The sequence below is a fragment of the Ranitomeya imitator genome, chromosome 1, assembly GCF_032444005.1.
Source record: "Ranitomeya imitator isolate aRanImi1 chromosome 1, aRanImi1.pri, whole genome shotgun sequence".
Lineage (NCBI taxonomy): Eukaryota > Metazoa > Chordata > Amphibia > Anura > Dendrobatidae > Ranitomeya > Ranitomeya imitator.
The window spans coordinates 1,156,347,728-1,156,419,816 of record NC_091282.1 but is presented as its reverse complement, the minus strand read 5'-3'; the positions used below and the strand labels follow the sequence as shown (position 1 = coordinate 1,156,419,816).

General features: G+C 46.3%; 1 long non-coding RNA gene across 1 annotated transcript; it reads left to right on the top strand.

Moving 5' to 3' along the window:
- Positions 1–15,994: 15,994 nt before the first annotated feature.
- LOC138658326 (uncharacterized) lies at positions 15,995–46,315 on the top strand. The gene is made up of 3 exons (XR_011317449.1): positions 15,995–16,044; positions 45,324–45,467; positions 46,204–46,315. It is a non-coding gene; the product is annotated as an uncharacterized lncRNA (long non-coding RNA).
- The last annotated feature ends 25,774 nt before the right edge of the window (positions 46,316–72,089 follow it).

Here is a 72,089-nt window from a genome sequence, read left to right as displayed (position 1 = left end):
AAAGAGCAGGATGGTGAGGAGAATGATACAGATGAAGAAGATACAGATAACACCTATTATTTGGGCAAAGATAAAATGTCTAAGTGGAGCAAGTTGCTGCCCAAGAATAAACATCGTAGGGAATTACACAACATTCTCACTCACCTTTCTGAAGATATTGAAAGTGCTAAAAATGCTAAAACTGTACTTGAATGTTGGAATAATTTATCTACTGATGACATTCTGGAAACTAATACTAGATGCACAAACAAACATATAGAAACCGTCAAAGACAAATTATCCAGGGAGAGAGACATCAGACTGACAGATTTAGTTGAACTCAGGGCTTTCATTGGCTTCTTGTACCTAGGTGCTACATATAGATTGAATCAAAGTTTGGAGAGACTTTAGGGTTGAGAAGGAGATGACATTGAACAATTTAGTCTTGTAATGATAGTTAAATGATTCAAGAACATGATCCGTTGCCTACATTTTCATGACTTGGCTGGACCCAACAAAAAGATTACAATTCGTGACTAGTGTTGAACATTCCGATACCGCAAGTATCGGGTATCGGCCGTTACTTGCGGTATCGGAATTCCGATACCGAAATCCGATATTTTTGTGGTATCGGGTATCGGTGTCGGAGGTGTAAAATAAAGAATTAAAATAAAAAATATTGTTATATTCACCTCTCCGCCGGCCCCCTGGAACATCACCGCAAGTCACCGGCGTCCGGCAGGCTTCTTTGTTCAAAATGAGCGCCTTTAGGACCTGCGGAATGACGTTGCGGCTTCTGATTGGTCGCGTGCCGCCCATGTGACCGCCCCGTGCCAATCAGAAGCCGCGACGTCATTCCTCAGATAAATTCCTAGAATGAGCGCCTTTAGGACTTGTGGAATGACGTCGCGGCTTCTGATTGGTCGCGTGGCGGTCACATGGGTGGCACGCGACCAATCAGAAGCCGTGACGTCATTCCGCAGGTCCTAAAGGCGCTCATTTTGAACAAAGAAGCCTGCCGGACGCCGGTTCCTCGCGGTGATGTTCCAGGGGCCGCCGGAGAGGTGACTATAACAATATTTTTTATTTTAATTCTTTATTTTACACCTCACTATGGATCCCAGGGCCTGAAGGAGAGTTTCCTCTCCTTCAGACCCTGGGATCCATCAGGATACCTTCCGATACTTGATGTCCCATTGACTTGTATTGATATCGGATATCGGTATCGGCGATATCCGATACTTTTCGGGTATCGGCCGATACTTTCCGATACCGATACTTTCAAGTATCGGATGGTATCGCTCAACACTATTCGTGACTTATTTCAAATTTTTTTGCAACTTGGCAGAATAGCTATGGCTCTGGGGAGAACGTCACTATTGACAACATGCTTCCTGTTTTCTGTTGAAGATGTGCTTTTTGGCAATAAAACCATCAAAGTCAAACAAATACGGAATACAACTTTTTGCTCTTGTTAATGCCAGGATTATTTACACAGTGAGCATGATACAGAAAAGATAAATATCTTTGTACTGCCAGTAGATAGAGAAATATTTAAGATTCAGAGTCCTCAGTGGCTGATACCTTTTAATGGCTAACTAAAAAGATATAGCTATTTTTTATTTTTTAATATTATTTATTAGCAATTTTTATTATTTTTTATTAATAAAGGTTTTTTTTTTAATACTTTTTTTTAATAAATTAATAAACATGATTTTATTTGTTGGAGGTGACCTTTTAAAGAAAATATCCCTTGTCCCCGGAGATCCATTATAGTCCATATATATTTCTGGATAGATAAGCTTTTCCAACCTGAACTTTGGCTCATGGGACTGATGGATCTGTTTGGGTCCTTGCTCTCCTTTTTCTTCTCTTTTTTCCGTAGGTTCATGTCCATCCTTGTCACTATAACTCTGTTGCTTCGGGCTTTTTATTTTCCCTTTTTATTTTCTTCTTCTGAATCAATATACCTACAAAAGGATATATTATTGTTATTACACAATAAATTTGATATTTGTATTACATGTCATGTCATTCCAAACCGGTACCTGTCATGTGCTATACCATGTGTCAGTCTTATGAACTTTGACATAGTGCAACATGTGACTTTCCTTGTATAAACAGCTTGTATAATCTCCTGAATTAAGAAGTCCTAGTGACTTTGAAATGAGTTGAGAATGAAACACCACTTGTATCTCCAATACACCTGGACATTCCTTTATGCAGCAGCGGGGGTAATATCCACAAATCTCCCCAACTGAAAATAACTGAAAAGACTGCAACAAATTGCAAGCTTTTGAGACTGCTCAGGTCTCTTCATCAGGCATAGACTAATACGAAATCTGAAAAATCACATATGTATACACAACATAGCACATAAATAATGCAATAGATAAGACAAGTGACATGACGCAGAACTATCATTTTGGGAGAGGGATAAACAGTTGTGTCCATAAATATTGAAACAGTTCATAGATAAGGAGGGTGAAAGTTTTATTGTCCTCTGATTAGGGTCTGGTTCTGCGTTGTGATGCCCCCTCAAGGTCTGAGGAGCAAATTCCTCTGTGTGGGCTTGCCAGGGCTCTGTGCGGGCATGCCGGGGCTCTATGTGGGCTTGCCGGGGCTCTGTCCGGCTTGCGGGGCTCTGTGCGGGCTTGCCGAGGCTCTGTGCGGCTTGCGGGGGCTCTGTGTGGGCTTGCGGGGCTCAGTGCAGGCTTGCCGGCGTTTTGTGCAGCTTGCAGAGGCTCTGTGCAGGCTTACTGGGGGTCTGTGCAGGCATCATCTGATGGGACTACAAGTCCCATTGGACTAGGCCTGCAACAGTGACAGTGATTGACACATTAGCCAATGATGGGAGAGTAGTAGTCCCATCATCCGGCTAATGTGTTGAATGTAAAAAATAATAAAAAAAATACTACATACATACTACATACATACTACATACAATACATTCATACATTACATACAACACATACATACAGACATACAGTACATTAAACAAAGAAATCATACTAACCATTACTTTTCACTTTGATCCCCGAAGCCAGTGTCATCTGTAAAAAAGATTAAAATAACAAACAACCAATATACTCCCTGTTCGCAGAAATCCACGTATGTCCCACGGCGATCTCTCGTAGAGAACGGAAGCATCAGCTGTTGCGACCGCTCTCTAGGGGCTCCAGGAACACAATGATGGGAGGAAGGTATCCTTCCACACTGTGTTCCTCTGCCGCTGTAAAAAAATAGTCCCTAGTCTCAATTTTGGCATTGCTGTATGAGAAATTTTTCCATGCAGCAATTGCCATAAAGTGAGACTTTGTCCTAAGTTAACCTCTCAGTGATGCACTGCAGGAGCCATTGTCTCCTGTCAGTGTGTAACTGAGGGTCCTATAGAGCAGTGACATCACCCGATGTCACTGTTCTATAGGGAAGATCGTCGTGGGACACTCGTTATTATTTGGACTACGGCGGACAGGTAGTATACAGTTTATTATTTTACGTTTTTTGCAGGCGCTGAAGTATGGTAAGTATGGTTAAATGAAGAATATTAAAATACTTTTTTTCCTAATGTGTGTGTGTTTTATTAACCCTTTAGTACTATTGGATTAATAATGGATAGGCGTCTTATTGACGCCTCTCCGTTATTAACCCGGCTTAATGTCACCTTACAATAGCAAGGTGACATTAACCCCTTATTACCCCATATCCCACCTCTACACGGGAGTGGGAAGAGAGGGGCTAAGTGCTGGAATTGGCGCATCTTACAGATGCGCCATTTCTGGGGCGGCTGTGGACTTGTATTTGTAGACGGGGGGGGGGTCAAAATCCATGGCCCCTCTCTAGGCTATGAATATCAGCCGGCAGCTGTCTGCGTAGCCTTTCTGGCTATAAAATACAGGGGGACCCCATGTCATTTTTTTGGGGGGTCCCCCTATTTTAGTAAAGGCTACGCAGACAGCTGCGGGCTGATATTCATAGCAGGCTACAAATATTGGCCCCCAGCTGTCGGCTATCCCCCTCTGGTGCAGAAAATTGTGTGGGAGCCCACGCCGTTTTTTCTGTTTTTTTATTTCAAATTCAATGCTCATTAAGTCCTCTTTCACACTTGCGTTGGTACGGGTCCGTCGCTATGCGACGGTGTGGCGTACCAATGCACGTTGTGAAATTTGTGAATGATATGATCAGCGGATGCAGTTTTTCAACGCATCCGCTGCCCATTCTGAAGTCCGGGGAGGAGGGTGTGGAGTTTAAGAGGCGCATACACGGTAGAAAATGGCGGACGTGACAGACAAAAAAAAGCTCTCTTGAACGTTTTTTTGTGCCGATGGTCCGCCAAAACACAATGGGTCTGTTGCACGATAATACAAGTCTATGGGTGAAAAAGCATCCTGCGAGCACATTTGCAGGATCCGTTTTTTTTCTGCCGGATCCATTTTTTTTCTCATAGAGTTGTGTTAGTGCAGGATTGCACCTGATGGCCACACGTTTCATCCGTTTTTTGCCATATCCGTCAAAAAAGCTGTTTCCGCTGGACGGAAAACACATACAGAGGAACGGTTTTTCTGTTCGGCAAAAAAGCGCACAGCGACAGATCCTGCAAAGAACGGATGAAACTGAGATGTGAAATGATGAATCCGGCCTCCGAATCTGTTTTTTCATGCATGTTTCCATTCAAATCATGCACATTTTCCATTTATTTATTTATTTCCAAAAACTGCATCAAAAACCGCATCAAAAATCACACCAAAAACTGCATCAAAACCTGCATAAAAACTGCACCAAAACCTGCATCAAAACTGCACCAAAAACTGCATCAAAAACCGCATCAAAAACTGCATCAAGACGGCAACAAAAACTGCATCAAAAACCACACCAAAAACTGCATCAAAAACCACACCAAAAACTTGCATCAAAAACTGCACCAAAAACTGTAGCAAAACCTGCATCAAAAAAGCATCAAAAACTACACCAAAAACCTTCATCAAAAACTGCATCAAAAACTGCACTAAAAACAGCATCAAAAACCACATCAAAAACCACACCAAAAACCTGCATCAAAAAGCTGCTTCAAAAACTGCACCAAAAACTGCACCAAAAACTGCACCAAAACCTGCATCAAAAACTGCATGCGCGGTAGAAAATGGCGGAAGCGATGGACAAAAAAACGCTCACTTGAATGTTTTTTCGTGCCGACGGTCCACCAAAACACAATGGATCCGTTGCACGATAATACAAGTCTATGGGTAAAAAACGCATCCTGCAAGCACATTTGCAGGATCCGTTTTTTTCTGCCAGATCTGTTTTTTTCTCATAGAGTTTTATTAGCACCGGATTGCACCTGATGGCCACACGTTTCATCCGTTTTTTGCCAGATCCGTCAAAAAAGCTGTTTCCGAAGGACGGAAAACAAATACAGAGCAACGATTTTTCTGTCCGGCGAAAAAACGCACAGCAACGGATCCGGCAAAGAACTGATAAAACTGAGATGTGAAATGATGAATACAGCCTCCGAAACTGTTTTTCCATGCATGTTTCCATTCAAATCATGCACATTTTCCATTTATTTATTTATTTCCAAAAACTCCATCAAAAACCGCATCAAAAACTGCATCAAAACCTGCATAAAAACTGCACCAAAAACTGTATCAAAACTGCACCAAAAACTGCATCAAAGACCGTGTCAAAAACTGCATCAAGACTGCAACAGACACTGCATCAAAAACCACACCAAAAACTGCATCAAGATGGCACCAAAAACTGCATCAAAAACCACACCAAAAACCTGCATCAAAAGCTGCACCAAAAACTGCATCAAAAGAGTATCAAAAACTACACCAAAAACCTTCATCAAAAACTGCACCAAAAACTGCATTAAAAACAGCATCAAGAACCACATCAAAAACCACACCATAAACTGCATGCGCGGTAGAAAATGGCGGACGCGACGGACAAAAAAATGCTCACTTGAACGTTTTTTCGTGCCGACGGTCCACCAAAACACGATGGATCCGTTGCACGATAATGCAAGTCTATGGGTAAAAAACGCATCCTGCGAGCACATTTGCAGGATCCGTTTTTTTCTGCCAGATCTGTTTTTTTCTCATAGAGTTGTATTAGCACCGGATTGCACCTGATGGCCACACGTTTCATCTGTTTTTTGCCGGATCCATCAAAAAAGCTGTTTCCGCAGGACGGAAAACAAATACAGAATAACGGTTTTTCTGTCCAGCGAAAAAACGCACAGCGACAGATCCGGCAAAAAGCAGATGAAACTGAGATATGAAATTATGAATCCGGCCTCCAAATCTGTTTTTTCATGCATGTTTCCATTCAAATCATGCACATTTTCCATTTATTTATTTATTTCCAAAAACTGCATCAAAAACTGCAGCAAAAACTGCATCAAAACCTGCATCAAAAACTGCACCAAAAACTGCATCAAAACTGCAACAAAACCGCACCAAAAACTGCATCAAAACCTGCATCAAAAACTGCACCAAAAACAGCATAAAAAACGCATCAAAAACCACACCAAAAACCTGCGTCAAAAACCTGCATCAAAAACTGCACCAAAGATGGCACCAAAACCTGCATCAAAAACTGGTTTAAAACTGCACCAAAAACTGCATAAAAAACCACACCAAAAACCTGCATCAAAACCTGCATCAAAAACTGCACCAAAAACAGCATCAAAAAACGCATCAAAAACCACACCAAAAACCTGCATCAAAAACTGCACCAAAACCTGCATCAAAAACTGGATCAAAACTGCAGCAAAACCTGCAGCAAAAACTGCACCAAAAACAGCATCAAAAACCACACCAAGACCTGGATCAAAAACTGCACAAAAACCTGCATCAAAAACTACACCAAAAACTGCACCAAAACCTGCGTCAAAAACTGCACCAAAAACTGCATCAAAAAAGCATCAAAAACCACACCAAAAAACTGCACCAAAAACTGCATTCAAAACAGCATCAAAAACCACACGAAAAACCTGCATCAAAAACTGCACCAAAAACTGCACAAAAAAAACAGCATAAAAAATGCATCAAAAACCACATGCAGGTTTTTGGTGTGGTTTTTTTATGCTTTTTTTGATGCTGTTTTTGATGCAGTTTTTGGTGCAGTTTTTGATGCAGGTTTTTGGTGTGGTTTTTGATGCTTTTTTTGATGCTGTTTTGGTGCAGTTTTTGATGCAGGTTTTTGGTGTGGTTTTTGATGCTTTTTTATGCTGTTTTTGGTGCAGTTTTTGGTGCAGTTTTTGGTGCAAGTTTTGGTGCAGTTTTTGATGCAGGTTGTTGGTGTGGTTTTTGATGCAGTTTTTCATGCTGGTTTTGATACAGTTTTTGACACAGGTTTTTGCTGCAGCTTTTAATGTGGTTTTTGGTGCTGTTCTTGAAGCAGTTTTTGGTGCAGTTTTTGATGCAGGTTTTTGGTGTGGTTTTTGATGCTTTTTTGATGCAGTTTTTGGTGCAGGTTTTTGGTGTGGTTTTTAATGCTTTTTTATGCTGTTTTGGTGCAGTTTTTGGTGCAACTTTTGATGAAAAAACAGATCCAGAAGAAAAAAATGGATCCAGCGGAAAAAAACAGATCCGGGGAAAAAACGGATCCTGTGGAAAAAAAACGGATGCGGTGGAAAAAAAAGGATCCGGTGGAAAAAACAGATTGGGCAGGAAAAAACTGATCCGTTGGAAAAAACAGATCCAGCGGAAAAAAGGGATCCGGTGGAAAAAAACGGATTCTGCAGAAAAAAGCGGATCCGGTGGAAAAAAAATGGGTCCGGTGGAAAAACAGATCCAGCGTAAAAAGGCGCCGGATTGTGCCTGACGGCAAAAACCTGATGTGTGAAAGCAGCCAGATATATGGATAGATATATCTATGCATCTATAGATATATCTATCTATAAATATATCTATAGATAGATATATCCATAGATATATAATAGAAAGGCCGATGTTTCTAAGGCTACTTTCACACTTGCATTTTTAGCAATCCGTCACAATCCGTCGTTTTGGGAAAAAAACAAATTCTGCAAATGTGCTCGCAGGATGCATTTTTTACACATAGACTTGTATTAGCGACGGATCGCGATGGATGGCCACACGTCGTGTCCGTCATGCAACGGATCCGTCATGTTTTGGCGGAGCGTCGGCATGAAAAAACGTTCAAGTGAGCGATTTTTTGTCCGTCGCGTCCGCCATTTTCTACCGTGCATGCACGGCCGAAACTCCGCCCCCTCCACCCCGGACTTCAGAATGGGCAGCGGATGCGTTGAAAAACTGTATCCGCTGCCCACGTCGTGCACAAATGTCACAATGTGCGTCGGTATGTCGGCCCGACGAAGTGCGACGGACTCGTACCGACGCAAGTGTGAAAGTAGCCTTAATGAGTGTTGAATTAAAAAAAACTGAAAAAAATTACGTGGACTCCCGCACAATTTTCTGCGCCAGAGGGGGAAAGCCGATGTCCGGGGGCTAATATTTGTAGCCTGCTATGAATATCAGCCCGCAGCTGTCTGCATAGCCTTTACTGACTAGTAAAATAGGCGGACCCCCCAAAAAAATTACGTGGGGTCCCCCTTTATTTTATAGCCAGAAAGGCTACGCAGACAGCTGCAGGCTGATATTCATAGCCTAGGGAGGGACCATGGATATTGTTCCCCCGGCTACAAATAAGATGTGCCAATTTTGGCACTTAGCCCCTCTCTTCCCACTCCCGTGTAGCGGTGGGATATGTGGTAATAAGGGGTTAATGTCACCTTGCTATTGTAAGGTGACATTAACCCGGGTTAATAACAGAGAGGCGTCAATAAGACGCCTAACCATTATTGATCCAATAGTAATAAAGAGTTAATAAAACACACACACATTAGGAAGAAGTATTTTAATATTCTTCATTTAACCATACTTACCATACTTCAGCACCTGCAAAAAACGTAAAATAATAAACCGTATACTACCTGTCTGCCGTAGTCCGATTAATAACGAGTGTCCCACGACGATCTTCCCTATAGAACAGTGACATTGGGTGATGTCACTGCTCCATAGGACCCTCAGTGACACACTGACAGGAGACAATGGCTCCTGCAGTGCATCACTGAGAGGTTACCTTAGGACAAAGTCTCATTTTATGGCAATTGCTGCGTGGGAATACTTCTCATACAGCAATGCCAAAAGTGAGACTAGGGACTATTTTTTTTACAGCGGCGGAGGAATATAGTGCGGAAGGATACCTTCCTCCTGTCATTGTGTTCCTGGAGCCCCTAGAGAGCTGTCGCAACAGCTGATGCTGCTGTTCTCTATGGGAGATCGTCGTGGATTTCTGCGGACAGGGAGTATATTGGTTGTTTGTTATTTTAATCTTTTTTACAGATGACACTGGCTTCGGGGATCAAAGTGACAAGTAATGGTGAGTATGAACTCTATGTTTAATGTACTGTATGTCTGTATGTATGTATTGTATGTAATGTATGAATGTATTGTATGTAGTATGTATGTAGTATGTATGTATTATTTTTTTTTTTCTTACATTCAACACATTAGCCGGATGATGGGACTACTACTCTCCCATCATTGGCTAATGTGTCAATCACTGTCACTGTTGCAGGCATCATCCGATGGGACTTGTGGAGCCCCGGCAAGCCCGCACAGAGCCCCGGCAAGCCGTGCAGAGCCCCGGTAAGCCCGCACAGAGCCCAGGCAAGCCCACACAGAGCCCCAGCAAGCCCGCACAGAGCCCTGGCAAGCCGGCACAGAGCCCAGGCAGGCCACACAGAACCCCGATATGCCCGTACAGATCTCTTGAAGGTCCGCACAGACCCCGCCCGCACACACAGACATACACAGTGTCCACCCACGCACCGCCCACACTCTTCCCCCCTCCGGAACAGGATGTAGAATGACAAAAAGGGCTTATTTACATTCTGATATTTGTGTCTCATTGACTTGCATTGGTATTGTGTATCGGTATCGGCAATATCCGATATTTTTTGGATATCGGCCGATCCAATCCGATACCGATACTTTTTGATATCGGAAGGTATCGCTCAACACTAGACATCACCTGATGTCAGATATCAAAGTAACATTCACATTATTTTACTACTGCATGATATTTTCCACATCCACTTTACACTGCTCTTACAGACATGTACTGACGTGTAGACAGCACTCCTTTCTACAAGAAATAATGGAGACTGAGTTACCTGCCAGCAAGGCAGTAAACTCCATAAGACGGAGAAGCACTGACAGCAAATTGACCAGGTGAGAATCTAGCTGGCAAACTACTGGAATACTGGTAGCGTATATTTGTTTCCTAGACACACAATTGTCAGGAAAATATGAGTGTAGCAATCTAAATCCTACTTGGAATCTGCTAAAGCCGTTTTGAAATCTGTAGTAATTCTATGTGATGTATACAGCAGTTCCAATGTATCCTACATGATGTATAAACAACAGTCTCATTGTCTCTAATGTGATTTATGCTGCAATTTTCCTACTCATTGAGCTCTATAAATATGATGAATTTCTTACTTTGAGGAGACAAGTATTGAAATATAAATTTTTGTTTAGAACAACTTAATGCTTTACTTCCGTCTGATCGATGCCAATCGATGCAAAAAAACGTATCAACTAAATACCCTGTTTTTTTCCATCTTTTTACTAGCACAAGACTAGGGAGTCCACCACTCCTTTGTGGGTCATTTGCACTAAAGCCGTTCCATCCAGCATGTCCACATGGATATTCCCTCTCTGAACCCTGCTTATTCATGTACTATACAGATGATCAGGTTTTTAAATACCGTATATACTCGAGTATAAGCCAACCCGAGTATAAGCCGACCCCCCTAATTTTGCCACAAAAAACTGGGAAAACTTATTGACTCGAGTATAAGCCTAGGGTAGGAAATGCAGCAGCTACTGGTAAATTTCAAAAATTAAAATAGATGCTCCATACCGTTCATTATTGCCCCATAGATGCTCCATATACAACTGTGCTATATACAATGCTCTGCACCGTTCATTATGGCCCCATAGATGCTCCATAGAAAGCTGTGCCATATATATATATTGCTCTGCACTGTTCATTATGGCCCCATAGATTCTCCTTAAAAAGCTGTGCCATATATATATATATGCTCTGCACCTTTGATTATGGCCCCATAGATGCTCCTTATAAAGCTGTGCCATATATATATTGCTCTGCACTGTTCATTATGGCCCCATAGATTCTCCTTAAAAAGCTGTGCCATATATATATATATGCTCTGCACCTTTGATTATGGCCCCATAGATGCTCCTTATAAAGCTGTGCCATATATATATTGCTCTGCACTGTTCATTATGGCCCCATAGATTCTCCTTAAAAAGCTGTGCCATATATATATATATGCTCTGCACCTTTGATTATGGCCCCATAGATGCTCCTTATAAAGCTGTGCCCCATATATATATTGCTCTGCACTGTTCATTATGGCCCCATAGATTCTCCTTATAAAGCTGTGCCATATATATATATGCTCTGCACCTTTGATTATGGCCCCATAGATGCTCCATATATAATGCTGTGCCATATAGAATGCTGCTGCTGTTGCTGCAATAAAAAAAAATCACATACTCACCTCTCTTGCTCAGGACGCCGGCGCTTTCAATATTTACATGCTCCTCGTGCGGCTCCGTCTCCAGCACTGACGCTCAGCAGAGGGCGCGCACTGACTACGTCACCGCGCCCTCTAACCTGAGCGTCACTGCTAGAGGACGCTGCAGACTGAGCCGCACCGGAGCGAGGAGCACGTAAATATCGCGCAGCGCTGCGCTCCGCGTATACTTACCTGCTCCTGGCGCGGTCCCTGCAGTCCCTGGCTTCCCCGGCGCTGCAGCTTCTTCCTGTAATTGAGCGGTCACAGTTACCGATCATTTACAGCAATGAATATGCGGCTCCACCCCTATGGGAGGTGGAGCCGCCTATTCATTTCTGTAATGAGCGGTGCCATGTGACCGCTCAGTACAGGAAGAATCTGCAGCGCCGGGGAAGCCAGGGACTGCAGGGACCGCGCCGGGAGCAGGTAAGTATAACTACACAGCCCCCGCTCCCCCTCACCTGCCGACCTCCCGGTATATGACTCGAGTATAAGCCGAGAGGGGGACTTTCAGCCCAAAAAAATGGGCTGAAAATCTCGGCTTATACTCGAGTATATACGGTACATCAGATAGGATTATATACATTAGATAGGACTGCTCTATATGGGTAAAATTTGACGATTGGTGGAGCAGGTTAGTATAAAATTTTTGGCAAAAAAACATATCAACTAAATACCCTGTTTTTTCCATCTTTTGACTAGCACTTGCTTGTTACTGTGATTTTTTTTTTACAACAGAGTATTTTTGACCTCACTGTGCTCTTTAGTGTCTTCAAGTTTCTTGGTGGTGTGTGTGAACATGTTCCTACAGACTTGCACTTAAAGAGAACGCCTCATATACTCATATAGGAATACCAGCCCGAAAACGGATTAATCCTTCATGTCAATACATGTACCAAAAGAAGAAACTGAAGGGGCAAAATCCAATATACCAAAATTTATTAGTGAGATAATAATAAACATACATATCAAAATAGAAAAAATATTATCAGTCAAAGGAGAGTACATATAAGATGGTAAAAACCATCCATATCATGGTAGCAGCAGAAAAGAGAATTGCACTACGGATTCAGCACACTCGGTATAGACATGACCCAAATAGTACACAGGATGCCTAACATACCAGAGCAGACCAAATGCATGCCCAACCTGCCCCAAGGATAATGGCCAAGAAAAATGGAGAAAAGAGATAATACTAGCCTAGTAGGATAACCCCATGCCTAATACACAGAACCCATGGAGCCTAAAATGACCTATAACAATAACAGTGGGCATAAGTCGCAATGGTAGTACATAATACCTGTCGTCATGGTGTCACCGGTGTGCAGGCTCCGTAGAAAGAACGCCTCGACGCGCGTTTCACCACGCCAGTGGCTTCGTCAGGAGGTGTCTAGCTAGCCTTCTTGTCCCCCTTTAGTACCCCACACTAATGGGGTGATGTGTTGCAGCCGTATGCGGCGCGCGCCCGCCATGATAGAGCGCCGAGGAGAGCGGCGCTCCAGATGGACGTCACCACGTCACGAGACCCGGTCACATGACCGGGTTCGCAACCATGGCAACGCTCCATCCACAATAGAGCGCCGCTCACCACAGCGCGCAGCAGCGCATGTGCGTCGCGCGTCCCGGCCGTGAGCTGGGGAGAGGAGGAGTCCACCCGCAACTACTCCGAGCCGGAGGCGTATGATAATACCCAGCCACCAAAATGCTTAAGCTCAGGTAATACCTTCCTGACTCGGTTGCAGGACAGGGCGGAATAGCTGGACCTAGAGCGCTAAAGAAAGGAGGATGCCAGAAAAGTGAGACAGACCCGCAACTATATTAATACCATTTTACCAGCCACTGTTCCCATCAAATAATATGTGGCAACCCAAACCCATAAACGGAGAGTAGTGGTAGCGGGTAATGGACAAATCTAGTTTGAATTACAGTCCCACAGATAGAGTACCTACAAAAGCATTACGCCCATGTTAAATATATGGTATGTCATACAGCACAAAATATAAACATCCCACACTGAAATATAACAGAACATGACGAGTAGGTCCAAGATGTTCTTATGCTGAGTCATAGCGTCCAAATATTAGTCCAGAACATATTCCTCATCCGTGCCCAAATGTTAGTCTAGGACATATTCCTCATCCATGCCCAGATGTCCAGCCAGAGGATACAAAGAACTGCATCCGGCACTATAGGGGAACTGAACTATATGACTGAAAATTAAAAACAATAAGTTAAAATCAACACACATAACAGAGACAAAAGATAAAATTTGCGCTAGCCAATTAGATAAAGGACTTGAAGCTCAGCGACTCGTTAAGGCCCTTGGGGGCGACAGTATCGAGGCAGACCATCCATTTTGTTTCCCTTTTTAAGAGTTCCTTTTTATAATTTCCTCCTCGGATGCCTAATTGGACCCTATCAATACCCCTGACCTTCAACGCTTTTGGGTTGCTATTGTGGTGAGTACGGAAATGTTTGGGTATGGTTTTGAGGATAGACAGATCGTTGGCTATTGCCGCGTTTCTTATATCCCTGGCATGTTCCAGGGTTCTAATCCTCAACTGTCTCGTCGTCATACCGACATAAATCAGTTTGCAGGGACAGTAGGCGTAATATATTACATTATCCGTGGTACAGGATATATGGTGCGTAATTTTATACGTCTTGGTTGTATCACTGCTGTCAAATGTAAACGATCTCTCCATGTACTGACAAGCGGAACAGTCACCACATTGGTAGGACCCCCAAGCTGGACCCACCCTTGTTGAAAAATAGGACTTTTGCGGCACCACATAGTGGCTGCGTGTCAACAAATCTTTCAGATTTTTGGAACGTCTCCAGGTCACCGACGGATTTTTAGGCAAATGTCTACTCAGATCATCATCCGCTCTCAGAATGGACCAATGTTTACGCAAGATGTCCATAATGCTGGTCCACCTGGAATTGAAAGTAGTAATCAATCTGATTGGTTCAGCTTGCTGCCGAAAGGTCTTCTTTTTATTATTAATTAGCAGCTCGTCTCTATGGGTATTAACAGCTCTCCTATACCCCTTCCGTATACATTTGTGATTATACCCACGTTGTTGTAACTGCCTAGTGAGTATCCCTGCTTGTTTTTGGAATCTATCTTCGTCGGAACAAATGCGTTTCATGCGGAGGAACTGTCCCACCGGTATCGCCCTAGTCGTCTGGGGATGGTGTGCAGAGGAGGCATGAAGGAGGGCATTTACCGCTGTGCTCTTGCGATGTACATCAGTTGTGAGGTATCCCTCACTGTCCTTCTGTATGAGAACATCTAAAAATTCCACCTCACTTGTACTGTACTTGTATGTGAGTTTGATGTTATACGCATTGTCGTTCAGATTTGCCATAAAGGAAATCAGTGACGTCTCCGAACCCTGCCAAATAAACAGTATATCATCGATATATCTGGACCATGAGACCACGGCAGCAAAGTCCCACATTTCATAGACGACCTCTTTCTCCCACAGCCCCAGGAACAAATTAGCGTACGAGGGCGCACAAGTCGCCCCATCGCTGTTCCCTGGAGCTGTAGGAAAAACCTGTCCTTAAAAGTAAAAAAATTATGGGTCAAAACAAATGTTAGGAGATCCTACAGACTTGTTCAATGTTCAAGTAGCCCATGTGTTTCTGGTTGTATAATTGTTTTCTTGTTTCTACAAGACTGGGGAGTCCACCACTCCTTTGTGGGTCATTTGCACTTAAAGGGAACCTGTCACCCCGAAAATCGCGGGTGAGGTAAGTCCACCGGCATCAGGGGCTTATCTACAGCATTCTGTAATGCTGTGGATAAGCCCCCGATCATTCCTGAAAGATGAGAAAAAGACATTAGATTATACTCACCCAGGGGTGGTCCTGCTGCTGGTCAGGTCAAACGGGCGTCTCCGGTCCGCTGCGGCGCCTCCCATCTTCATTACAAGACGTCCTCTTCTGATCTTCAGCCACGGCTCCGGTGCAGGCGTACTTTGCTCTGCCCTGTTGAGGGCAGACAAAGTACTGCAGTGCGCAGGCGCCGGGCCTCTGACCTTTCCGGCGCCTGCGCACTGCAGTACTATCCTCTGCCCTCAACAGGGCAGAGCAAAGTACGCCTGTGCCGGAGCTGTGGCTGAAGATCAGAAGAGGACGTCTTGTAATGAAGATGGGAGGCGCCGCAGCGGACCGGAGACGCCCATCCGACCTGGACCAGCAGCGGGACCGCCCCTGGGTGAGTATAATATAACGTCTTTTTCTCCTCTTTCAGGTAACATCGGGGGCTTATCGACAGCATTACAGAATTCTGTACATAAGCCCCTGATGCCGGTGGGCTTACCTCACCTGCGATTTTCGGGGTGACAGGTTCCCTTTAAGCTGTTCCATCCAGCATGTCCACATGGATATTCCCTCTCTGAACCCTGCTTATACAGGTACTATACAGATGATCAGGTTTTTAAATACATCAGATAGGGATTATATACATTAGCTAGGACTGCTCTATATGGGTATACCTTGACGATTGGTGGAGCAGCTTAGTATACATTTTTTTGCAAAAAAACGTATCAACTAAATACCCTGTTTTTTTCCATCTTTTGACTAGCACTTGCTTATTACTGTGATTTTTTTACAACAGAGTATTTTTGACCTCGCTGTGCTTTTTTGTGTCTTCAAACCTGGAAAAGTAGTTTCAAGTGGTAACATCATCAATAGCTCCTAACATTAAGACCTCAGTATTTCTGATCAGTATTTCTTCAGTTTTTTTTATGCCAAATCCAGGAGCGTCTCCAAAACACAGAACAGATGTCACTGCTTGTAGATTGTGAGCCCTTGTGGGCAGGGTCCTCTCTCCTCCTGTACCAGTTGTGACTTGTATTGTTCAAGATTATTGTACTTGTTTTTATTATGTATACCCCTCCTCACATGTAAAGCGCCATGGAATAATTGGAGCTATAATAATAAATAATAATATTAATAATAATTGCTTCAATTATAGTTTTTCTTTGTAGGCTCCACTCCTGGTATTGGCATGCAAAATACTGTTAAAATACTGACATGTGACTGAGGCCTAACTGAATTACTGAAATGTTTGACCAAATATAGCAGGCTTAATTTTTAAGTTGATAATTGTGTATGGTCAATGAAATATGTTATAAATATCTGAATGTTAGTTGGCAGGAAAAGATTCCTTACTGCTGGTATGAATGGTCCAAAAGGTATACTTTTAAAAATTTAGCAACCCCCGGAAAAATATTACATTAATGAGAAATTCTAAGCACTGGGGAGGTTCACGTGATAAACAAAAAGGTAATTCATCATGAGCGATCAACAGCATACCAGTAATATCAAGTGTGGCAAAATAGTCCTACACATTGAAATGTCTTGATTTGTTGAATTCATTTGTTTTCAAATTTTGATTAAAAGCACACAAATTCCTTCTGGCCAAAATAGATTACATGAAAACTAATGCCAGGAGGTAAGATAATTACCTATGCTGATATAGACCTCATAATAGCTAGGTGGTGGACTGTTGCCAATGGAATATTGAAACAGGTAGGCAAAAAGTAAAATGTATAACTTGATTATTTTTTAACCCCTTCAAGACCCAGCCTATTTTGACCTTAAAGACCTTGCCGTTTTTTGCAATTCTGACCAGTGTCCCTTTATGAGGTAATAACTCAGGAACGCTTCAACGGATCCTAGCAGTTCTGAGATTGTTTTTTCGTGACATATTGGGCTTCATGTTAGTGGTAAAGTTAGGTCAATAAATTCTGCGTTTATTTGTGATAAAAACGGAAATTTGGCGAAAATGTTGAAAATTTCACAATTTTCACATTTTGAATTTTTATTCTGTTAAACCAGAGAGTTATGTGACACAAAATAGTTGATAAATAACATTTCCCACATGTATACTTTACATCAGCACAATTTTGGAAACAAAATTTTTTTTTGCTAGGAAGTTGCAAGGGTTAAAATTTGACCAGCGATTTCTCATTTTTACAACAAAATTTACAAAACCATTTTTTTTAGGGACCACCTCACATTTGAAGTCAGTTTGAGGGGTCTATATGGCTGAAAATACCCCAAATTGACACCATTCTAAAAACTGCACCCCTCAAGGTACTCAAAACCACATTCAAGAAGTTTATTAACCCTTCAGGTGCTTCACAGCAGCAGAAGCAACATGGAAGGAAAAAATGAACATTTAACTTTTTAGTCACAAAAATTATATTTTAGCAACAATTTTTTTATTTTCCCAATGGTAAAAGGAGAAACTGAACCACGAAAGTTGTTGTTCAATTTGTCCTGAGTACGCTGATACCTCATATGTGGGGGTAAACCACTGTTTGGGCGCATGGCAGGGCTTGGAAGGGAAGGAGCGCCATTTGACTTTTTGAATGAAAAATTGGCTCCACTCTTTAGCGGACACCATGTCACGTTTGGAGAGCCCCCGTGTGCCTAAAAATTGGAGCTCCCCCACAAATGACCCCATTTTGAAAACGAGACGCCCCAAGGAACTTATCTAGATGCATAGTGAGCACTTTCAACCCCCAGGTGCTTCACAAATTGATCCGTAAAAATGAAAAAGTACTTTTTTTTCACAAAAAAATTATTTTCGCCTCAATTTTTTCATTTTCACATGGGCAACAGGATAAAATGGATCCTAAAATTTGTTGGGCAATTTCTCCTGAGTACAGCAATACCTCACATGTGGGGGTAAACCACTGTTTGGGCACATGGTAAGGCTCGGAAGGGAAGGAGCGCCATTTGACTTTTTGAATGGAAAATTAGCTCCAATTGTTAGCGGACACCATGTCGTGTTTGGAGAGCCCCTGTGTGCCTAAACATTGGAGCTCCCCCACAAGTGACGCCATTTTGGAAACTAGACCCCCCAAGGAACTTATCTAGATGCATATTGAGCACTTTAAACCCCCAGGTGCTTCACAGAAGTTTATAACGCAGAGCCATTAAAATAAAAAATAATTTTTCTTTCCTCAAAAATGATTTTTTAGCCTGTAATTTCCTAATTTGCCAAGGGTAATAGGAGAAATTGGACCCCAAATGTTGTTGTCCAGTTTGTCCTGAGTACGCTGATACCCCATATGTGGGGGTAAACCACTGTTTGGGCGCACGGCAGGGCTCGGAAGGGAAGGCACGCCATTTGGCTTTTTAAATGGAAAATTAGCTCCAATCATTAGAGGACACCATGTCACGTTTGGAGAGCCCCTGTGTGCCTAAACATTGGAGATCCCCCAGAAATGACCCCATTTTGGAAACTATACCCCCAAAGGAACTAATCTAGATGTGTGGTGAGGACTTTGAACCCCCAAGTGCTTCACAGAAGTTTATAACGCAGAGCCGTGAAAATAAAAAATCATTTTTTCTTTTGCGTCCTCAAAAATAATTATTTAGCCCAGAATTTTTTATTTTCCCAAGGGTTACAAGAGAAATTGGACCCCAAAAGTTGTTGTCCAGTTTCTCATGAGTACGCTGATACCCCATGTGTGGAGGTAAACCACTGTTTGGGCACACGTCGGGGCTCTGAAGGGAAGTAGTGACTTTTGAAATGCAGACTTTGATGGAATGGTTTGCGGGCGTCACGTTGAGTTTGCAGAGCCCCTGGTGTGCCTAAACAGTAGAAACCCCCCACAAGTGACCCCATTTTGGAAACTAGACCCCGAAAGGAACTTATCTAGATGTGTGGCGAGCACTTTGAACCCCCAAGTGCTTCATAGAAGTTTATAATGCAGAGCCGTGAAAATAATAAATATGTTTTCTTTCCTCAAAAATAATTATTTACCCCAGAATTTTTTATTTTCCCAAGGGTTACAGGAGAAATTGGACCCCAAAAGTTGTTGTCCAGTTTCTCCTGAGTACGCTGATACCCCAAGTGTGGAGGTAAACCACTGTTTGGGCACACGTCGGGGCTCTGAAGGGAAGTAGTGACTTTTGAAATGCAGACTTTGATGGAATGGTCTGCAGGCGTCACGTTGAGTTTGCAGAGCCCCTGGTGTGCCTAAACAGTAGAAACCCCCCACAAGTGACCCCATTTTAGAAACTAGACCCCCCAAGGAACTTATCTAGATATGAGGTGAGCACTTTGAACCCCCAAGTGCTTCACAGACGTTTACAACGCAGAGCCGTGAAAATAAAAAATCATTTTTCTTTCCTCAAAAATGATGTTTTAGTAAGCATTTTTTATATTCACAAGGGTAACAGGAGAACTTGGACCCCAGTAATTGTTGCGCAGTTTGTCCTGAGTACACTGATACCCCATATGTGGGGGTAAACCACTGTTTGGGCACACGTCGGGGCTCGGAATTGAGGGAGCACCATTTGACTTTTTGAATACGAGATTGGCTGGAATCAATGGTGGCGCCATGTTGCGTTTGGAGACCCCTGATGTGCCTAAGCAGTGGAAACCACTCAATTCTACCTCCAACACTAACCCCAACACACCCCTAACCCTAATCCCAACTGTAGCCATAACCCTAATCACAGCCCTAACCACAACCCTAATTCCAACCCTAACCCTAAGGCTATGTGCCCACGTTGCGGATTCGTGTGAGATTTTTCAGCATCATTTTTGAAAAATCCGCGGGTAAAAGGCACTGCGTTTTACCTGCGGATTTTCCGCGGATTTCCAGTGTTTTTTGTGTGGATTTCACCTGCGGATTCCTATTGAGGAACAGGTGTAAAACGCTGCGGAATCCGCACAAAGAATTGACATGCTGCGGAAAATACAACGCAGCGGATTTGGTTTTCCATAGGTTTACATGGTACTGTAAACCTGATGGAACACTGCTGCGGATCCGCAGCCAAATCCGCACCGTGTGGACATAGCCTAATTCTAAAGGTATGTGCACACGCTGCGGAAAACACTGCGGATCCGCAGCAGTTTCCCATGAGTTTACAGTTCAATGTAAACCTATGGGAAACAAAAATCGCTGTACACATGCTGCGGAAAAACTGCACGGAAACGCAGCAGTTTACATTCCGCAGCATGTCACTTCTTTGTGCGGATTCCGCAGCGGTTTTACAACTGCTCAAATAGAAAATCGCAGCTGTAAAACTGCAGTGAAATGCGCAGAAAAAACGCGGTAAATCCGCCATAAATCCGCAGCGGTTTATGTTGTGAATTCTGAGGTCAAGCTCCCTCCTGTGGTCATGAGTAGTACTGCGGCTGGTTCTGTCTATGAGCTTCCTCTGGTGGATGTGAGTGGGGCTGCGGCTTCTGAGTTTCCTTCCTCAGGTGACGAGGTTAAGTCGTTAGGTGCTGCTCTATTTAACTCCACCTAGTTCTTTGTTCCTGGCCTCCAGTCAATGTTCCAGTATTGGTCTTGCTCTCTCCTGGATCGTTCTTGTGACCTGTCTTCACTGCATAAGCTAAGTTCTGCTTGTGTTACTTTTGTTTGCTATTTTTTCTGTCCAGCTTGCTATATTGGTTTTTCTTGCTTGCTGGAAGCTCTGGGAAGCAGAGGAAGCACCTCCGTACCGTTAGTCGGTGCGGAGGGTCTTTTTGCGCCCTCTGCGTGGTTGTTTGTAGGTTTTTGTGCTGACCGCAAAGCTATCTTTCCTATCCTCGGTCTATTCAGTAAGTCGGGCCTCACTTTGCTAAAACATATTTCATCTCTGTGTTTGTATTTTCATCTTTACTCACAGTCATTATATGTGGGGGGCTGCCTTTTCCTTTGGGGAATTTCTCTGAGGCAAGGTAGGCTTATTTTTCTATCTTCAGGACTAGCTAGTTTCTCAGGCTGTGCCCGAGGCGCCTAGGTCTGGTCAGGAGCGTTCCACGGCTACCTCTAGTGTGGTGTGATAGGATTAGGGATTGCGGTCAGCAGAGTTTCCACGTCCCAGAGCTCGTCTTATGTTATTATTAACTATCAGGTCACTTTGTGTGCTCTTAACCATCAGGTCTATTGTGTTTCTGAATCACCAGTTCATAACAGTACTGGAGGCCCAAAGTACTAATGCTTCTCAATAGAGGGAAAAGAGAAGTTCTGAGACCATTTTTTTTTCTCTGCACTGTGTTTTGCCTTTCTTTTCCCCTAGACATTTGGGTGGTTCAGGACACAGGTGTAGTGATGGACATTAAAGGTATGTTTTCTTGTGTGGATCATCTCGCTGCAAGAGTACAAAATATTCAAGACATTGTGGTTCAGAAATCTATGTTAGAACCTAGAATTCCTATTCCTGACTTATTTTCTGGAGATAGAGCTAAGTTTCTGAATTTCAAAAATAATTGTAAACTGTTTCTGGCTTTGAAACCCCGCTCCTCTGGTGACCCAGTTCAACAAGTTAAGATTATTATTTATTTTTTACGTGGCGACCCTCAAGACTGGGCATTTTCCCTTGCGCCAGGAGATCCTGCATTATGCGATATTGATGCGTTTTTTCTGGCGCTCGGATTGCTGTATGATGAACCTAATTCAGTGGATCAGGCAGAAAAAAATTTGCTGGCTCTGTGTCAGGGTCAGGATGAGGTAGAGATATATTGTCAGAAGTTTAGGAAGTGGTCTGTGCTCACTCAATGGAATGAATGTGCGCTGGCAGCAATTTTCAGAAAGGGTCTCTCTGAAGCCCTTAAGGATGTCATGGTGGGATTTCCTATGCCTGCTGGTCTGAATGAGTCTATGTCTTTGGCCATTCAGATCGATCGACGCTTACGTGAGCGTAAAAATGTGCACCATTTGGCGGTATTATCTGAGCATAAACCTGAGCCTATGCAATGTGATAGGACTTTGACCAGAGCTGAACGGCAAGAGCACAGACGTCGGAATGGGCTGTGTTTTTATTGTGGTGATTCCACTCATGCTATCTCCGATTGTCCTAGGCGCACTAAGCGGTACGCTAGGTCTGCCACCATTGGTACGGTACAGTCAAAATTTCTTTTGTCCGTTACTTTGATCTGCTCTTTGTCATCCTATTCTGTCATGGCATTTGTGGATTCAGGCGCTGCCCTGAATTTGATGGACTTGGACTTTGCTAGGCGCTGTGGGTTTTTCTTGGAGCCCTTGCAGTATCCTATTCCATTGAGAGGAATTGATGCTACGCCTTTGGCCAAGAATAAGCCTCAGTATTGGACCCAATTGACCATGTGCATGGCTCCTGCACATCAGGAGGATATCCGCTTTCTGGTGTTGCATAATCTGCATGATGTGGTCGTTTTGGGGTTGCCATGGCTACAAGTCCATAACCCAGTATTGGATTGGAAATCTATGTCTGTGTCCAGCTGGGGTTTTCAGGGGGTACATGGTGATGTTCCATTTCTGTCTATTTCATCATCCACCCCTTCTGAGGTCCCAGAGTTCTTGTCGGATTACCGGGATGTATTTGATGAGCCCAAGTCCAGTGCCCTACCTCCGCATAGGGATTGCGATTGTGCTATCGATTTGATTCCTGGTAGTAAGTTTCCTAAAAGTCGACTGTTTAATTTATCTGTGCCTGAGCACGCCGCTATGCGGAGTTACGTAAAGGAATCCTTGGAGAAGGGTCATATTCGCCCGTCGTCGTCGCCATTGGGAGCAGGGTTCTATTTTGTGGCCAAGAAGGATGGTTCGCTGACACCTTGTATTGATTACCGCCTTCTAAACAAAATCACAGTCAAATTTCAGTACCCCTTGCCGCTGCTGTCTGATTTGTTTGCTCCGATCAAGGGGGCTAGTTGGTTCACCAAGATAGATCTTCGTGGTGCGTAAAACCTTGTGCGTATTAAACAGGGCGATGAATGGAAAACAGCATTTAATACGCCCGAGGGCCATTTTGAGTACCTGGTTATGCCAGTCGGGCTTTCTAATGCTCCATCAGTATTTCAGTCCTTTATGCATGACATCTTCTGAGAGTACCTGGATAAATTCCTGATTGTATACTTGGATGATATTTTGGTCTTCTCGGATGATTGGGAGTCTCACGTGAAGCAGGTTAGAATGGTGTTCCAGGTCCTGCGTGCGAATTCTTTGTTTGTGAAGGGGTCAAAGTGTCTCTTTGGTGTTCAGAAGGTTTCATTTTTGGGTTTCATTTTTTCCCCTTCTACTATCGAGATGGACCCTGTTAAAGTTCAGGCCATTTATGATTGGACTCAGCCGACATCTCTGAAGAGTCTGCAAAAGTTCCTGGGCTTTGCTAATTTTTATCGTCGCTTCATCAATAATTTTTCTAGTATTGCTAAACCGCTGACTGATTTAACCAAGAAGTGTGCTGATGTGGTCAATTGGTCTGCTGCTGCTGTGGAAGCTTTTCAGGAGTTGAAGCGTCGTTTTTCTTCTGCCCCTGTGTTGTGCCAGCCAGATGTTTCACTCCCGTTCCAGGTCGAGGTTGATGCTTCTGAGATTGGAGCAGGGGCTGTTTTGTCGCAAAGAAGTTCTGATGGCTCGGTGATGAAACCATGTGCCTTCTTTTCCAGGAAGTTTTCACCTGCTGAGCGTAATTATGATGTTGGCAATCGAGAGTTGCTGGCCATTAAGTGGGCATTCGAGGAGTGGCGTCATTGGCTTGAAGGAGCTAAGCATCGCGTGGTGGTCTTGACTGATCAAAAGAACTTGACTTATCTCGAGTCTGCCAAACGGTTGAATCCTAGACAGGCTCGTTGGTCGCTGTTTTTCTCCCGTTTTGACTTTGTGGTTTTGTACCTTCCGGGCTCTAAAAATGTGAAGGCGGATGCCCTGTCTAGGAGTTTTGTGCCCGACTCTCCGGGTTTGCCTGAGCCGGCGGGTATTCTCAAAGAGGGGGTAATTTTGTCTGCCATCTTCCCTGATTTGCGGTGGGTGCTGCAAAAATTTCAGGCTAATAGACCTGACCGTTGCCCAGCGGAGAAACTGTTTGTCCCTGATAAATGGACGAGTAGAGTTATCTCTGAGGTTCATTGTTCGGTGTTGGCTGGTCATCCTGGAATCTTTGGTACCAGAGATTTGGTGGCTAGATCCTTTTGGTGGCCATCTCTGTCGCGGGATGTGCGTTCGTTTGTGCAGTCCTGTGGGATTTGTGCTCGGGCTAAGCCCTGCTGTTCTCGTGCCAGTGGGTTGCTTTTGCCCTTGCCAGTCCCGAAGAGGCCCTGGACACATATCTCTATGGATTTTATTTTGGATCTCCCCGTCTCTCAAAAGATGTCGGTCATTTGGGTAGTTTGTGATCGCTTCTCTAAGATGGTCCATTTGGCACCCTTGTCTAAATTGCCATCCTCCTCTGATTTGGTGTCATTGTTTTTCCAGCATGTGGTTCGTTTACATGGCATTCCAGAGAACATCGTTTCTGACAGAGGTTCCCAGTTTGTTTCGAGGTTTTGGCGAGCCTTTTGTGCTAGGATGGGCATTGATTTGTCTTTTTCCTCGGCTTTCCATCCTCAAACAAATGGCCAAACTGAACGAACCAATCAGACCTTGGAAACATATCTGAGATGTTTTGTTTCTGCTGATCAGGATGATTGGGTGTCCATTTTGCCTTTGGCTGAGTTAATAATCGGGCCAGCTCGGCTACTTTGGTTTCGCCGTTTTTCTGAAATTCTGGTTTCCATCCTCGTTTCTCTTCAGGGCAGGTTGAGTCTTCAGACTGTCCTGGTGTTGATACTGTGGTGTATAGGTTGCAGCAGATTTGGACTCATGTAGTGGACAATTTGACATTGTTCCAGGAGAAGGCTCAACGTTTCGCTAACCGCAGGCGCTGTGTGGGTCCCCGACTTCATGTTGGGGATTTGGTTTGGTTGTCGTCTCGTTATATTCCTATGAAAGTTTCCTCTCCTAAGTTTAAGCGTCGTTTCATTGGTCCATATAGGATTTCTGAGGTTCTTAATCCTGTGTCTTTTCGTTTGACCCTTCCAGCTTCTTTTTCCATCCATAATGTATTCTGTTGTGAATTCTGTGGCTGAATTCACTCCTGTGGTCACAAGTGGTACTGCAGCTTCTGAGCTTCCTCCCTCAGGTGTTCTGGTGAGCTCGTTAACTGCTTCATTACTTAACTCCGCCTGATGCTGCTATCCTTGCTCCTTGTCAATGTTTCAGTGTTGGATCTGAGCTTCTCCTGATTGTTCCTGTGACCTGCTGCTCTGTATAGCTAAGTGCTTTTTGCTTTTTTGTTGCTTTTTTTCTGTCCAGCTTGTCTTTTGTTTTGCTGGAAGCTCTGAGACGCAAAGGGTGTACCGCCGTGCCGTTAGTTCGGCACGGTGGGTTTTTTTTGCCCCCTTTGCGTGGTTTTGCTTTAGGGTTTTTTGTAGACTGCAAAGTTCGCTTTACTGTCCTCGCTCTGTCCTAGAATATCGGGCCCCACTTTGCTGAATCTATTTCATCCCTACGTTTTGTCTTTTCATCTTACTCACAGTCATTATATGTGGGGGGCTGCCTTTTCCTTTGGGGAATTTCTCTGGGGCAAGTCAGGCCTATTTTTCTATCTTCAGGCTAGCTAGTTTCTTAGGCTGTGCCGAGTTGCCTAGGTAGTTGTTAGGCGCAATCCACAGCCGCTTTTAGTTGTGTTTAGGATAGGATCAGGTGTGCAGTCTACAGAGTTTCCACGTCTCAGAGCTCGTTCTTGTATTTTTGGGTATTTGTCAGATCACTGTGTGCGCTCTGATCGCTAAGCACACTGTGTTTCTGGATTGCCTTCATAACACCTGTCATTAGCAAACATAACAGTATTCCATAGGTCATTGTTGCGGAGATACGTGGCACCTGTGGTTCCATCCGTTGATCCTCCTGCCCCAGTTTTGGTTGAGGGGGAGTTGGAGTATATAGTGGAGAAGATTTTGGATTCTCGTATTTCGAGACGGAAACTCCAGTACCTGGTTAAGTGGAAGGGTTATGGTCAGGAAGATAATTCATGGGTCTTTGCCTCTGATGTTCATGCTGCCAATCTGGTTCGTGCCTTTCATTTGGCACATCCTGGTCGGCCTGGGGGCTCTGGTGAGGGTTCGGTGACCCCTCGTCAAGGGGGGGGTACTGTTGTGAATTCTGTGGTCAAGCTCCCTCCTGTGGTCATGAGTAGTACTGCGGCTGGTTCTGTCTATGAGCTTCCTCTGGTGGATGTGAGTGGGGCTGCGGCTTCTGAGTTTCCTTCCTCAGGTGACGAGGTTAAGTTGTTAGGTGCCGCTCTATTTAACTCCACCTAGTTCTTTGTTCCTGGCCTCCAGTCAATGTTCCAGTATTGGTCTTGCTCTCTCCTGGATCGTTCTTGTGGCCTGTCTTTACTGCATAAGCTAAGTTCTGCTTGTGTTACTTTTGTTTGCTATTTTTTCTGTCCAGCTTGCTATATTGGTTTTTCTTGCTTGCTGGAAGCTCTGGGACGCAGAGGAAGCACCTCCGTACCGTTAGTCAGTGCGGAGGGTCTTTTTGCGCCCTCTGCGTGGTTGTTTGTAGGTTTTTGTGCTGACCGCAAAGCTATCTTTCCTATCCTCGGTCTATTCAGTAAGTCGGGCCTCACTTTGCTAAAACCTATTTCATCTCTGTGTTTGTATTTTCATCTTTACTCACAGTCATTATATGTGGTGGGCTGCCTTTTCCTTTGGGGAATTTCTCTGAGGCAAGGTAGGCTTATTTTTCTATCTTCAGGGCTAGCTAGTTTCTCAGGCTGTGCCCGAGGCGCCTAGGTCTGGTCAGCAGCGCTCCACGGCTACCTCTAGTGTGGTGTGATAGGATTAGGGATTGCGGTCAGCAGAGTTTCCCCGTCCCAGAGCTCGTCCTATGTTATTATTAACTATCAGGTCACTTTGTGTGCTCTTAACCATCAGGTCTATTGTGTTTCTGAATCACCAGTTCATAACAGGTTTAGCACTGCGGATTTATCAAATCCGCAGCGGAAAAATCTGCAGAGGAACAGAATACGTGTGCACATACCGAAACCCTAACCCTAGCCCTAACCCCTAACCCTAGCCCTAACCCTACCCCTTACCCTAGCCCTAACTCTACCCCTAACCCTAGCCCTAACCCTAGCCCTAACCCTAGCCCTACCCCTAACCCTAACCCTAACCCTACCCCTAACCCTAGCCCTAACCCTACCCCTAACCCTAACCCTAGCCCTAACCCTAACCCTACCCCTAACCCTACCCCTAACCCTAACTCTATTCTAACATTAGTGGAAAAAAAAATTATTTATTTTTTTATTGTCCCTACCTATGGGGGTGACAAAGAGGGGGGGTCATTTATTATTTTTTTTATGTTGATCATTGAGATATAATCTATCTCAGTGATCAAAATGCACTTTGGAACGAATCTGCCGGCCGGCAGATTCGGCGGGCGCACTGCGCATGCGCCCGCCATTTTGGAATATGGCGGCGCCCAGGTAGAAGGCGGACGGACCCCGGCAGGATCGGTAAGTATGATGGGGTGGGGGGGAGCACGGGGGGGGATCGGAGCATGGGGGGTGGATCGGAGCGCGGGAGGGGTGGAACGGAGCATGGGGGGTGGAACGGAGCACGGGGGTGGTGGAACGGAGCACGGGGGGGTGGAACGGAGCACGGGGGGTGGATCGGAGTGCAGGGGGGTGATTGGAGCACGGGGAGGGTGATTGGAGCACAGGGGGAGCGGACAAGAGCACGGGGGGAGCGGAGCACAGGACGGAGGGGAGCCGGAGCAGTGTATCGGGCATATCGGTGGCTTGGGGGGGGCGATCGGTGGGGTGGGGTGGGGGCACATTAGTGTTTCCAGCCATGGCCGATGATATTGCAGCATCGGCCATGGCTGGATTGTAATATTTCACCAGTTATAGTAGGTGAAATATTACAAATCGCTCTGATTGGCAGTTTCACTTTCAACAGCCAATCAGAGCGATCGTAGCCACGGGGGGTGAAGCCACCCCCCCCTGGGCTGTACTACCACTCCCCCTGTCCCTGCAGATCGGGTGAAATGGGAGTTAACCCTTTAACCCGATCTGCAGGGACGCGATCTTTCCATGAGGCCACATAGGCGTCATGGGTCGGATAGGCACCGACTTTCATGACGCCTACGTGGCGTCATGGGTCGGGAAGGGGTTAACTTTTCTTTAATTTTTTAGGATGGGGACATTTTTTGGTCTAAAATTCGCCCACCTTCATCAAAAAATGCTTAACCTAAAATAATGAGATTCTATGTACAGTAGTCAAATGCAGGGTAAATTATTTGCGAAGACAGCCTGCAATAGTGTGGCAACTACAAAAAATAAATGTGACTGGGGAAACAGTTGCAAAACCATAACCTTTCTTTCATCTACTTTTTTTTTAAATTTTAGCAATTCTTCTCCTTTATCCAAAATGAAAAGTAACTTAAGAAAACCAAGAATGCTACATTGCAAAGTTGCTATATGCAGGTTCACGACCAAAAACGAACATGCAGCAACAACAGACAGTATGGTATACAATAAAAGCAGCACAAATAAAACAGGCATTTTAAAATGAGGGTGAAAAAAACAAGGATACATGCCTTTACAAAGTAGGATGGGACAGGAAAATCTAGGTAGAATCAACTATCAAAAGCAAGCAAGCTCAAAATCTTAGACTGTTAGAGAGCAACAAAACAGGCAAAAAATACTTTTTTTAATAATGCATGCATTTTGGCAGGTAAATTGTAGCGATTTTGGCGATTTCTCTTTAACACATTTAAGACTTATGACTTATAGGTACATCACAGTTCAAGACCCCCTCTTTGGTGCAGGCTCTGATGTTGAGCCTGCACCTGTTCCTTCACATGACAGCTGATCTGATCTGCTGTCATATGCCCCTAAGAGCCTCTGGTGGAATCATGATCCACCTGCACCTTTAACATTTTAAATCCCGCTCTCAGTCTCTGACAACAGTATTTAGCTAGTGCAAGGCGGATATATATAGTGTATAAATAGATAGATAGATAGATAGATAGATAGATAGATAGATAGATAGATAGATAGATAGATAGATAGATCATTGTTCATTAGTTTGTAGAACTGTAACAGTGATCACACTTGTTATTTTGTGTTATTCTGTATTTTATATTTTAATGCTAATCACCATTTAGGAAATTGCTACATGCAAAACTTAGCAAGTTGAGCAGTATTTATACTGTCTCTTGATGTAATGCTATCTCCAGTGAGTGAAAATGAATCAGTCAGACTACTATTTGTTATACATACTCTCAGTGGATCTGGCTGTTTGCCCAATAGCTGTTGCCAGCCAGGAGATTGATGTTTAATTCTCAGCCTAAGACATAGCTTTCAGGACTGCCAGTTTCACTCTATGTAATAGCAATATTTAATTGACTAAATCTTGCTTTTCTTCACATGGTAAAGTTGAGTAACAAAACAATATTAGGTTTAAATAAATAGGCTTTTTTCTATTTAGTCCGTGGAACAAGGTTTTACAAAGTGATTGTTTTGATGTCACCTGCTTGCAATATAACACACAAAAAAATGAGACAAGTGTGTAGACTGCATGTACATATCAGAAAAACATGTTTAGAATTATAAATGACTGTTGTAGATACAATTTAAACACTTTTCTCCACTATTGTAAAATCATCAATTGGCTGTAAATGTAGAGGAAAGTCCTGGCCAAAACTTATACACTGAATACTGTTTAGCATTATAATTAAAGACTACCATCCTTGTGTCACGAGACATGCTAGGTACTAGATTAAGGGACGATCCTGATTGGGTGCTCCTTGTCATGGTGGGATGGTTTTCATGCTATTATGATCAAAATAATGTAAACTAACTAAGTACCCTAGGATATTTAAATGTCTATTGTTATTAATTTATATACTTATTTACTTTCATCAAAGTATTTTCTCATTGTTTTAACTCTAGGTTTTGTTTGTAAATGGCCACAGTGTGAATGCAGACCTACACATTGCATTGACAATAAGAGGAGTGTTGCCCCATTGTTTCTGTTTAATTTGCATATTTGGTTGTATAATTCCCGATTTTTAACTAGTCATATTCTCTTACAGCATATATTTTTTTCTACCTACAGTGGGTACGGAAAGTATTCATACCACTTTAATTTTTCACTCTTTGTTTCATTGCAGCCATTTACCAATTCAAATACGTTCATTTTTTTCTCATTAATGTACACTCTGCACCCCATCTTGACAGAAAAAATAACAGAAAGGTAGTAATTTTAGCAAATTTATTAAAAAAAGAAAAACTGAAATATCACATGATCATAAGTTTTCATGCTCTTTGCTCAGTATTGAGTAGAAGCAGCCATGGGTCTTGGAAATCATGCAACATGTTTTTCACACCTGGATTTGGAAATTCTCTGCCATTCTTCCTTGCAGATTCTCTCCAGTTCCATCAGGTTGGATGGTGAAAGTTGGTGGACAGCCATTTTTAGGTCTCTCCAGAAATGCTCAATTGGGTTTAGGTCAGGGTTCTGGCTGGGTCAGTCAAGAATAGTCACACAGTTGTTCTGAAGCCACTCCTTTGTTATTTTAGCGGTGTGTTCTTAGGGTCATTGTGGAACGCCCGCCAGGGCCGTGGGGTACTTGGTACCGGGTCCGGTCCTTAAAGGGATGTGTTATGGTGGCCATGACCCAATCCATGGCCCTGGGTACCCATGTTAAATGGACGGTCTTTAAAGGGGTTAGTTGAATAATAAAAGTTTGTGATGCCACCTGTGGTATTCGGTCAGGGGTGACCAACGCTGCATAAAGGGGTCCACTGGGGTGATGTTATGGGAGCAGGATGGTATGGCTTCCCAAAGGTGAAGCTGGGTCCCCAGAACTCCTGGTGTAATAGATGAAGATGGTGATAAGTGGTGTAGGAAGAAACGGAGGACACAGGGTTACTGTCTCTTTACCTCTTTTCTTGGTTCAAGGCAGGCACAGTCCAAGGTACTGGATCACGAATGCTGGTGAGGTCTGGCCGGCTTGGAAGTGAATTGGGAATTACTCTAACCAGGTGGGGTTGGAAGCCTTCCTTATAGCGCTGTGATGTTGTAGTCCCTTGCTGCTTCAGGCCTCACACAAGGTGCTCACGCTTTCTCTTTGTCCCCTTTAGGTAGGACACTACCTGTATGACAGGTAGCTCAAGTTTTTTTACAGGACCTCTATCACGAGCCAGGCTCTATTTGCTGCTGTGTCCTCGGGTGTTAATGGTGGACAGGTAACTTGAAATCAGCTGTCCGCTGGTTTCTGCCATGGGGCATGAAGTTACCCCCACAACCTCGGTCTTCTGGCTTCCGGCGGTATCTGTGCTCAGCATAGATGAAGCCCAGTCACAGCTTCTCTCTCCAGCTCTTTACTCTCCTTTGCTTCTTTTCCCCCCGTCTCCTACAGACTACTCTGCTTTCTTTTTCCTTTTCAGGAGCTGCAGAATCACTCGTCTCCATGGCCCCAGCTTTCCTTCCTCTCACCTCGCTCTCCTCTCACCAATTGTCTAACTCCAAATGCCTAGCACCTAACTCCTCCTTCCGACCAGAGAGAGCAGCTCCACTGCAGTCTGGTGTAGAGCTCCCCTTTCTGGCCTGGAGTCAGAACAGTGTTGTTTGTGCTGAATACCTGTCAAAGGGATTCTTCCTTGCTTCCAAGCATGACATCACTCCTCATATGAGGAAATCAATGCCACTGTAACAAACAGTTACCTGGGGTGTTACACTTGTCTTGTTCGAAGGTGAACCTTCGGCCAAGTCTGAGGTCCAGAGCACTCTGGAAGAGGTTTTCATCCAGGATACCTCTGTACTTGGCCGCATTCATATTTTCTTCAATGACAACCATTCATCCTGTCTCAACAGCTGAAAAACACCACCATAGCATGATGCTGCCACCAGCATGTTTCACTGTTGGGATTGTATTGGGCAAATGATGAGCAGTGCCTGGTTTTCTCCACACATACCACGTAGAATTATCACCAAAAAGGTCTATCTTCATCTCACCAGAACAAAAAATCTTGTTTCTCATAGTCTGGGAGTCCTCCATGTGATTTTTTCAAACTCTACTCGGGCTTTGATATGTCTTGCACTGAGAACAGGCTTCCGTCTGGCTACTCTGCCATAAAGGCCCGATTGATGGAGGGCTGCAGTGATAGTTGACTTTGTGGAACTTTCTCCCATTTCCCTAATGCACCTCTGGACCTCAGCCACAGTGCTCTTGGTGTTCTTCTCTACCTCTCTCACCAAGGCTTTCTCCAATAATTGCTCAGTTTGGTTGGACGGCCAGGTCTAGGACATAGTAACATAGTAACATAGTAACATAGTTAGTAAGGCCGAAAAAAGACATTTGTCCATCCAGTTCAGCCTATATTCCATCATAATAAATGACGACTTCTGATGGTCCCAAAATTCTTCCATTCTTCCATTTACGGATTATGGAGGCCACTGGGCTCTTAGGAACCTTGAGTGCTGCAGAAATTCTGTTGTAACCTTGGCCTGATCTGTGCCTTGCCACAATTCTGTCTGAGCTCCTTGGACAGTTCCTTTGACCTCATGACTCTCATTTGGTCTGACATGCACTGTGAGTTGTGAGGTCTTATATAGACAGGTGTGTGCCTTTTCAAATCAAGTCCTATCAATTTAATAAAACATGGCTGGACTCCAATGAAGGAGTAGAACCATCACAAAGAAATGGACAGCATGTGACTTAAATATGAATGTCTGAGCAAAGCGTCTGAATGCTTATGACAATGTGATATTTCAGTTTTTCTTTTACATTAAATTTAAGTGGCTCAGGTAGTGCAGCTCATCCAGGATGGCACATCAATGTGAGATGTGGCAAGAAGGTTTGCTGTGTCTGTCCGCGTAGTGCCAAAGGCTGGAGGAGCTACCAGGAGAAAGGCCAGTACACCAGGAGATGTGGAGGGGGCCATAGGAGGGTAACAACCTGCAACAGGATTGCTACCTCAGCCATTGTGCAAGAAGGAACAGGAGGAGCACTGCCAGAGCCATGCAAAATGACCTCCAGCAGGCCACAAATGAGCACGTGTCTGCACAAACAGTTAGAAACTGCCTCCATGAGGATGGTCTGAGAGCCTGATGTCCACAGTGCTCGCAGCCCAACACCATGCAGGATGCTTGGCATTTGCCACAGCACATCAGGATTGGCAATTCGCCACTGGTACTCTGTGCTCTTCACATATGAAAGCAGGTTCACACTGAACATATGTGACAGACGTGACAGAGTCTGGAGATGCCGTGGAAAGCGTTCTGCTGCCTGCAACATCCTTCAGCATGACCGGTTTGGCAGTGGGTCAGTAATGGTGTAGGGTGGCATTTCTTTGGAGGGCCGCACAGCCCTCCATGTGCTCGCCAGAGGTAGCATGAATGCCATTAGGTATCGAGATGAGATCCTCAGACCCCTTGTGAAACCATATGCTGTTGCCATTGGCCCCTGGGTTCCTTCTAATGCAGGAAAATGCCAGACCTCATGTGGCTGGAGTGTATCAGCTGTTCCTGCAAGATGCAGGCATTGAAGCTATAATCTGGCCCGCCCATTGCTCAGACATGAATTCAATTGAACACATCTGGGACATCATGTCTAGCACCATCCACCAATGTCATGTTGCAGCACAGACTGTCTAGGAGTTGGCGGATGCTTTAGTCAAGGACTAGGAGGAGATCCCTCAGGAGACCATCCGCCACCTCATCAGGAACATGCCCAGGCATTGTAGGGAGGTCATGCAGGCACGTGGAGGCCACACACACTACTGAGCAACCTGACCTATCCTCACAGGGGAACAGCTACCTAATAGAGCTGACAGTGGTCATGCAGTCAGCATAGCACACACAAAACTCCTCACCAGAGGTGCCGGTATTCTTGGAGCTTATTTAAGCCAAACCCTGAATCCACATACACAATCTCCTTACCAGAGGAGCCGGTATTCTAGGGGCTTATTTCAGCCGAACTCTGACCACATGCAAGCATGACCACACTGGTGCTGAGCTCTTACCTTAGGTTAATACTAGCGCATGGCCGAGTGGCCATGCAAACCTTTTATAGCTGCAGCAGCTTCAGGACCTTCATAGAGGACCAATGGGAGTTGCTACAGTACCTGAGCAACTTCAGGACCTTCCTAGAGGACCAATAGGAGCTTCTGCAGTACCTGAGCATGTGACCCTTGACCTCCAATGAGAGGTCTTACCCTGGGCATGCTCAGAAGGGGAAAAGGAGGATTTAGTCCCAGAGATGTCTGCTCGCCTCTGACCAGTACTGGCTACAATGGCTGAGCCTGGAAAGGCAGCAGTAATCATCCGCACCGTATCAGGTTGAGCCAGACTCTGGGACCGACGTCTCTGCTGAGCAGGCACCACTGTCGCTGGAGAAAAATGTGAGACCGCAGCGGAGATGGTTCAAGATCCCCCCTGGGCAGAGGTGGGAACTCGACCCCTAACATATATATATATATATATATATATATATATATATACATGCACATAATGAGTTTTGCATAAAATACAAAGGAAAAGTGTCACCTTTAACTTTGGTCCTTTTAGACATTATTTCATCTTCAACTTGCTTAACTGTTCTTAATAATAGTATTTTTGATCAGGGGTGTCTGAACGTTTACATGCCTCTGTAAATACAGATATAATACATGTCCCAAGAATAAGACCTGTGGTAACATCGTGGTCACATGACCCGTGACATGATCGTAATGTTACCTGTGGTCCTGAAGTAGTCTCCACATCGGAAGTTTCACTGATAATGCTGTTATCAGTGAAGCTTCTGCTGTTCACAGAGGAGACGTCCGCTCGCCGCTGACCAGTGCTGGCTGCAATGGCTGAGCCTGGAAAGGCAGCAGTAATCATCCGCACCGTATCAGGCTGAACCAGATGCTGGGAACGACGTCTCCGCTGAGCAGGCTCCACTGCGGCTGGAGAAGATTTGGAGACCGCAGCGGAGATGGTTCGATATTCCCCCTGTGCAGAGGTGGGAACTCGACCCCTAACATTACCCCCCTCCTTGGACCTCGCTATGCGAGAAGGCCGCAATGAGCTGCGGAGCTCGAATGTGCTTCAAAGGCTCCTAAGATCTGTCCTCTGGGCCATAACCCTTACAGTCCACCAAATAAAATTTCTTGCCATGTACCACCTGGCACCCCAAAATATCGTTCACCTCGTATTCGTCCGTAGACGAACCCGATGTCCCGGCAGATCACTCAGAAATCCGGACATATATACAGCTTCAAGAGGGACACATAAAAGTTGTTGGTGATACCTAGGCGTGGAGAAAGGGCCAGATGATAGACCACAGGGTTAACCTGTTCGAGCACCTTGGAGGGACCCAAGTAGGGAGGTGCAAACTTAGTGGACTCAACACGCCGCCTGATGTTACAGGTGGAGAGCCACACTAAGTCTCCAGAGCAAAGGGCAGAGCGGGGCGCCGATGAGCATCAGTGGAGGACCTCATTCTCTCCTTGGAGGGACGATTGGCATCCTGAGTGCAGTTCCAAATGTCCCATGCCTCCGCAGCCCAGTCTGCCACCCTGGAGTTGGCAGAAGACAAGGGCAAGGGCACAGGAACACTTGCATACTGGCTTTAATTAAGGAGGAATGGACTCTGACCGGTGGAGTAGGCTATGGCGTTGTTAACCGCCCAGAGTAGCAAGGATGCCCAGTCATCCTACCTGGTAGAAACAAAATGACGTAGATATGTGACCAGAGTCTGGTTAGCCCTCTCTAGCAACCCATTCATCGCGGGATGATATGCCAAGGAGAGATTCATCTCAATGCTGAGCAGACGACAAAGCTCTTTCCAGAATCGAGATGCAAACTGGGGACCCTGGTCACTGACAATTTTGTCTGGCATACCGTGTAGGCGAAAGATATGTTTGATGAACAACGCTGCCAGCGCCCGTGCAGAAGGTAGCCGTGAAATAGGCAATAAGTGCACCATTTTGGAAAAATCGTTGACGATCATCCAAATAATGGTGCAGCTACGAGACTTGGGTAAGCCCACTACAAAATCCATCCCGACCATCTCCCAGGGCCTGTCTGCCACCGGCAGGGGTAAAGCAACCCAGATGACCATTGACGAGGAGACTTGATCTTGGCGCAGGAGACACACGCCCAAACATAGTCTGCGACGTCTCGGGCCATATGCGGCCACCAGTATGTCCTTGCCAGTAGCTCAGATGTGCTTCTGGACCGAAATGTCCACCCACCCTTGACGAGTGAGCCAAAGAGAGAACCTTCGGATGCAGACTGGATGGTACAAAAGTCTTGCCTGGAGGCACAGACTAGCAAAACTGGAGCCACAGTTCTCAGACTCTCAGTAGGAGCAATAAGCCAAGGCTCCTCTTCCTCCTACTCAGATGACACAACGGAGCGAGATAGAGCATCAGCATGAATGTTCTTCTCCCCGGAAAGGAAATGGAGGGTGAAATGGAATCGGGAGAAGAACAAGGACCATTTGGCCTGGCGAGAATTTAACCGCTGGGCTATCTGTAGGTAAACCACATTCTTGTGGTCTGTGAATACTTGGAAAGGAAAGCGAGCCCCCTCCAAAAGATGTCTCCACTCAGAGAAGGCGAACTTCATTGCTAGCAACTCCCTGTCCCCGAAGGAATAATTCCTCTCCACTGGTCTGAAGGTCTTGGAAAAGAATACACAAGGATGCTTCCGACCTTGAGCATCTTTTTGAAAGAGGACTGTTCCAGCACCAACGGAAGAGGCATCCACCTCCATTATAAATGGCTTATCTACATAGGGGCGATGTAGGATGGGAGCGCTTACAAAGTGGGACTTAATAGAAGTGAAGGACTTGGAGACCTCCTCAGACCACAATTTGGGATTTGCTCCCTTCTTGGTGAGGGCTACCAAGGGAGCTACCAAAGTGGAGAAATGAGGAATGAACTGGCGATAGTAATTTATGAACCCCATAAAGCACTGCACCGCTTTAAGAGAATGGGATTCTTGCCAGTCCATCACAGCCTGGCAGGATCCATAGCCAATCCCTTGGCGGAGATGATATAGCCCAGGAAAGGTAAAGACTCCTGCTCAAACACACATTTCTCCAACTTGGTGTATAGGGCATTAGCTTGTAAGAGGTCGAAGACTTTGCAAACGTCTCTCCGGTGGGAGTCAATATCTGGATAGTAAATGAGAATATCATCCAGATAGACTATGACTGAGGTGGAGAGCATATCCCGGACTATATCGTTTACAAAGTCTTGGAAAATGGCAGGGGCATTACAGAGCCCAAAGAGCATCACTAGATATTCATAGTGCCCATCCCTGGTGTTAAAAGCCATCTTCCATTTGTCCCCCTCACGGATGCGAATCAGGTTGTAAGCCCCCAAGATCTAATTTAGTATATACCCTTGTCCCCGAAGCCTATCAAAGAGCTCAGATATCAGGGGCAGGGGATATTTATTCTTAACAGTGATGGCATTAAGACCCCTGTAATAATAATTTTATTTATATAGCACCAACATATTCCACAGCACTTTACAATTAGTCTATACATGGACTTAGTTCCCCATTCTTCTTCTGCACGAAGAAGAACCCGGCCCCTGCAGGTGACACTGACTTCCTAATGAATCCCTTTGCCAGATTTTCCTGGATGTACTGTGACATTGCCTCCATCTCCAGGAGAGATAACGGATAGACTCGACCCTGGGGAGGCTCAGCACCAGGCAAGAGGTCTACAGGACAGTCATAGGGGCGGTGAGGCAGAAGGGTTTCCATAGCCCTTTTGGAGAACATGTCCGCATAGCACCAATATTGCTTGGGGAGAGAGGATAGATCTGCGGGTACCACAGTAGAAGAAACCTGAACGCATTCCTCTGACATCTACCCCCACAAGATTCATCCCATCCCAAAATTCTGCCTGTGGACCACTCAATATGATGAGAGTGGTATCATAGGCAAGGAATCCCTAACAGGACCTCATTGATTCCCTCAGGAATGACGAGCAGAGATATAATCTCCTGATGAGATGGTGACATAAACAGAGTGAAAGGGATGGTCTGGTGTGTTATCTGAGAGGGTAGTGTCAACCCATTCACCACTTGTATGGTAACTGGTAAAGCTAGCATTACCAGGGGAATTGTGTGACGTTGAGCGAAGGCTGAAGATGTAAAATTGCCCTTGCGCCAGAATCCACGCAGAACTCTACCGAATGGGAGAATGAGACTATAGTAATTGTCCCCTTAAAGGACAATTTTGAGACAAATGTTGTTGTGTCTAGAGTACCTCAACCTACTACCACAAGACGCTGAAGTTTCCTCGACCGCTGGGGACATCTGGTGGCATGATGTCCTGACTGCTGGCAAACATTACAAACCTTGAGTGTGCGAGCGGTCCGGGACTTAGATCTCGCTCATGACACCTCCATGTCCTCATGTGACTCAGGGACCTGGACCGGAGATTCCAAAGGTTTGGCGAAAGTGGGAGCCAGACAAAACTTCTGCCTACACTGGGCTCGCTCTAACCTCCGCTCATAAAAATGGAGGTCAATATGAGTGGACACAGCTTTTAGCTCCTCCAGTGTGGTGGGAATCTCCCTAGTGGCCAGAGCATCCTTCACCTGGTCAGCCAGCCCCCTCCAAAATACTGTCCACAGGAACGGCATGCATGTATATTGTGACCTCCCACGTGGTATGTATATAGACTATATTTGTATTTGTAATTAGGTCACATGGATCCATCTCACTAGTCTATTATTGGGATAAGTTTATATGATTTATTCATATCTCGAATATGGGTCTTTGAAAAAGAAATAAGAGATAATCATATGCACATTTACCTGTCCTTTTGCATGTGCTGGGTTTGACGCAGGGGATTTTCCATTTGCTATGTTTTATGCCTGTTATTATGAAATAAAGTTTTGCATGTTTGCATACTTTTGGACATTTTGACTGCTTTTTGATATGAATATATTCCTAGCGAATTTGCAGTTGTTAAAATACGGTCCTATTCTGTCTTATAACTGTGGTTAAATAACCTATATTATGAAGTAACAGACAATAAAAGACGGATTCATGTATTCCATTGGCTATTTACGACTATATACAGTACAGACCAAAAGTTTGGACACATCTTCTCATTTAAAGATTTTCATGACTATGAAAATTGTACATTCACACTGAAGGCATCAAAACTATGAATTAACACATGTTGAATTATATACTTAACAAAAAAGTGTGAAACAACTGAAAATATGTCTTATATTCTAGGTTCTTCAAAGTAGCCCCCTTTTGCTTTGATGACTGCTTTGCACACTCTTGGCATTCTCTTGATGAGCTTCAAGAGGTAGTCATCAGGAATGGTTTTCACTTCACAGGTGTGCCCTCTCAGGTTTAATAAGTGGGATTTCTTGCCTTATAAATGGGGTTGGGACCATCAGTTGTGTTGTGCAGAAGTCTGGTGGATACACAGCTGATAATCCTACTGAATAAACTGTTAGAATTTGAATTATGCCAAGAAAAAAGCAGCTGAGTAAAGAAAAACGAGTGGCCATCATTACTTTAAGAAATGAAGGTCACTCAGTCCAAAAAGTTGGGAAAACTTTGAAAGTGTCCCCAAGTGCAGTGGCAAAAACCATCAAGTGCTACAAAGAAACTGACTCACATGAGGACCGCCCCAGGAAAGGAAGATCAAGAGTCACCTCTGCTTCTGAGGATAAGTTTTTCTGAGTTACTAGCCTCAGAAATCGCAGGTTAACAGCAGCTCAGATTAGAGACCAGGTCAATGCCACACAGAGTTCTAGCAGCAGACACATCTCTACAACAAATGTTAAGAGGAGACTTTGTGCAACAGGCCTTCATGGTAAAGTAGCTGCCAGGAAACCACTGCTAAGGACAGGCAACAAGCAGAAAAGACTTGTTTGGTCTAAAGAACACAAGGAATGGACATTAGACAAGTGGAAATCTGTGCTTTGGTCTGATGAGTCCAAATTTGAGAACTTTGGTTCCAACCACCGTGTCTTTGTGCGACGCAGAAAAGGTGAATGAATGGACTCTACATGCCTGGTTCCCACTGTGAAGCATGAAGGAGGAGGTGTGATGGTGTGGGGGTGCTTTGTTGGTGACACTGTTGGGGATTTATTCAAAATTAAATTCATGCTGACCCAGCATGGCTACCACAGCATCTTGCAGCGGCATGCTATTCCATCCGGTTTGCGTTTAGTTAGACCATCATTTTTTTTCAACAGGACACTGACCCCAAACACACCTCCAGGCTGTGTAAGGGCCATTTGACCAAGAAGGAGAGTGATGGGGTGCTACGCCATATGACCTGGCCTCCAAAGTCACCAGACCTAAACCCAATCGAGATGTTTGGGGTGAGCTGGACCGCAGAGTGAAGGCAAAAGGGCCAACAAGTGCTAAGCATCTCTGGGAACGCCTTCAAGATTGTTGGAAGACCATTCCCGGTGACTACCTCTTGAAGCTCATCAAGAGAATGCCAAGAGTGTGCAAAGCAGTCACCAAAGCAAAATGTGGCTACTTTGAAGAACCTAGAATGAAGACATAATTTCAGTTGTTTCACACTTTTTGAGTTAAGTATATAATTCCATGTCTTAATTCATAGTTTTGATGCCTTCAGTGTGAATGTACAATTTTCATAGTCATGAAAATACAGAAAAATCCTTGATTCCATCATATTGGAACACTAAGAACATACCCATTTCTAGCCAACTCTACTCCAAAATTGAACAACTGTTCCACATAGAAGAATTAGCTGCAAGAGTGAATCATACCACAGATAATTTTAATAACACTTGGAAATTTTGGACCCAATTTTGGACCCAGAATTCTTTTTACTCTACATTAGTTCCATAAATTATTAAATATCCCAGGGTGTCACTCTAACCTAACCCATTTACCCCCCCTCTATTACCTTATCCACTTATACTCTCCATTTCTCCCTTTACCCTCTTCTCTCCGTATATCTATATAGTTACTCTTTTCTCAACAAAGTTGAAAGAGTTGGTGGACTCATTTTCTATAATAGTATATATACTCATTAATGATAGATAACTCGAGTTTACCGTACTAACTTGACGCATGTTCTTATTCATTTAGATATGCTCATTCTTGGTTTTGCTGTTTTTTCCTGTTTGTTATCATCAAAATTTCAATAAAAAGAAAATTGAAAGACAGAAAATACAGAAAAATCTTTAAATGAGAAGGTGTGTCCAAACTTTTGGTCTGTACTGTATATATATTGAGTAGTAGGTGCGTTCGCAACCCGGGGTCCACCGTGCAGGAGAGAACCTGCTGCTAGTAAAAGACATTACTATATGGTGGTATAAGTGAACTCTGTAATTTCACAGATTCACTTCAGAAAGAGAACGTTGTGCCCTGTTAACCTCACAGGGGAACAGCTACCTAATAGAGCCAACAGTGGTCATGCAGTCAGCATAGCACACACAAAACTCCTCACTGGAGGTGCCGTTATTCAAGGGGCTTATTTCAGCTGAACCCTGACCACATGCAAGCATGAACACACTGGCGCTGAGCTCATAACTTAGGTTAATACTAGTGCATGGCAGTGCGGCCATGCAAACCTTTCAAAGCTGCAGCAACTTCAGGACCTTCCTAGAGGACCAATGGGAGCTGCTACAGTACCTGAGCAACTTCAGGACCTTCCTATAGGAACAATGGGAGCTTCTGCAGTACCTGAGCATGTGACCCTCAACCTCCAATGAGAGGTCTTATCCTGGGTATGCTCAGAAGGAGAAAAGCAGGACTTAGTCCCAGAGATGTCTGCTCGCCTCTGACCAGTACTGGCTACAATGGCTGAGCCTGGAAAGGCAGCAGTAATCATCTGCACCATATCAGGTTGAGCCAGATGCTGGGACTGACGTCTCTGCTGAGCAGGCTCCACTGTGGCTGGAGAAGAATGGGAGACCGCAGCGGAGATGGTTTGAGATTCCCCCTCTGCAGAGGTGGGAACTTGACCCTTAACATGTATACAGTATATGTATATGCACGGACATAATTTGTTTTGCAAAAAATACAAAGGAAATGTGTCACCTTTAACTTTGGTCCTTTTAGACATCATTTCATTTTCAACTTGCTTAACTGTTCACAACAATAGTATTTTTGATCAGGGGTGTCTGAACTTTTACATGCCACTGTAAATACAGATATACTACATGTACCAAGAATAAGACCTGTGGTAACATCGTGGTCACATGACCCGTGACATGATCGTAATGTTACCTGTGGTCCTGAAGTAGTCTCCACATTGGAAGTTTCACTGATAATGCTGTTATCAGTGAAGCTTCTGCTGTTCACAGAGGAGACATCCGCTCGCCGCTGACCAGTGCTGGCTGCAATGGCTGAGCCTGGAAAGGCAGCAGTAATCATCCGCACCGTATCAGGCTGAACCAGATGCTGGGAACGACGTCTCCGCTGAGCAGGCTCCACTGCGGCTGGAGAAGATTTGGAGACCGCAGCGGAGATGGTTTGATATTCCCCCTGTGCAGAGGTGGGAACTCCTGAAGTAGTCTCCACATCAGAAGCTTCACTGATAATGCTGTTGTCAGTGAAGCTTCTGCTGTTCACTCTGAGAGCCCCCAAGGAAATGGGGGCTTTGGGTGAATGCTCAGCCCCTTTGGTGTATTTCAAAAGTATATTAATTTTGCAGCTACCAAAAAATAAACTTTATTTATTGAAACAGGTATATTGGTCTTGTCGAAATTTAGAAGAAAAAAATACAGAAAAGCCCTTTGTATGTGAATCAGCAAGGCAGCACAAAAAATGAAACGTAAATAGTGCTCATTTTGGGTGATTGGGCCGGATAGGCACAACACTGGAATAAGCTAGTATGGATAAATCCCCCCAGACCGCTGCCACACTCACCGCCAGCTGCAAAACCTCCTTGGCATGAACTGAATGATGAGCTAGGAAAAAGGAAAAAACGGCTCATATTGTCTGGGTGCTGCGATAGAGGAGACGCACCAAACTAGATTAAGCTAGATAGATTGAGGTCACTTGGACATTAATAAGCAAGTATTTGCATATACAAGTTCAAAACAGGTTCAGTCTGTATTTCTTGTTAAATTAGAGGCTTTAGAACATTGCAATTCAAGGCAAATAAACTTGCATCAAATATAATTTGGGGGAAATATTTTACAAAGGTGGTGAATTTGAATGTCAAGTGATCTGTCAAACTTTACATGGAATGTTATCAATTAGGTACAAAAGGGGTTGCCCACCTTATTAATCAAATCAATAGGAGGCAGATGTGAAGTATGCAGAAACGGCCACAATCAGAAGACAGAGCCGCTCTGCAATTGAGCATTTCTGGCCGATGGCGGCTGCCAATAACATTGAAACCAGCTAATTTGCTGGAGGTGTCTAATGTTGGACCCCAACTTATAAGACATTGATAAGTTATCCTAAGGATAGGTCAGCAATGATAAAGTAGTGGAAAAGCTTTTTAATGGTTACCTGAGCAATGTTTGCCATGCTAAATGCACTTTGACATGGAAATTATCAAGATTTGTCGCTGGCAGCTCCCTTTGCAATTTCTGATTAATGACCTCCCAGATGTATTTGATGGGAGACAACTCCAGGGAGCTGCAGACAATATCAGATGTTCTGGCCATGCAGACTGATCAAAGTAGCATGAAAAACATGTGGTCTGGCTTTGTTCTATTTGAAAAGCACATCCTGGGACACTTTGGAGAAATCTTGGAGACACTTTGGAGGCAGTATCACTGGATCCATAACCAAATCAATCTAATGCCAATGTGACAATGTACCTGGAATAAAAGCTAAAAGGGTTCAGTAACCATACATTACCTCTCCACACCATAATCCCTGATGTAGGACTCATATGATGTTCCCTTGTGAAGGACTCTTAATGGCGTTGCCCATTTGGTCTCATCAGATTCAAAGAATCGTGCATTTTGTGCTGTTATGTGATCCATTCTGTACTGCAAGGGAAATCACATACTAAGACTATGGTGTCAAACAGTGTCTACGCCAATTGTCAAAGTAATTTATATGAAATTGGGCTAGGAGCCGGAAGTCCTGTGTTTAACTGACCTTCTTGTCTGATCTCAAAGGTCATCATGGTGCAGAACAAGACAGCAATTTAGGCTTTAAATAAAGTTATATTCTATTCAATGATCAGTCCCATTTTTGTCTTGAATGCAATTATAGAGATTGGACTGGAGATCACATGGGAAATAATATGAAGAGGCTTTAATGAGGGAAAGTGAAAGTGTTACAGGAGTCATTTTTCAGCATGACAATGCAAGGCCATATGACGCCTGTGCTACTAAGAGCATTCTGCTTGCCCTAAATATTCTACCATAACTTGAAGCAACTTAGGACTTATTTCCCATAGAGCACATCTGGGTTGTTAATTATCAACAATTACAAAGGGATATGCAAGCAGCAGACCATGATGATTTCCATGCACATTCATTGTGGCAAAACATTCCTCAGATAGTAATAAATAAGCTTAATTATAGCATGCCAAGGTCTGCATGTATTTCTGTGAGTGATGTTCATACTTATCACTGAATAAATTGAGATGTTTTGAAAAAATTGTTTCCTTTTTTCCGCATTTGTATATCATTGTCATGTCAATCTGTTCTGTGATTTTCATAATTTGAGAGCTTTTCCTTCTTGGTGATTCAATTTTAATTTTGAAGAATCTACTTTGTATACTATTTGTTCAAAACTAGTGCAAATTGTAGTTTTTCACTCTCTGTTTCAAGTGTGTGTGTATGTTTTTGGCTTAGTAAAGAATGGCTTCCAGATCATTTCAAACTAACCTTTGTTCTTTCGGCTGAAGAAAATACATTAAGTTGTACTATTATTAGTAAATATACATGAACAAAGTCCTTATTACCTAATTGTCCTCTACCTCTGCATTCTTCAGGTAAAAGAACATCTCATCTGCTGATTTGCTGCCTCAATAACCTGGTAATAAGTTTCTGGCAGGCTATCAAGGCACATTGGTACAAGATCAACAATTTCGCTCTTTACCTCAGATTTGCTTCTTAACTGACTTTGACAGTCTCAGGTGGGATTATACTCAAGGCAGTATCTGTTCCTGATTAACTGTAATGTGCTGTGCATTTTTAGATTTCTCTTGCCAGACACACCTCAAGCACTTGTAGATTTTCGAGCAGACAGTGCGATTGATTTTTTCACATGTTTTAAAGGTAGCAGAATCTATCGGGTTGGCAAAACACTGTTTTGATAACACATTATCATTCAACTCTATAGTCAAGTAGACAAAAATAAAATTTTAACACTTTGATTTGCATTGCCAAATGCTTTAAATAGCAGTAATAACTCATAACTTTTCTTAGCAGAGTAGTGTTTGTTGAAACTTTTCTTTTCCTGTTGCCCAAAAGAAATCTACATTTGACCAAATGAAAATCCTGCAGTACCTAAATGTAATAATGTTGGATATATAATTATATATATAATTATTATTATGTTAAAATGCTATCTTTTCTTTTTAGAATTAAGAGTCCTCAGTGGTTGATACCTTTTAATTTCTAACTGAAAAAATGGTAACAAATTGCAAGCTTTCGAGACTACACAGGGCTCTTCATCAGTCGAGTCTGATGAAGGGACCTGAGTAGCCTCGAAAGCTTGCAATTTGTTACCATCTTTTCAGTTAGCCATTATAAGGTATCAACCACTGAGGTCTCTCAATTCTAAATATTTTTCTATCTACTGGCTAACACGGTACAAAGATATATATCTTTCCTATGTCTTTTCTTTCGCATTTTCCTCATCATCACTAGGAAATACATCAACACCTTATTTCATTGTCCATGGCACTACATATAATTGGAGTCCCCAACATTGAAACTGCAACTCCAAGAAGAAACAATCGTGGAATTAAAGAAATCGTAGAAGGAAAAGGCTGTATTTCCTTGATCAAAAGATAATTAAAAATATTATAGTTACCAAGGAATTTATTGAGAAAGAATCATGAATCATGAATCAAGAATCATGTAGCTGTATGAAAATTTGCTTTTTTTCAACTCTACGTGTATTTGTCAGAAGCATTATTTTGGGTTAAATATGAATTACTAGCCAACCTTTTTAACTCACTATTGGGAGAAATATGAAAAGCAGCAAATGTGCCATTGTTTTTTGTTGTTGTTTTGTAATTAACCCCTGACCACCATATAACGTACTGGTACGTCAGATGCGGTGTGTCTGCCAAACGCTCATCTTTCCAGGAATATGATAGCTGACGTAATCAGCCTTCATGTTCCTTTAAAGGCCATGAGTGGAGTGGATCTCCGCCTGTGGTTGTTAACTGTTAAATGCCACTGTCAATATGTGACAAAGGCATTAATCACATGCCGGGAAGATGACGCATCATTACCATGGGCCCCGATGAGTTGCCATAACAGCCTGGGGACTGCTGAAGAGACCCATGCCTGTCATATGATACTCCTGTGAAAGCCTTCATTTAGCTGATGTTCACAGGAGATCATGACTTTCCCTATACATAAGAGTGCTAAAGCACTGCTATGCATAGCATAAGAAATTAGACTACCGTAGCTTCAAGTTCCTCAAAGTAACTATTAAATATAGTAAAAAGTATAAAAAATGTTCTTAAGGATAAGAAAAAAATAAAAAAAAGCATAAAAGTAAAATAAAAATAAAATCAATAAAAAAAATTAAAATAAACATATTTGGTATTACTGCATTCGGAAGCATCGAATCTATCAAAATATAAAGTAAGTTATTCCAATCGGTAAATGGTATAATGAGAAAACAAATCAAAACACCAGAATTACACTTTTTTTGCCCTCCGCAACACTGCAATAAAATGCAATAAGAGGCGATCAAAACATAATATCCACCCAAAAATGGTATCTATAAAAACATAATCTCATGGAACAAACAATAAGCCCCCACACACCCCATATCCCAAAAATTGAAAGCGTTATGGGTCTTGGAATTTTTTTTTTTTTTTACAAATTTAAAAAAAAAAATTCACCACTGAAATAAAAAAAATCGATGCATATTTTGGTATCTGTGATTCATACTGCCAGGCCATTTTTACCGTATAGTAAACATGGCAAATAAAAACCCCAAAACACGATTCTGAAATTGCACATGTTTTATTGCAATTCCAAACGCACTTGGAATTTTTTTCCCAGCTTTTCAGTGCGTCACATGTTAAAATAAATGGTGTCATTCAAAAGTACAACTTGCTCCTCAAAAAGCAAACCATCATACCGTTATGTTGATAAATAAAATGAAAAAAATGATGGCTCTTGGAAGGAGAGAAAAAAATTTGAAAAGGAGGAAAAAATGGAAAATGGACTGGGAGTGAAAGGGTTAATACCATCGCTTTGCTGCATTAAGGAATGCAAACTTTTTTTTTTTACGTGAGTCAATCTGGTTATGATTGTACCACATTTAAATCTGTAGGTTGAAATTATTACAGCAATACCAAATATTGAAATCTCTGCCTATCAAGCTTATTAGATCGTGCAACACTTTACAACACTTATGTGTATTTCCTACGGCTGCTGCTGATTCTATCCATAGAGAAGTTTGCTTGAGCCAGTTTTCAACTGCTAGATGTGTTGAAGAGGAGACAGGATTGAGTTGTCACCGGAAGCTATAAAATCAGATAGATATCAAATACAAATTTTTTTTATTTGTTCAAATTAAAATCTGATTTAGAATTTCTGCATCATCATTTAATACACTTTGGAGCAAATATATACACCTACCCTCACCTACTGTATTCTCACCCATCCCTTGTAGATTGTGAGCCTTCGCAGGCAGGGTCCTCATTCCTCCTGTACCAGTTATGACTTGTATTGTTTAAGGTTATTGTACTTGTTTTTTATTATGTATACCCCTCCTCACATGTAAAGCGCCATGGATAGTGTTGAGCATTCCGATACCGCAAGTATCGGGTATCGGCCGATATTTGCGGTATCGGAATTCCGATACCGAATTCCGATACTTCCCGCGTATCGGATACCGGAATCGGAAGTTCCCAGAATTCAAACTGAACGCATCAGCCAATGAGGAATGATTGGAAGTGTGGGCACATCCTGTTTAGCATGGTGGGCATGTAAGTACTGGCAAGGCTGTGATTGGATGCTGAAATGATGTCACTCTGCACTATAAAAAACGCTGCCGCCACTTTGCGCTCACTCTGCTGTGATTTCAGTTAGGGACAGGACGCTGTGTTCTAACTGAGGGCCAGTTGAGATAGCTAATTGCTTTATTTTCCTTTCCAAAGGCTAATTTAGCAAAACGCTGTGTGTTCTTCACTGTTCACCTTGCTCTTGCCTTGCAGCGCTGTTTTAACAGCGTTCTGCAAGGTCTCTGTGTGTGTGTGTGTGTGTGCAGCTCACTCTGTAGTCTGTGTGCAGCCATATACCCAGTTGTATTCAGCTCAGGGGGGGTTCACACTGCCTCACACAGTTGTCCTTTTTTGCTCATAGTGCAGCCTGCTGCACATTTTTTCTCAAATCTCCTATTTGTGTTTTTCCACCCGTCTCCAGCTAAATTGTGGAAAAACACTACATAGGATAACTTAGAGGGGGGTTTTTGGGCCTTGCAGCGCCGTTTACGGCTGTCTGCACGGTCTCCGTGTGAGCCCAGCTCGCCCTGTAGTCTGTGTGCAGCCATAGCCGGTTGGATTCAGCTCAGGGTTCGTTACTGCCTCATACCTTGAGAAAAATTTTCCTTTTTTTCAAATAGTGCAGCCTGTTTAAAATTTAAAAAAAAAAATCCCTATTAGTGTTTTTCCACCCGTCTCCAGCTAAATTGTGGAAAAACACTACATAGGCTAACCTAGAGGGTTTTTTTTTGGGCCTTGCAGCGCCGTTTACGGCTGTCTGCACGGTCTCTGTGTGAGCGCAGCTCGCCCTGTAGTCTGTGTGCAGCCATAGCCGGTTGGATTCAGCTAAATAGTGGAAAAACACTAAATAGGATAACCTAGAGGAGGTTTTTTGGGCCTTGCAGCGCCGTTTACGGCTGTCTGCACGGTCTCCGTGTGATTTAAACTAGCTCTGTAGCCCGATCTGCAAAAAAAAAAAACGTACAGTTCACCAAACACAACTTAACACTTGTGTAGGCCACATTTGAAAAATAATAAAGTTTAGTCCACACTTTACAACATTAGTGTTTCTTACACCTGTTAGGAGGAGCATTTCAGGAATAAGCACACTAAGGCCTTAGTACTTTTCTGCTTATCTTTATCTGTCAACCAAGATGAAGAGGGCAGGGAGTAAGGCACGTGGGCGTGGGCGCGGAGCAGGGAGAGGAGCAGGGAGAGGATGTGGTGATTCTGTGCCTGCTGCGGGCGCCGGTGACTCGTCGTCACTCAGTTTCAGCAGGGAACAGTCCTTCATGCGCAGCTTTGTCGGAGAGCGCCGTGCACCGCTGCTGCGTGAAGACCAAATTGAAGCCGTTGTCGGGTGGATGGCAGCTAACGCCTCGGCATCGACTTCAGTTAGTGCCACATCCTCTCAGGCACAGACCAATGGAGAGCAGCCATCTGTCTCTTCACCACCTGCCAAATTGGCCAGGCAGTCAGAGAGCCCAGGACAGGAGCCGTCTCTACTTCTGTTCTCTGAATGTCTTGGCTTGGAAACAGGGGGCCAGCCAAGCAGCATTGGAGAAATGGAAGAAGAGGCAGTGTGCAGTGATGCCCAACAGCTTTGTCTCTCTGACTCTGAAGAGGCGGGTGGGCCAGTGCCTCCGGTGACCACAGCGCAGTACGCATCTGATGATGAAAATCAGGTGATGCTTTCTGGTGCGTACTGTGCTGCCGAGACTACCCAGGAGGAGCAGTTGGTGGCAGAGGGTAGTGGAGATGATGAGGTCGTTGACCCATCGTGGCGTGAGGAACAGGAAGGTGGTGGGAGCAGCTCTGAGGAAGAGATTCCCCTTACGGGCCAAAGAGGGAGAGGGAGGGGGAAGACTGCGGAGCCTGTAGCCTCCACTTTGGCACCCGTTAGGAGCCTGTCTTTTTCCAAAGCCAAAAAGGGCGCTCCCAAGACTTGCAGTGCCTGGTCCTTTTTTGACACAGTTGCAGATGACATTTGTTTTGTCAAATGCAAGCTGTGTCATCAGAAAGTAAAAAGAGGGAAAAATGTCAGCAACCTCAATACCACAAATATGTGGAAACATGTGCGGACCAGGCACGCGGTGGAGTTACAGAAACAGACTGAAGATGTAGGCCAACCAACAGCAGCAGCTACCACCTCTTCAGCTCGTGTTGCCTCTTCCTCCAGCTCACGCACAGCTGGTTTGGCTTCCTCCCAGGATCGCCATGGAAGAACCTCTGGCACTGTTGTCCAGAGACCTTGTGTAATTCCACCCACAGCACCACCTTCCCAGTCATCCTCGCACTCCCAGTCTACTCTACAGCCATCGGTAGTACAGGCATGGGAGAAAAGGCGGGCATTCTCGGCCAACCACCCCCGAGCACAGGCTCTGAATGCAGGCATTGCCAAACTGTTGTCCCTGGAAATGCTCTCGTTCAGGCTGGTGGAGACTGACAGCTTCCGTGACTTGATGGCATTGGCAGTCCCACAGTACAAGGTGCCCAGCCGCTTTTACTTCAGCAGGCAAGCTGTCCCTGCCCTGCACAGGCATGTTGAGGGAAACATAAAACATGCGCTACTGAACGCCGTCAGTAGCAAGGTCCACCTCACCACCGATGCGTGGACCAGTCAGCATGGACAGGGGCGATACGTTTCCCTCACTGCCCATTGGGTTACTGTTGTTGAGCCAGGTACAGATCGTGCGAGTGGCACAGGACGTGTCCTGCCCACTCCAAGGATTGCAGGAATCCAGTCTGTACGCATTGACTCCTCCTCTTACACAAGTTCCTCAGAATCAACTCTGCAGGAGCCGTCACAGTCCACCTCCACATGGACCCGTGAACATTTACCTATGACCGACATGAGCACAGCCGTGGCCAAACGTCAGCAGGCCGTCTTGAAACTTGTTTCATTGGGGAATCGAAGCCACACAGCGCAGGAGCTCTGGAATGCCATCAAGCAGGAGAGCGATGTGTGGTTACTGCCAGCGAATCTCCAGCCAGGCATGGTAGTGTGTGACAATGGCCGAAATCTGGTGGCAGCTTTGGCCCTTGGCAACCTCACTCACATCCCATGTCTGGCACATGTGCTCAATTTGGTTGTGCAGAGTTTTCTGAGGGACTATCCGGATCTTGATGCCCTGCTGCACAAGGTCCGCCTAGAGTGTGCTCACTTGCGGCGTTCCAGCTTGGCCAGATCCCGCATTGCTGCTCTGCAGCGCCGATTCCGCCTTCCGGAACACCGCATCATATGTGACCTACCTACCCGGTGGAATTCCACGTTACATATGTTGGAGCGGTTGTGTGAGCAGCAGCAAGCAGTTATGTAATACCAGCTGCATCAGGCGCAAAGAAGTCGCAGTCAGCGCCGATCAGACTTCACAACCACAGAGTGGGCCACTATGAAGGACGTCTGCCAGGTTTTGCGTCCTTTTGATTATTCCACGCGGATGGCAAGTGCAGATGATGCACTAGTCAGCATGACTGTCCCCCTTATCTGCCTGCTTCAGCAAACTTTGCAAGGTTTAAGGGATGATGTTGTGGAAGAGGTGGAGGATGAGGAGTCACCTTTTCCATCAGCTTCTGGAGAGTCAGCGACACATGGTTCCTCACAAAGGGGTACGCAGGGGCCAATTTGTGAGGAGGATGAGGAGGAGTCAATGGAGGAGGAAGAGCTCCGTCCAGAGGAGGGAGCGACACAATTGTCCAGTGGTCAGTGTGTACAGCGAGGGTGGGGTGATGACGAGCGGGCAGAGATCATGTCTCAAGCAGGGGACAGCGTTTCTGGGCCAGTTGGCACTCTGCAGCACATGGTGGATTTCATGCTGCAGTGCCTGAGAAACGACCGCCGCATCGACCACATTCTCAACATGCCTGATTATTGGGTGTTCACCCTCCTCGATCCTCGCTACCGGGACAACGTCCAAAACCTCATCCCAGCATTGACCCGGGAGCGTAAATTGCGGGAGTACCACGACACACTGGTGAATTCCATCATCTTCTCCTGTCCAACTGAGAGGAGTGCTGCTAGTGCTTTACAAAGCAGCTCAGTGCGCCGAGGCAGTGGGGGAGGCTCTGCCCAAAGAGGGAGCAGAAGCAGTGCCTCTGCCCAAGGCAAGCCCAGTATGGCACAACTCTGGCACACTTTTGTGTGCCCGCCCCAAATGTCTACACCATCACCGGCGGCTCCAGTCAGCAGGACGCAACGGTTCCGTCAGATGGTGACAGACTACATGGCTTGCCCTCTTACTGTACTCCCAGACGGCTCTTCCCCGTTCAAGTTTTGGGTCTCTAAGCTGGATACATGGCCAGAGCTAAGCCAGTATGCATTGGAGATGCTGGCTTGCCCTGCGGCTAGTGTCTTATCGGAACGTGTCTTTAGTGCCGCAGGTGGTGTACTAACAGACCGTCGCATGCGACTGTCCTTCGATAACGTTGACCGGCTTACTTTCCTGAAAATGAACCAGGCCTGGATCTCGCAGGAATTTGCCACTCCTCTGCCTGATTAAGTAATTGGGTGTCATCCAGGTCTCCTGCTGTGTTCATCTTTCTACCACCTGAACTGCTATTCCTGGGCTCCAACACCGCCAGTTGCGGCTCAGAAGTGCAGGCTGCACAGTAAAAACATACGACCCAGTGTTATTGGGTTTCAGTAACGTCAGCTGATCCCCAGCTGTGTAGCCGGCAATGTGTCCTGCGACCGCCACGCTGGCACAACAACCTAAATGTAAGGGAACCTGTCCCCCCCCTCCCGTCGTTTGTTACTGAAAGAGCCATCTTGTGCAGCAGTAATGCTGCACAAGGAAAAGGTAGCTCTTTTGGTTTAGCTCCTTGCACACGCAGAACTTAACACTTATAAAATGTGTTCACTGATACCGTTATACCGTCCCGGAGCTGGGACTTTCCTTCGTAATGTGACGCAGCACAGCCATCATTCCTACCCCCTTGGTGCCATGCGCTGCCTCCTCAGCGTTGTTTTAAGCTGTCACGGAGCCTGCGCTGTTCTGTTATCCCTTGGGCATGCCCTATTTGCGCTGCCTGTCTTCTGACATAATTTGGTGTCAGGCTGGCTGCGCCTGTGCGGCCGCGCTGCCCGAGATCCCGCCTCGCAGTGTCTTCTGATTGAGTCACACTGCGGGCCTGGGATCCATGGGCATGCGCAGTGCATATCTTCCCCTCGGGCTCTCGCTCATTTCCCTCCGCCTTCTTTAGACTGTGCGCCGTCAGCTGATCCCTAATAGCATGCCACGGCCGTGACACCGCACAGTCTGAAGAAGAGGGAAGGAGGGGAGTGAGAGTCGAGTATATGCACTGTGCATGCCCATGGATCCAAGGCCCGCAGTGGGATTACGTTAGACGAGACTGCGAGGTGGGATCTGGAGCAACGTGGACGCAAAGGCACTGACAGCCTGACACCAAATTATGTCAGAAGACAGGCAGCGCTAATTGGGCATGGCCAAGGGCTAACAGAACAGCGCAGGCTCCGTGACAGCTTAAAACAACGCTGAGGAGGCAGCGCACGGCACCAAGGGGATAGGAATGACAGCTGTGTTGTGTCCCATTACGAAGGAAATTCGCACCTCCGGGACGGTTGAACGGTATAAGGGGACACATTTTTAGTGTTTACTTCAGTGTTTGCAAGGAGCATAATTAAAAGAGCAATTTTTTCCTTTTGCATCCTTAGTGCTGCACAAGATGGCTCTTTCAGCTACAAACGTCTTGGGGGGGTTAAAGGTTCCCTTTCAACTTGCTCCAATCAGGCTTCGGCCTACACTCTGTTCCTCTGCTCCTCCTGCTGACCCTGGGCTCTAACACCGCCAGTTGGTGCCTGGAAGTGCTGTGTGCACAGTTAACAGTCGCTCCTCTGTTATTGGGGTTCAGTAACGTCAGCTGATCCCCAGCTGTGTGTGCGGCAATACCTCCAATCTGCTCCTCCTGCTGTCCCTGGGCTCTAACACCGCCAGTTGGTGCCTGGAAGTGCTGTGTGCACAGTTAACAGTCGCTCCTCTGTTATTGGGGTTCAGTAACGTCAGCTGATCCCCAGCTGTGTGTGCGGCAATACCTCCAATCTGCTCCTCCTGCTGTCCCTTGGCTCTAACACCGCCAGTTGGTGCCTGGAAGTGCTGTGTGCACAGCTAACAGTCGCTCCTCTGTTATTGGGGTTCAGTAACGTCAGCTGATCCCCAGCTGTGTGTGCGGCAATACCTCCAATTTGCTCCTCCTGCTGTCCCTGGGCTCTAACACCGCCAGTTGGTGCCTGGAAGTGCTGTCTGCACAGTCAACAGTCGCTCCTCTGTTATTGGGGTTCAGTAACGTCAGCTGATCCCCAGCTGTGTATCCGGCAACGTGTCATGCGACCGCCACGCTGGCGCAACTAAAATGTAAGGGGACCTGTCCCCCCCCCCCTAGGCGTTTGTTACTGAAAGAGCCACCATGTGCAGCACTAATACTGCACAAGGAAAAGGTCGCTCTTGAAATTATGCTCCTTGCAAACGCTGAACTACACACTCATGTAATGTGTCCCCTCACACCGTCCAACCGTCCTGGAGGTGGGACTTTCCTTTGTAATGTGACGCAGCACAGCCGTCATTGCTACCCCCTTGCCACCGTGCGCTGGCTCCTTAGCGTTGTTTGATTCCGTCATGGACCCTGCGCTGTTATGTTATCCCTTGGCCATGCACAGTTTGTGCTGCCCGTCCTCTGACATCATTTGTTGTCATCCTGGCTGCGCCTGTGCGTCCACGCTGCCCGAAATCCCACCTCACAGTGTCGTCTAATGTGATCCCACAGTGGGCCTGGTATCCATGGCCATGCGCAGTGCATATACTAGCCTCTCACTCCCCTTCTTCACGCTTCTTCAGACTAGGCGGCGTCAGCTGATCCCTAATAGCATGCCACGGCCGTGACGCCGCACAGTCTGAAGAAGCAGGAAGGAGGTGCGTGAGAGGCGATGATATGCACTGCGCATGCCCATTGATCCCTGGCCCGCAGTGGGACTACATTAGATGACACTGCAAGGTTGGATCTCGGGCAGCTTGGACGAACAGGCACTGCCAGCCTGACACCTACATGACGTCAGAAGACGGGCACCGCTAACTGTGCATGGCCAAGGGATAACATTACAGCGCGGGCTCCGTGACAGAACCAAACAACGTTGAGGAGGTGGCGCACGGCACCAAGGGGGTTGGAATGACGGCTTTGCTGTGTCACATTACAAAGGAAAGTCCCACTTCCGGGACGATTTGACGGTGTGGGGGGACACATTATATGAGTGTGTACTTCAGCGTTTGCAAGGAGCATAATTTTCAGAGCCACCATTTTCCATGTGCAGTATTACTGCTGTACAAGATGGCTCTTTCAGCAACAAATGCCTGGGGGGGGGTTAAAGGTTCCCTTTCAACTTGCTCCACTGCAGTCTTCGGCCTACACTCTGCTCCTCTTTGATTCCCTGGGTTTCAACACTGTCAGTTGCCACCTGGAAGTGTTGTCTACACAGAAAAAACACTAGGTGATGTGTCAGTGGGGTTCAGCACCGCCAGCTGTTCCCCTGCTGTGTAGTCGACGTGTCCAGCACAAGCCACGCTGGCACAACAGAACAAAAGCTGCCACCAGTGCAGGCTTCGGCCTACACTCTGCTCCTCTCCTCCTCCTGCTGACCCTGGGCTTAAACACCGCTAGTTTTTGCCCGGAAGTGCTAGCTGCACAGAGAAAAACACCAGCCAATGTGTTAGTGGGGTTCAGCAACGCCAGCTGTTCCCCTGCTGTGTAGCCGGCAACGTGACCTGCAAACGCCACGCAGGCACATGAACTGAAATTAAAGGGAACCTGGCCCCACCCCCCCAGGTGTTTCTATGTATAACAGCCACCTAGTACAGCAGTACTGCTGCATTTGTACAAGGTGGCTGATTTTTTATCCTTGCCCACGTAGAATTAAGCACGTAAAATATGTGTCTCATTACAGACCATTACAATGTCCCTGAGGTGTGACTTTCCTTTTTAATGACACGCACCACCCCCCTTGGTAGCGCTGCCCGTCTTCTGACATCATTGGTTGGCTGCCTGTGCCTGTGCGTCTGCCCTGCCCGACACAACCCCCCTCGTTTCATATATTTTGGCTGCGAGGGTGTGATTGATGGGCATGTGCAGTGCATATGTTCGCCTGTCTTAACTCATCTCCTTCCGCCTTCTTCAGACTGTGCGGCCTCCTGGCCGTGATAGGCGATAAGGGATCAGCTGAGGCCGCCCAGTCTGAAGCAGGTGTAAGGACATGTGTGAGCGGCAAACATATTTACTGCACAAGGCCATGAATCCCAGCCACGCAGTGTGATTTTTTGAAAACACACTGTGGGTCTGGGATTCATGTCCATCGCTAACCGCAACGGCCGACATGAAATGAGGTCAGAAGACAGGAAGCGCTCACAGCGCATGGCCAAGGACTAACAAGAGCGCAGACTCCTGTACAGCAAATAACAACGCTCAGGAAGCTGCGCCCATGCACCAAGGTGTTATTTTCGACACCTGTGCTGCTTTTCTTTTAAAAGAAAAGTCACGCCTCCACTACTGTTTTACAGTAGAATGGGCTAAATAGTGTACGTGTTTTATTCAGCGTGTGCAAGGAGAAAAATTAAGAGAGCAACCTTTTACTTGTGCAGCATTAATGCTGCACAAGGTGTGGCTCTTGTACCTTGCAACACCTGAGGGGGGGTTAAAGGTTACCTTTGAAATTGGTTCAACTAGGCTTCGGCCTACACTCTGCTCCTCTCCTCCTCCTGCTGACCCTGGGCTATAACACCGCCAGTTGTAGCCTGGAAGTGCTAGGTGCACAGAGAAAAACACCCGCCAATGTGTTAGTGGGGTTCAGCACCGCCAGCTCTTCCCCTGCTGTGTAGCCGGCATCGTGTCCAGCACAAGCCACGCTGGCACAACTGACCAAAAGCTGCCACCAGTGCAGGCTTCGGCCTACACTTTGCTCCTCTCCTCCTCCTGCTGCCCCTGGGCTCAAACACCGCTAGTTTTTGCCCGGAAATGCGAGCTGCACAGAGAAAAAAAACAGCCAATGTGTTTGTGGGGTTCAGCACCGCCAGCTGTTCCCCTGCTGTGTAGCCTGCATTGTGTCCAGCACAAGCCGCGCTGGCACAACTGACCAAAAGCTGCCACCAGTGCTGGCTTCGGCCTACACTCTGCTCCTCTCCTCCTCCTGCTGACCCTGGGCTCTAACAACGCTAGTTTTTGCCCGGAATTGCTAGCTGCACAGAGAAAAACACCAGCCAATGTGTTAGTGGGGTTCAGCACCGCCAGCTGTTCCCCTGCTGTGTAGCCGGCAACGTGACCTGCAAACGCCACGCAGGCACATGAACTGAAATTGAAGTGAGCCTGCCCCCCACCCCCAGGTGTTTCTATGTATAACAGCCACCTTGTACAGCAGTACTGCTGCATTTGTACAAGGTGGCTGACTTTTTCTCCTTGCCCACGTGGAACTCAACATGTACAAAATGTGTGTCATTAGAGACCATTACAATGTCCCTGAGGTGTGACTTTCCTTTTTAATGACACGCAGCACCCCCATTGTTAGCGCTACCCGTCTTCAGACATCATTGGTTGGCTGGCTGTGCCTGTGCGTCCGCCCTGCCCGACACAACGCCCCTCGTTGTCTGATATATTTTGACTGCGAGGGTGTGATTGATGGGCACGAGCAGTGCATATGTTCGCCTGTCTTCACTCCCCTCCTTCCGCCTTCTTCAGACTGTGCGGCCTCATGGCCGTGGCAGGCAGTAAGGGATCAGCTGAGGCCGCCCAGTCTGAAGCAGGTGTAAGGACATGTGTGAGCGGCGAACATATTTACTGCACAAGGCCACGAATCCCAGCACCGCAGTGTGACTTTATGGAAAGGCACTGTGGGTCTGGGATTTATGGCCATCGTTAACCGCAACGGCCAACATGAAATGAGGTCATAAGACGGCCTGCACTAACAGAATATTGCCAAGGGATAACACAAGAGCGCACTCTCCTGTACTGCAAATAACAACGGTAAGGAGTCTGCGCCCAGCACCTAGGTGTAAATTTTGACACCTGTGCTGCGTCTTCTTCAAAAGAAAAGTCACGCCACCACTACTGTTTGACAGTATAATGGGCTAAGTAGTGCACGTGTTTTATTCAGCGTGTGCAAGGAGCAAAATGAAGAGAGCAACCTTTTACTTGTGCAGAATTAATGCTGCACAAGGTGTGGCTCTTGTACCTTGCAACACCTGAGGGGGGGTTAAAGGTTACCTTTGAAATTGGTTCAACTAGGCTTCGGCCTACACTTTGCTCCTCTCCTCCTCCTGCTGACCCTGGGCTCTAACACCGCTAGTTTTTGCCCTGAAGTGCTAGCTGCACAGAGAAAAACACCAGCCAATGTGTTAGTGGGGTTCAGCACTGCCAGCTGTTCCCCTGCTGTGTAGCCGGCATCGTGTCCAGCACAAGCCACGCTGGCACAACCGACCAAAAGCTGCCACCAGTGGAGGCTTCGGCCTACACTCTGCTCATCTCCTCCTCCTGCTGACCCTGGGCTCTAACACCGCTAGTTTTTGCCTGGAATTGCTAGCTGCACAGAGAAAAACACCAGCCAATGTGTTAGTGGGGTTCAGCACCGCAAGCTGTTCCCCTGCTGTGTAGCCGGCATCGTGTCCAGCACAAGCCACGCTGGCACAACCAACCAAAAGCTGCCACCAGTGGAGGCATCGGCCTACACTCTGCTCATCTCCTCCTCCTGCTGACCCTGGGCTCTAACACCGCTAGTTTTTGCCCGGAATTGCTAGCTGCACAGAGAAAAACACCAGCCAATGTGTTAGTGGGGTTCAGCACCGCCAGCTGTTCCCCTGCTGTGTAGCTTGCAACGTGACCTGCAAACGCCACGCAGGCACATGAATTGAAATTGAAGGGAGCTTGCCCCCCACCCCCAGGTGTTTCTATGTATAATAGCCACCTTGTACAGCAGTACTGCTGCATTTGTACAAGGTGGCTGACTTTTTCTCCTTGCCCACGTGGAACTCAACACGTACAAAATGTGTCTCATTGAGACCATTCAACTGTCCCTGAGGTGTGACTTTCCTTTCTAATGATACGCAGCACCACCCTTGGTAGCGCTGCCCGTCTTCTGACATCATTGGTTGGCTGCCTGTGCCTGTGCGTCCGCCCTGCCCAACACAACGCCCCTCGTTGTCTCATATATTTTGGCTGCGAGGGTGTTATTGATGGGCATGTGCAGTGCATATGTTCGCCTGTCTTAACTCATCTCCTTCCGCCTTCTTCAGACTGTGCGGCCTCATGGCCGCGGCATGCGATAAGGGATCAGATGAGGCCGCCCAGTCTGAAGCAGGTGTAAGGACATGTGTGAGCGGCAAACATATTTACTGCACAAGGCCACGAATCCAAGCCACACAGTGTGATTTTTTGAAAACACACTGTGGGTCTGGGATTCATGTCCATCGCTAACCGCAACGGCCGACATGAAATGAGGTCAGAAGACAGGAAGCGCTCACAGCGCATGGCCAAGGGATAACAAGAGCGCAGACTCCTGTACAGCAAATAACAACGCTCAGGAAGCTGCGCCCATGCACCAAGGTGTTATTTTCGACACCTGGGCTGCTTTTCTTTAAAAAGACAAGTCACGCCTCCACTACTGTTTTACAGTAGAATGGGCTAAATAGTGTACGTGTTTTATTCAGCGTGTGCAAGGAGAAAAATTAAGAGAGCAACCTTTTACTTGTGCAGCATTAATGCTGCACGAGGTGTGGCTCTTGTACCTTGCAACACCTGAGGGGGGTTAAAGGTTACCTTTGAAATTGGTTCAACTAGGCTTCGGCCTACACTCTGCTCCTCTCCTCCTCCTGCTGACCCTTGGCTCTAACACCGCCAGTTTTTGCCCGGACGTGCTAGCTGCACAGAGAAAAACACCAGCCAATGTGTTAGTGGGGTTCAGCACCGCCAGCTGTTCCCCAGCTGTGTAGCCGGCAACGTGACCTGCAAACGCCACGCAGGCACAACAGAACAAAAGCTGCCACCAGTGCAGGCTTCGGCCTACACTCTGCTCCTCTCCTCCTCCTGCTGACCCTGGGCTATAACACCGCCAGTTGTAGCCTGGAAGTGCTAGGTGCACAGAGAAAAACACCCGCCAATGTGTTAGTGGGGTTCAGCACCGCCAGCTGTTCCCCAGCTGTGTAGCCGGCAACGTGACCTGCAAACGCCATGCAGGCACATGAACTGAAATTGAAGGGAGCCTGCCCCCCACCCCCAGGTGTTTCTATGTATAACAGCCACCTTGTTCAGCAGTACTGCTGCATTTGTACAAGGTGGCTGACTTTTTCTCCTTGCCCACGTGGAACTCAACACGTACAAAATGTGTCTCATTGAGACCATTCCACTGTCCCTGAGGTGTGACTTTCCTTTCTAATGATACGCAGCACCCCCCTTGGTAGCGCTTCCCGTCTTTTGACATCATGGTTAGCTGGCTGCGCCTGTGCATCCGCCCTGCGTGAAACAACGCCCCTCGTTGTCTTATTTATTTTGTCAGCGAGGGTGTGGTTTATGGGCACGAGCAGTGCATATGTTCGCCTGTCGTCACTCATCTCCTTCCGCCTTCTTCAGACTGTGCGGCCTCATGGCCGCGGCATGCGAAAAGGGACAAGCAGAGGCCGCCCAGTCTGAAGCAGGTGTAAGGACGTGTGTGAGAGTCGAAAATATTTACTGCTCAAGGCCACGAATCCCAGCACCGCAGTGTGACTGTATGAAAAGGCACTGTGGGTCTGGGATTTATGGCCATCGTTAACCGCAGCGGCCAACATGAAATGAGGTCATAAGACGGGCAGCGCTAACAGGGCATTGCCAAGGGATAACACAAGAGCGCAGACTCCTGTACTGCAAAAAACAACGCTCAGGAAGCTGCGCCAAGCACAAAGGCGTTATTTGGGACACCTATGCTGCGTCTCCTTAAAAATACAAGTCACGCCTCAACTACAGTTTGACTGTAGAATGGGCTAAATTGTTTACGTGTTGCATTCAGCGTGTGCAAGTAGAATAATTAATAGAGCAACCTTTTACTTGTGCAGCATTAATGCTGCACAAGGTGTGGCTCTTGTACTTTGTAACACCTGAGGGGGGGTTAAAGGTTACCTTTGAATTTGGTTCAATTAGGCTTCGGCCTACACTCTGCTCCTCTCCTCCTCCTGCTGCCCCTGGGCTATAACACCGCTAGTTTTTGCCCGGAAGTGCTAGCTGCACAGAGAAAAACACCAGCCAATGTGTTAGTGGGGTTCAGCACCGCCTGCTGTTCCCCCACTGTGTAGCCGGCAAAGTGTCCTGCAAACGCAACGCAGACACAAAGCTGACTCCAGTGCAGGCTTCGGCCTACACTCTGCTCCCCCTGCTTACCCTTTGCTTCAACACCGCTAGTTGGGGCTGTAGGAAGACAATCTTTGATAGGCAACGCATCCGGGTTCCAGCACCGCCAGCTGGTTCTCGGCAGTGTTTTTGTCACAGGTACTCCCTCGTGCCAAACCTGGTTTCAGCACCGTCAGCTGTTTCCGGGTTGTGTCAAGCTCACTGAGACGCCTATGCTTGCCCCGTCGTGGTGCGGTCGGGTTAGCCAACTCCAGGGTGCCTCCAGTTTAGGAGCTTCCTATGTGGGCTGCGTGAACTGGTAGTCAAGGCTGGTTCTGTAGTGCCAGTAGGCCCAGCTCCCCCTGTAGGACTGTTGGGGTTCGGTAACTGCGGCTGCCTCGCGGCCTAGCTGTTCTCTCCTCTCCTGTGGGTCTTGGGGTCCACCACCTGGTTCCAGCACCGTCAGCTGGTTCTGGGCCGAGCCTTTGGCTTAGGTGCCTCCTCCTGGGGATCCGAGTTCCGCCAACGTCAGGCGGTCCTTGGTAGTGCTTTTAAGCGCGGGCACCTACAGCTTAGTAACCGGGTTCCAGCACTGTCAGCTGGTCCTCGGTCGTGCCATTGGCTCTTGCACACTGGGGCAACGCATCTGGGTTCCAGCACCACCAGCTGGTTCTCGGCAGTATTTTTGTCACAGGTACTCCCTCGTGCCAAACCTGGTTTCAGCACCGTCAGCTGTTTCCGGGTCGTGTCAAGCTCACTGAGACGCCTATGCTTGCCCCGTCGTGGTGCGGTCGGGTTAGCCAACTCCAGGGTGCCTCCAGTTTAGGAGCTTCCTATGTGGGCTGCGTGAACTGGTAGTCAAGGCTGGTTCTGTAGTGCCAGTAGGCCCAGCTCCCCCTGTAGGACTGTTGGGGTTCGGTAACTGCGGCTGCCTCGCGGCCTAGCTGTTCTCTCCTCTCCTGTGGGCCTTGGGGTCCACCACCTGGTTCCAGCACCGTCAGCTGGTTCCGGGCCGAGCCTTTGGCTTAGGCGCCTCCTCCTGGGTATCCGAGTTCTGCCAACGTCAGGCGGTCCTTGGTAGTGCTTTTAAGCGCGGGCACCTACAGCTTAGTAACCGGGTTCCAGCACCGTCAGCTGGTCCTCGGTCGTGCCATTGGCTCTTGCACACTGGGGCAACGCATCTGGGTTCCAGCACCGCCAGCTGGTTCTCGGCAGTGTTTTTGTCACAGGTACTCCCTCGTGCCAAACCTGGTTTCAGCACCGTCAGCTGTTTCCGGGTCGTGTCAAGCTCACTGAGACGCCTATGCTTGCCCCGTCATGGTGCGGTCGGGTTAGCCAACTCCAGGGTGCCTCCAGTTTAGGAGCTTCCTATGTGGGCTGCGTGAACTGGTAGTCAAGGCTGGTTCTGTAGTGCCAGTAGGCCCAGCTCCCCCTGTAGGACTGTTGGGGTTCGGTAACTGCGGCTGCCTCGCGGCCTAGCTGTTCTCTCCTCTCCTGTGGGCCTTGGGGTCCACCACCTGGTTCCAGCACCGTCAGCTGGTTCCGGGCCGAGCCTTTGGCTTAGGTGCCTCCTCCTGGGTATCCGAGTTCCGCCAACGTCAGGCGGTCCTTGGTAGTGCTTTTAAGCGCGGGCACCTACAGCTTAGTAACCGGGTTCCAGCACCGTCAGCTGGTCCTCGGTCGTGCCATTGGCTCTTGCACACTGGGGCAACGCATCTGGGTTCCAGCACCGCCAGCTGGTTCTCGGCAGTGTTTTTGTCACAGGTACTCCCTCGTGCCAAACCTGGTTCCAGCACCGTCAACTGTTTCCGGGTCGTGTCAAGCTCACTGAGACGCCTATGCTTGCCCCGTCGTGGTGCGGTCGGGTTAGCCAACTCCAGGGTGCCTCCAGTTTAGGAGCTTCCTATGTGGGCTGCGTGAACTGGTAGTCAAGGCTGGTTCTGTAGTGCCAGTAGGCCCAGCTCCCCCTGTAGGACTGTTGGGGTTCGGTAACTGCGGCTGCCTCGCGGCCTAGCTGTTCTCTCCTCTCCTGTGGGCCTTGGGGTCCACCACCTGGTTCCAGCACCGTCAGCTGGTTCCGGGCCGAGCCTTTGGCTTAGGTGCCTCCTCCTGGGTATCCGAGTTCCGCCAACATCAGGCGGTCCTTGGTAGTGCTTTTAAGTGCGGGCACCTACAGCTTAGTAACCGGGTTCCAGCACCGTCAGCTGGTCCTCGGTCGTGCCATTGGCTCTTGCACACTGGGGCAACGCATCTGGGTTCCAGCACCGCCAGCTGGTTCTCGGCAGTGTTTTTGTCACAGGTACTCCCTCGTGCCAAACCTGGTTCCAGCACCGTCAGCTGTTTCCGGGTAGTGTCAAGCTAACTGAGACGCCTATGCTTGCCCCGTCGTGGTGCGGTCGGGTTAGCCAACTCCAGGGTGCCTCCAGTTTAGGAGCTTCCTATGTGGGCTGCGTGAACTGGTAGTCAAGGCTGTTTCTGTAGTGCCAGTAGGCCCAGCTCCCCCTGTAGGACTGTTGGGGTTCGGTAACTGCGGCTGCCTCGCGGCCTAGCTGTTCTCTCCTCTCCTGTGGGCCTTGGGGTCCACCACCTGGTTCCAGCACCGTCAGCTGGTTCCGGGCCGAGCCTTTGGCTTAGGCGCCTCCTCCTGGGTATCCGAGTTCTGCCAACGTCAGGCGGTCCTTGGTAGTGCTTTTAAGCGCGGGCACCTACAGCTTAGTAACCGGGTTCCAGCACCGTCAGCTGGTCCTCGGTCGTGCCATTGGCTCTTGCACACTGGGGCAACGCATCTGGGTTCCAGCACCGCCAGCTGGTTCTCGGCAGTGTTTTTGTCACAGGTACTCCCTCGTGCCAAACCTGGTTTCAGCACCGTCAGCTGTTTCCGGGTCGTGTCAAGCTCACTGAGACGCCTATGCTTGCCCCGTCGTGGTGCGGTCGGGTTAGCCAACTCCAGGGTGCCTCCAGTTTAGGAGCTTCCTATGTGGGCTGCGTGAACTGGTAGTCAAGGCTGGTTCTGTAGTGCCAGTAGGCCCAGCTCCCCCTGTAGGACTGTTGGGGTTCGGTAACTGCGGCTGCCTCGCGGCCTAGCTGTTCTCTCCTCTCCTGTGGGCCTTGGGGTCCACCACCTGGTTCCAGCACCGTCAGCTGGTTCCGGGCCGAGCCTTTGGCTTAGGTGCCTCATCCTGGGTATCCGAGTTCCGCCAACGTCAGGCGGTCCTTGGTAGTGCTTTTAAGCGCGGGCACCTACAGCTTAGTAACCGGGTTCCAGCACCGTCAGCTGGTCCTCGGTCGTGCCATTGGCTCTTGCACACTGGGGCAACGCATCTGGGTTCCAGCACCGCCAGCTGGTTCTCGGCAGTGTTTTTGTCACAGGTACTCCCTCGTGCCAAACCTGGTTCCAGCACCGTCAACTGTTTCCGGGTCGTGTCAAGCTCACTGAGACGCCTATGCTTGCCCCGTCGTGGTGCGGTCGGGTTAGCCAACTCCAGGGTGCCTCCAGTTTAGGAGCTTCCTATGTGGGCTGCGTGAACTGGTAGTCAAGGCTGGTTCTGTAGTGCCAGTAGGCCCAGCTCCCCCTGTAGGACTGTTGGGGTTCGGTAACTGCGGCTGCCTCGCGGCCTAGCTGTTCTCTCCTCTCTTGTGTGCCTTGGGGTCCACCACCTGGTTCCAGCACCGTCAGCTGGTTCCGGGCCGAGCCTTTGGCTTAGGTGCCTCCTCCTGGGTATCCGAGTTCCGCCAACATCAGGCGGTCCTTGGTAGTGCTTTTAAGTGCGGGCACCTACAGCTTAGTAACCGGGTTCCAGCACCGTCAGCTGGTCCTCGGTCGTGCCATTGGCTCTTGCACACTGGGGCAACGCATCTGGGTTCCAGCACCGCCAGCTGGTTCTCGGCAGTGTTTTTGTCACAGGTACTCCCTCGTGCCAAACCTGGTTCCAGCACCGTCAGCTGTTTCCGGGTAGTGTCAAGCTAACTGAGACGCCTATGCTTGCCCCGTCGTGGTGCGGTAGGGTTAGCCAACTCCAGGGTGCCTCCAGTTTAGGAGCTTCCTATGTGGGCTGCGTGAACTGGTAGTCAAGGCTGTTTCTGTAGTGCCAGTAGGCCCAGCTCCCCCTGTAGGACTGTTGGGGTTCAGTAACTGCGGCTGCCTCGCGGCCTAGCTGTTCTCTCCTCTCCTGTGGGCCTTGGGGTCCACCACCTGGTTCCAGCACCGTCAGCTGGTTCCGGGCCGAGCCTTTGGCTTAGGTGCCTCCTCCTGGGTATCCGAGTTCCGCCAACATCAGGCGGTCCTTGGTAGTGCTTTTAAGTGCGGGCACCTACAGCTTAGTAACCGGGTTCCAGCACCGTCAGCTGGTCCTCGGTCGTGCCATTGGCTCTTGCACACTGGGGCAACGCATCTGGGTTCCAGCACCGCCAGCTGGTTCTCGGCAGTGTTTTTGTCACAGGTACTCCCTCGTGCCAAACCTGGTTCCAGCACCGTCAGCTGTTTCCGGGTAGTGTCAAGCTAACTGAGACGCCTATGCTTGCCCCGTCGTGGTGAGGTCGGGTTAGCCAACTCCAGGGTGCCTCCAGTTTAGGAGCTTCCTATGTGGGCTGCGTGAACTGGTAGTCAAGGCTGGTTCTGTAGTGCCAGTAGGCCCAGCTCCCCCTGTAGGACTGTTGGGGTTCGGTAACTGCGGCTGCCTCGCGGCCTAGCTGTTCTCTCCTCTCCTGTGGGCCTTGGGGTCCACCACCTGGTTCCAGCACCGTCAGCTGGTTCCGGGCCGAGCCTTTGGCTTAGGTGCCTCCTCCTGGGTATCCGAGTTCCGCCAACGTCAGGCGGTCCTTGGTAGTGCTTTTAAGCGCGGGCACCTACAGCTTAGTAACCGGGTTCCAGCACCATCATCTGGTCCTCGGTCGTGCCATTGGCTCTTGCACACTGGGGCAACGCATCTGGGTTCCAGCACCGCCAGCTGGTTCTCGGCAGTGGTTTTGTCACAGGTACTCCCTCGTGCCAAACCTGGTTTCAGCACCGTCAGCTGTTTCCGGGTCGTGTCAAGCTCACTGAGACGCCTATGCTTGCCCCGTCGTGGTGCGGTCGGGTTAGCCAACTCCAGGGTGCCTCCAGTTTAGGAGCTTCCTATGTGGGCTGCGTGAACTGGTAGTCAAGGCTGGTTCTGTAGTGCCAGTAGGCCCAGCTCCCCCTGTAGGACTGTTGGGGTTCGGTAACTGCGGCTGCCTCGCGGCCTAGCTGTTCTCTCCTCTCCTGTGGGCCTTGGGGTCCACCACCTGGTTCCAGCACCGTCAGCTGGTTCTCGGCAGTGTCTTTTGCTCTTGTACCTTCTGCTCCCCATCCTGGTTCCAGTACCGTCAGCTGGTTCCGGGCAGAGCCTTTGGCTTAGTTGCCTCCTTCTGGGTATCCAAGTTCCACCAACGTCAGGTGGTCCTTGGTAGTGCTTTCAGGCACGGGTACCCCCTGCTTAGTAACAGGGTTCCAGTAACGTCAGCTGGTCCTCGGTAGTTCCATTGGCTCTTGGACCTTCGGCTACCCATCCGGGTTCCAGTACCGTCAGTTGGTTCTCGGCAGTGTCTTTTGCTCTTGTACCTTCTGCTCCCCATCCTGGTTCCAGTACTGTCAGCTGGTTCCGGGCAGAGCCTTTGGCTTAGGTGCCTCCTTCTGGGTATCCGAGTTCCGCCAACGTCAGGCGGTCCTTGGTAGTGCTTTTTAGCACGGGTACCTCCTGCTTAGTAACCGGGTTCCAGTAACGTCAGCTGGTCCTCGGTAGTTCCATAGGCTCTTGAACCTTCGGGTAGCCATCCGAGTTCCAGTTCTATCATCAGGTTCTTGGCATTTTCTCAGCCTTCTTGTACCTTCTGCTACATTACCAAGTTGAAGACCCTAAAGTCGACGACCCAGAAGACCACCCCGATGACGACGACGACGACAACCCGGAAGACCACCCCGATGACGACGACGACGGCGGAGACGACGACGGCGGAGACGACGACGGCGGAGATGACGACACTGGAGACGACGACATGGAAGACCGAGAAGCAGAAGAACAAGAGGCTGCAGAACAAAGAGCAGAAGAACATTAAGCATAACACTTAATATCAGAGCAAAAGATATTATCTCAATTATATGCAGAAGAAGACTAAGCAGTGTATGGGGGTGAGTCCGTTCCTCCTCGTGGTGCCCCTGGATAAAGCCTGATGCTGCAGGCCAAACTGAACGCGGACAAATGTAACTTTTGTGACTGGCAGAACGGAAGGTGTAATCTTCCAACTTTTATAGATAACAACTACGGGAATGCCTGTCCCAAATGAGAATATGATGAAGAAGTAGAATAGGAAGAATAATACAGTTGAATAAAATGAATATGTAGAATAGGAAGAATAATAATAGTTGAATAAAATGAATATGAAGAAAGTAATAAAAAAAAAAAAGGTAAAGGATGAAGAAGAAGATGAATAAGGTGAAGAAGAAGTTGATGTCAAAGATGCTGATGATGATGAAGATGAAAGTGTGGGAAAAGTAAAAAAAAAAAGAAGGGGAAGGTCGTGGAATAGTGAAACATCAATATCTGACAAAATAAAAAAAATATTTACATAGTCAATATCTTTGTCACTCTGAACGTCTTTAAAAAAAACAAAAAAAAAACATGCTATTCTATTTGATTGGGCTAAACCTCTATGACTTTAATGTCTCCGCCACCTCCCCAAATACATCCTGCATTATTCTTAGTTGTTTTCCTTCATGTAGAATGAACCTACAAGGAAAGAAAGGGTTTATTTTAATTCCGATATTTTGGTCCCATTGACTTGCATTGGGATCATGTATCGGTATCAGCGATATCCGATATTTTTTGAATATCGGCCGATCCTATCCGATACCGATACTTTCCGATATCGGAAGGTATCGCTCAACAATAGCCATGGAATAAATGGCGCTATAACAATAAATAATAATAATGTTAATTGGCAATAGACTGAACAATCCTAAAATGCACAAAAATTGTTCCAATGACACCCAATGGTTCCTCTTTAGTCAAAATTCTGTAATTAAAGCAAAGTCACAACTATGGGTCAGCACACCCATAAATAGTAATAATACATATACATAGTTAACTACCTTACTTAGTTAATACTATTTTGATCAAATTAATGTCAACTACTGTAAGTACCCAGTATTATTGACAAGTACTATTACTATTTAATTACTTGCTGCAAGGTATTTGCTCATTATTTTTAACCTAGGTTTTTTCTGTTAAATGGCCAGAGCGTGAATGTACACCTACACATTGCACATATACCAAGAGCAGTGCAGGCCCATTTCTTTGGTTTTGTTTTAGTTCCTTGTACTGCTCTGTCCATTTCTATTTTGAGGCCTGCTGGCAAATAGAGGGGTACAATTCAAGAGTTAGGGACCATACAAATTGGGTACACTTTCACGGTGTGATGGCTGATATGCTTTTTTTTAAATCAAAATAGTGTTAATTATGTGGCCTATGTTAATTACTGTACATGTACTATTTTTATTTATTTACTGCATGGTATTTGCTCATTGTTTTTTATCTTAGGTTTTTACTTTTATGTAATTAAAGTGCAACAGTTAGGAGTAGTTATAAGCGAGTGTACTCGTTGCTCGGGTTTTCCCGAGCACACTTGGGTGACCTCCGAGTATTTGTTAGTGTTCGGAGATTTAGTTTTCATCACGGCAACTGAATGATTTACAGCTATTAGCCAGGCTGAGTACATGTGGGGGTTGCTAGGTAATCCCCACATGTAATCAAGCTGGCTAATAGCTGTAAATCATGCTGCTGAGGTGATGAAAATGTAATCTCCGAGCAGTCATAAATACTCGGAGACCACCCGAGCGTGCTCGGGAAAACCCGAGCAACGAGAACACTTACTCATCACTAGTTAGGAGGCTTATTTTGCTCAAGTACTGTTCGCACAATCTTTGGTACAATGTTGTAACATTTTAGGACACACCCCATATTACTGGGCCATGCCTTTGTCAAACAAGATGAATGAGGTGATTAATATACAAAATATTTTGTGTTGCAATGCATATTAAACTAATTATTTAGGCAAATTGACATAATTCTTAATTATTTAGCTGACTAAATCTCATCTAATATCTATTATTATGTTGTCACAAGGGATGGGCAGATCGATCCACAAAGAGTCTAGTTTGAGTAATATTTCCTGAATTGTAGTTTTCATGCAAATTGAAACAATATGAGATTTTATTCACGGTTCATAAAAAAAAGTCTTGCTTGGCACCATTTCTCATACGGATGAAGTATCAGAGAATGATCTAACATCATTTAGCATTACCATATGGGCCTCCTCATAATGCCCTGCATCCATGACATCTTACAGATTATCATGCGTTATGCAATGGAACACAGTTTATACGACGCAGTCATTTTTCATGGACTCGTTAAAGGGTTTATTGTAACTTGTAGGATCGCTACATCCAACAGGTGGCGCTATAGAGTTTAAGTCCTCTTTTTCTCAAAAGAGGCAATTTGCATATCTCCTTTAGAGTTTAAGCTTTTTTTATCAGAAGTGTCTTCTCTCACCTGATCTCCAGTGACAATTGTGGCCCAGTCCAGGGGGGTGCAATTGCCAACGCTTTTTACAGTGACAGAGCCAATTTGGTGCTTAATGACCAAGCCAATTTTTACAATTCTGACCACTGTCAATTTATGAGATTATGGCTCTGGAATGCTTCTATGTATCAGACTGATTCTGAGAATGTTTTTTCATGACATATTGTACTTCATGTTAGTGGTAAAATTTATTCGATATAACTTGCGTTTATTTATTTAAAAAAATGGAAATTTGGTAAATATTTTGAAAATTTGGCAATTTTCAAAATTTTAATTTTTGTACTTTAAATCAGAGAGTGGTGTCACACAAAATAGTTAATAAATAACATTTCCCACATGTCTACTTTACATTAACATAATTTTGGAAACATATATATTTTTAGGACGTTATAAGGGTTGAGAGTTGACCAGCAATTTCTCATTTTTCCAACAAAATTTACAAAACCATTTTTTTTAGGGACCACCTCACATTCGAAGTGAGTTTGGGGGGTGAATAAAACAGAAGATACCCAAAAGTTACACCATTCTAAAAACTTCACTACTCAGCATGCACAAAACCACATTCAAGAAGTTTATTAACCCTTCAAGTGATTCACGAGAACTAAAGCAAGGTGGAAAGAAAAAATGAATATTTTACTTTTTTCACCAAAAAATTAGTTTGGAACCAATTTTTTTTTATTTTCACAAGGGTATCAGGAGAAAATGGACCACAAAATTTGTTGTGCAATTTCTATTGAGTACAACAATACCTCGAATGTGGCGGAAAGTCACGCTATGGGTTCATGGCAGGGCTCAGAAGGTAGTAAGCACCGTTTGACTTTTTGAACGAAAATTGTCTGAAATCAATGGAGGTGCCATGTCACGTTTGAAGACCCATGATGTACCTAAACAGTGGAACCTCCCAATTCTAACTCCAACCCTAACCCTAACATACCCCTAACCCTAATCCTAACCTTAAACACAACACTAACCCCATCACACCCCTAACCCTAATCCCAACTCTAACCATAACCCTAACCACAAACCTAACCCTAACACAACCCTAACCATAATTCCAACCCTAACCATAATTCCAACCCTAACCGTAATCCCAATCATAACCACAACCCTAACCCTAGCCCAACTCTAGCTTTAGCCCAACCCTAACCCTAGCTTTAGCCCAACCCTAACCCTTTCCCCAACTCTAACCCTTGCCCCAACCCTAACCCTTGCACCAACCCTAACCCTAGCCCCAACCCCAACCTTAGCCCAACCCTAACCCTAGTCCAGCCCAAACCCTAGCTTTAGCCCAACCCTAACCCTAGCTTTAGCCCAACCCTAACCCTAGCTTTAGCCCAACCCTACATCTAACTTTAACCCAACTCACTTTAGCCCAACTCTAACCATAATAGAAAAATGGAAATATATATTTGTTCTATCTTATTATTTTTCCCTAACTAAGGGGGTAACTAACTAGTTGCTAACTAGGTTCTATCACAGTGATCAGAATTAATCAATAGGAAAAATTAACTATTGTTGCCAGGAGCCGGCCAGCAGATCTCAGCAGGCGCAATGCGCATGTGCCTGCCATTTTCTTCCCTGAAGATGCCAGTGGCCTGGGGGGCTTCACGGGAGGATGCAGGGACATCAGAGGTATCGGGGG